The following is a 50,676-nucleotide window of genomic DNA, read 5'->3' on the forward strand; positions in this document are numbered from 1 at the left end:
CTGTGTTGAAAGATGAACGTTAGACTTCAGGCTGAAACCACAGGCTGCATTTCCTCTTTTCTTGGAGGCCCAGACAGAAATTTTGTGGTGTCTGATTTTCAGCAGATAAAAATAAACCAAAAACAGTCTTTTCCACACATGCAGTCATCACAGTCTGTCCGGAGGGGGGTGGGGGATATTAAAGGGTGACCTGAACCACTAGACATATCATATGTAGCCATTTGTCAATTACTATTATTCTGAAACATCATCACTCCCCTCTTTCTTCTGTGTGTGTGTGTGTGTATGAAGATTTGTAAAGTTGTGCCTTTAATCTTCATAATATCAAAACCCCTTAAACAACAGCAAAGTGCACCATGGTGAGACTCAGAATCGAAACATTACAGCAAAGCTGAATACACTAGTGTATATAACACCCAGCAGTGTGGTAAATTGTGCTTAGAGAGTATCTGCATCTCATAAGTCCAAGAAGCCAAGAGCACCAGCCTGCTGTGTGAGAAACATGGATGAAAGTCAGAACACCTCTGGTGTCTTGCCCACAGTCTTGTGGGTTCATGTGGCTAGTGGGTTCTCTCTGTGGCTGACTGGCAGTTAACCCAGTGAGTGAGATTCTCCTGCTGCTCCGACCATATCGCTTTGCTGTACTGAAGGACAGTGCTGCAGCCATGTAGCTCTGCTCATCTCACATGTGGCCTTCTCAGGACTATGGGGGTTGTGGCTTGCAGTGCCGTGCAGGGAAGGCGGTTGCACCTACACGGCATCCACAATCACGCCCCGCTGACTGAAGTATTGTACTGGGCCCTGTGATTGGGGTTGTTGTTGATATGTGTGCTAAATTTGTCCACCCCTACAAACAGTCACGTGTTAGAGAGCACAGCTCATGCAGGGGAAACCTTGTGTGCTGTCCATGGTGCTGAAATAATAACAGTATAATGAATTTAACATCACTATTTGTTAGTTGTGTTCAATAATACAAGATTTGGTATCAATCTGATACCAAGTAAATACAGGGCCTGTATCGCTGATACTTATATTAGTACCATTACTTTTTAATAATTAAGGTACATGATCATTGTCACTAGTTCTGAATGAATTTTCATCACCTTTAAGACAGCCAGGTTGCCTCTTTGGTGAAATTGCAGTAGTGCGTACAGGAAAGAAACACAAAGTAAAGTATCGAGTTCATTACACTCGTAAGGAAAAAGAACGTGTTGGTTGACCAGGTGGACTGGGAGACCATGACAGATACAATAAATTCTAAATGGATCAATGTCTCCCTCTATTGGCCACCAGCTGTAAACACAGTCCTGTGATTCTACTTGGAAGCTGTGTTAAGAGTCTGACATGGGAAATATGGGACAAGGAACTATATCTGTATATCCACACTGACACTTAACTTTATTTACCATGGGCCCACCAGCGGGTGGGCTCATGGTAAATAAAGTTAAAGTTTTTTTTTTCTTCAAACCTCTTCCATCCACTTGATTAGCAGTGGTTGATGAAAGCTGCAAATTTACGGAGCCCCGCAAGGGACAAAAAGAGAAAAAGAAAATTAAGATGACCTAAGATTAACTTTTGTGAGCACTCGCAAAACTTTTGCTAGATCTTTTGCAAGACCCCGTGCTTACTAACATCACACTCATTCATAGCATGCATAGATGCACCAGAGAGCAACTTAGGTTAGTATCTTACCCAAGGATACTTGGCATGCACACTGGAGGAGCCAAGGATCGAACTGATCAGTAGATGACCTGCTCTTCCTCCTGAGCTACAGCCACCCCCCTGTTCTTCTGAGGAAAGAAATGCTGGCAGCTCTGCTCTGTGTGGCAGGTTAAATATATTGGCAATGCTGAGGTCTTATTGAGTCAGTAGAGGGCGCTCTGGTGCCGTTGTGAATTCAACAGACAGCCTGCAGCAGGCTCTGCGCATGTGCAGCTCAGCAGTAAATAAAACAGCTTCCCAGATTTGGCTACATCTGTGACTTCAGTAACACTTTAACATAAATACTAGTGAGCATAAGTGATGTATAAGCAAATATTGACTTAATCTCTCATAAAGCTTTTCTCCTCCATTACTACACTTTAGTGTGTAATTTATAAACATGGGCAACTATATTATTCTTTATTAAAAATATGTATGTAATATGCTTAAGTAATGTCTGATGTTATAAATGATGATGTAATGATTTTTAAATAAAGTATTACATGAAGTACAAACCTATTACTATGGTTCATGGGGTCATTTTGAATTACCATTTGGAAAACAGAAAATGTTATAGACTAAATTTAACATTACAGTCTCCTGCAGTGGAAGCTGCTGTTAACCTCTTGTTGTTAGTTTGGGAATAATCGTACACACTGAACCAAAATCAATGTAAAACATTCAAATGTAAAAAGACTTTACTCTCTACCTTCTAACTATACAGGTAGAAAATTATAAATTAGGAAAAAAAACAGAAAAAAAATACATGAAACATATTTATTGCATTTAAATTCATACAGTACCGATCATATCATTTGTATCAATTTAGACCAATAAAGATATTTGTTGTTGCCCATACCATTACGTCCTAATGTGAGTCGTCCTATCAGATACTAAAGATCACGTTTCAAACTTTCTTCTCACTGCTCTTGAAAAAGTCTTTAACAAAAGTTTTAAGAATGAATATAAGAAATACCTGACTATAACGTACAAAACTCAAATATGAATATACCTCCATTTACTTTTTGCTATAAGTAAGTATATGATATTATGATTTAATATTGTAAATGTACATAAAGCTGAGCATGTCTGATATTTGGGCAGCAGAGGAGCAAGAGTGGCTTCATAAAAAGCTTCTTCTTGGCTTTGCTGCTACAGCTCTCCTCACTGACCTGTAAGACAAGCACAAAAAGACAAAGTGATTTCCACAGAGATTTCCAACATGTAAAGATATTATGAGCTGAAGACATTTAATAATGTGAAGAATAAACCAGCCTGCATGGCAGCAGAATTACTGAGAGAGAGTAAAAACATGAGAGAAACTGTTTAGTTTGGTGACATATAGATGGACAATACCATACTGTACAATAACAACATCATTCTGTATATGAAGCAGACAAACTTACCCTAAACTCTGAACGGCCCTCGATGTGTATAAGATCGGTTTAAGTGCTGACCAGGATGAACAGAGTCGTACACATGAGTTTCATCCTGGTTGACTCCATGATTTGTGGAGGAGCCCGGACTGTGACTCTCAGACTGGATCGACCTGAAACAGGAAATAAACACAATAAACTCAAAAGTAACTGATGTTTGTTTAAAATAATAATAAAAAGTATTTTACCAACCTGGTGAAGCAGGAACCTGTGAAAGAGACAAATGTTATGACACATGTTTGTGATGTGAATTGTTCGATCAGAATACATGTATATGTGTGAATAATTAAAGTGTGTGTAGTAAATAAACTCTGTAATACAGCATGAAAAGAAGAGGCTCTTACACTTGGACTGTCTGCAGCGATACAACAAGAGCAGGAGAATAATAATGAGAGAGACTCCACAAACCAGTCCAACCATCAACCACACAGGAGACGAAGAGCTGTCAGCTCCTGACACAGTTACTGTAACAACAAACAAAAATTAATTATTAATCAACTTTTTTATGTTTAATATTTCATAACATAACTTTATAAAAGATCCAGTTCATCTGTTTTCCTTGACTAGATTCTGAGTCAACCCCTGCTGTGTTTAAATGACTTGACCCTCCACAGTGAACACATCAACACGAGCCGAGTCTCTTAAAATGTCCTAACAAACTCACAGGTTTTGTTAATCTGAACTTCTTGGCTGTACTCTGTGTAGTAAACTGGGTTTCCTCTTCCTCCTCTGCACCTGTAGAGTCCTTCCTGTGAGACACTGATTTGTCCATTTGAGTGGAAAACTGCATCTTGTGTGGTCAGGGCTTCAGAGTAATTTCCATCTCTGTACCAGTAGTATTTCCATCCAGATGATGATGATGGGTTCACAGAGCAGGTCAGGGTCACACTGCCCCCTACTGGAACAGCTGTGTTATCAGCTCTCAGTTTGGCCTTTGGTTTATCTGCAGTTCAGATTAGACAAAGAAAAAACAAATAAATGACTCAATCTAAACAATTTAAACAACTAGATGGAAATGGTGAACATAAACAATAAACTGTAAACTAATTTAGATTGACACTGTGAAACTTTTTTATTTTCTTTGATGTATTTAAAAAGTAATTTGTCATGGTCTGTTGACTCTGTGTTTAGGTTTTTGATTCTTTAAGATTCTTTTATTTAGTGGTTTTTCATGGTTTTGCCTTTTCTATTTCTAGTTCCCTTTGTTATTCCTTAGCCCTTAGGTTTGTGACTGTGCCTCTCGTGTTCAGACATTACATAATTAAGGATGCATTAATAACCACCAGTGTTGGGGAGTAACGGAATACATGTACCACCGTTAGGTATTTAAAATACAAAATATAAGTAACTATATTCTGTTACAGTTACCGTTTAAAAAGGTGGTATTTAGAATACAGTTACTTTGTTGAAATAAATGGATTACATGGCGGTCTTTTCCTGTTTCATATTGTCACGGGTCAGGACTGTTTGGGTTTTGTTTGACTGCTATGTTGTGTTGTTCCAAGCGGCAAGGTTATGGTTGCCTTGGTTACAGGGTGATGCGCTCTCGCTGTAGTGATGGGATTTCCGACTCTTTTTAGAGAACTGGTTCTTTCGGCTCACTAAAAAGAGCCGACTCTTTCGGCGTTAACTGAACTTCCAAAACAGAGCTACCTAGATCACTTAAATTACACAATTGAAAGCATAAGTGTATTGTTTGTATATTTATACACAAGCACTCAAATATATTCAAATTATTTAAAAAAAATGTTCATTTACCTTTTACTTTTACACACCAAATCTGGTCGTTGGTACTTCTTGGCTTGTGTGGCCATTAGGTAACAAAAGCTCAACACTGCCCTTAGCATCGTGGAGCACTTCTGTTGTGTTTTGTACGTGCTTCTGAGTTTTTACGTGTTTTGGAATTTTTACATGCTTCGGGGTTTGTACGTGCTCTGTCTCTAACGGCCACCGTAAGTATACTTTTATTTATTCACTCCACATAAAATGTAATAAATAAATCATATAATACAAAAACCAACTATTTACATTTCAACTTTTAACTATTAAAATTTTCGCTTTTTCCTTTCCAAAACACTGCAAACCACAACACAATTAAATATAAATAAAAATATGAAAACAAAAAGAAGATGCATATTCTCTGTCATATAGGCCTGCATGAATAAACATTCTGATTTCTTTATCATCTGCAACTGAAAATAGTTGTGGATGATTGCTATGCCTTTCTAATTTGATGTTATTGTCCCTGGCTCTCTTTCCCTCCCGCTCTGTTCCTGTGCTACTGGGAGTGTAACTACTGCCCCTCCCCCTACTTCCCAGCAAAGCACAAGGCTCGCGTGCGGAGTGAAGCGGAAAAAAAGTGCGAGAGAGAGGGTGAGAGAAAGAAAAAAAAACCACGGCTCGCGATAAGGAGACGACTCGCGTCGTTCACTTCAAAGAGTCGGCTCTAAGAGCTGCTTCGTTCGCGACCGACACATCACTATCTTTCCTGGGTGACAGAGCACCTTTTTTTTGTTGTTGTTGTGCTAAGCTAATAGGCAGAGTGTTACAGGCATAGCCCTAAAGAATGTAGCCTCATGGACAGTGTAGTCCGTGCAGCAAGGAGAGTGGACTGCCATACCCGTTATGTGTCTGTGAGGGGGAGGAGGGAGAAAAAGGAGAGTGGAAAAGTACGAGTTGTCATCGAGCAGAAATGGGAGCTGGAAGCATGTAAATATAATAATAACCACTGCAGCCAAGAAGAGTGCCTGACGAGCCCGGTTGTAAGTAAGCTATTAAGACTCGACTGTACACTGTGTTCGTGTTTTCCTCCGAAACAATAAGTTCCGTTGGAGCAGTCTTTCAACGCCTCTCTCTGTCTCTCGCTAGCAAACTTGACCCAGACAACAAAGTAAAGCTATTTTTCGGCTACGAGCCCGACACAGAACCTGACATATAAGCCAGAGGTCCCTTTACTACGGTTTGGAGCTGCAGACCTTCAGTAATAGTAATAAATCACATTCATGTAGTTGTAAACAGCATGAATATATATTAAGTAATCCAAAGTATTCAGAATACGTTACTGTCATTGAGTAACGTAACGGAATATGTTACGAAATACATTTTTGGGGCATGTATTCTGTAATCTGTAGTGGAATACATTTTAAAAGTAACCTTCCCAACATTAATAACCACCACATGCAGGAGACTCTGACAGCACTGAGCAGCTCCTTCAGTGGCAGGCTGTGGCACCCACAATGTGGGACAGATGTAGGTGTTTCCTTCCTGCTGCTGTCACACTCCACAACAAAGACTTTGCAGCTGACCAAACACACACATCCACACATGTGCAATAACTCTAAGTACAATTCTCTTTCTCTGACAACATTGTATTTTACTCAGTTGTATATAGCATTTGTATTCTATTGTTTATAGTATTTTATTTTATTCTATTCTATTGTGTACGGTACAGTGGTCCCTCGCTATAACGCGGGTCAACTTTCGCGCCCCTCTGTTTCGCGGATATTTTTTGTGCAGCTTTCATGCTTTTTTATTTTTATTTTTTATTTTCAGCGCATTGTGTTCTGCGTCCTGATTGCCTGTAGACCATTGTCAGTCAATCTCATGCAATGTCTCCTGTACAGAATGCATTCAGCTTGTCAAATTTACATAAATCTTTGATTGCTAGCAGTGACTCTGAAGTGCTGTACTGTAGATTTGTAAGTTTTCTCCCCAACAAACACAACAATGTTCATGAAATGTTTTGTACCATCAAAGGCAACCTCAGTATGCTAGCCTCCTACTGTAGGTGAATGGTGGCGGTGAGGATAGTAGTCATATCAACAGTAATATTATTTTGATGTTTTTCTTTTGACTTCCTTCCCTCGATTCTCCTCCATCTGCTGCTTTGCCCTCAAGCTGGTGTGGCTCCAACCCTGAATATTTTCACTAAAGCTCCAAATCTGATTGGCTTTGTATTAAACCCAGTCATGTGTCTGTTTTATTTTAACAAATGGCAGTGCTTTATGAGATCACAGGCCAGAATGACTTATTCTTTCTTATAAAAATTGTAGATTTGCTGCTATTTGTTGGAAATTATCATTATTATTATTAGTAATAGTAGTAGTAGTATTTGTATTTCTGTTTATTTCTGTAATTATTGTCCTCTGGTGATGTAGCATCGGGGTAGTATTGCCGTCACTATACCAGGTGAAAGGTTCCACGGCTGGACTCCGAAACTCTGAATGTCACATCATTATTGTGTGTCCACTGTGTGGTTTCACCTCCTTCCTGCACCTCACATGTCAGAGTGATCGTCTCACCTCTGAATATCTGAGGCCAGTTGGGTTGTTGTTTTACAACAACTTTATTGGAAACTGTTTACACATATTAACAGTTGAGATACAAATAGAAACATGAAATCAACACAGAAAACTTAACATTGTATGTTTGATAATCATGAGTGAATGTATATTTCAAACTAAATGACTGAACTCACAGGTTATCGTAACAGTGACATCATCACTTCTATCACTGTAGTAAACTGGGTTTCCTCTTGTTCCTCTGCAGCTGTAGATTCCTCCTTGAGATACTCTGATATCTCTGTTTTGTTGACCTCTTATTGGAACTTCAAAGGTTGTTTGGGTTCGTCTGAACCACTCATATTTCCATCCATCAGAGCTCTGCACAGAGCAGGTCAGTGTCACACTGCCCCCTACTGGTATGATTGTGGTTCCTGCTGTCAGTGTGGCCCTGGGTCTATATGCTGTTATGAAAAAGAAGAGAGGACAATGTACACCTGATCCATTATAAAGATTTAAAAAATCCTAAATTTTAAAAGATTTTTTTTTTTTTCATTTGACTCAAATTCCAACAAAACAAAATCTCCAAATGTTTTCATTATATTCTAAGGAGCTTGCAAAGAAAAGCGTCTGGACTTCTTTGAGTTGCTTGAAGACGTTTCACCTCTCATCCGAGAAGCTTCTTCAGTTCTAAGGTCAAATGGTGGAGAGTCCCAGATTTTAACCCCGGGGGAGTTTCCCCCCAAAGAGGGACAAAGAACCCCTGATGATCCTCTACCTAATCACATGAGCCAAGGTGTGAAAGCGGGTGTGGGTCACATTCAGCCAAGGTTTTGGGTGAGCTCATTGTGAAACCTGGCCCCACCCTATCATGTGATTTCCTGAGATCAGATGGCCCAGGATGTGAGTGGGCGTTAAGGTGTCTGGGAAGGGATCTCAAAACTGGATTATAGATCGCACACAGTTGGTGTCGTAAACCACCGCCTCTGTTCAAAGATGGTTGCTCACAAACCATCTGTCATGGTTTGAAAGAGGAGTGAAAGAAGCCATTTGGGGGGAAACTCCCACGGGGTTTAAATCTGGGACTCTCCAACATTTTACCCTAGAACTGAAGAAGCTTCTCGGATGAGAGGTGAAACGTCTTCAAGCAACCTAAAAAAGTCCAGACGCTTTTCTTTGCAAGCTCCTTAGACTACGATGACCTGGATGACTGAGAACCTTCACAGACATGTTTTCATTATATTGTTTTTTTCTTTCCTAGCAGTTTAAGACATTTCAAATGTTTGCCATTTTTCTGTCTCAACATGGTGACAGAGCTGCAGTAATTCAGGTTGTAGATCTCTAAATAAACACAGTATAAATGTTTGTCCAAGCTCAGGCCTGAAGAAGTCACACTGGATGTAAACTAATGCAGTTCACTGTTGAAGGAAACACAATGATGGGTTCAGAGGGATCTGCCTAGTTTCAGGTTTAGACAACAGAAACATCATCACCCTAAATTTTATGAAGCTTTTGATGCTTCTTCTTCTCCTTATTTAAAATTAATTTAATCCACAGTTATTCTTGTTATACATTAAAATACACACGTTTAGTAATAATGAATGACAGTCTGTGAGTTTTGTAATACTGTGTATACTATGAGCAAAGTAACCAGTAAAATACAGAAGTTCTTGTTAAAGTTTCTAGTTTCAATGTATCAGAAAAAAACAAGTTTCAGTGACAATATTCATTAAATGTCAGAATTTTATGATTCAAATGATTTTCAACATGAATCATCACATTATTGGTCATTGAGGACTTACCTAATACAGTTATAGAGACAGTGTTACTGATCTTTGTATAATATGATCCCTTCATGCGACCAGAGCACTGATATTCACCACTGTGACTTGAATATTTAATTTCTAATGTGTACTCTTTGATTGTGCTGTAGCGGATTAATTCTCGACCATCCTTGTTGGTTTTGTATTCCCAGTCAGTGTCTTTTCCTTCATTCATGTCACATTTGAAGGTAACAAACTCTCCAATGAAAAAATTGGACCAGCTGGGTTCAATAGTTAGCACAGCATCTAGAATCCAACACAACCACAAAGTTAACAACCTGAAAAACATTTATGCACGACACAATCTGTGACAGTACGTTCATACACTGTTCATATACTGAATAATAAAAAATATAAAACACATGTGAACTGTAATTAAGATTTATGTAGTATTTTAAGATGAATATTTAACAAATAAATTAAATAAAAGTGAAAACCTCTCAGTCACCTTGAGCGTGTCCAGTGCAGAGGAGCGTACATAGCACTACAATAAAGACAGAAACTTCAGACATTATCAAACTAAAGACACTCAAATGTGGCTGTTATCGCCTAGGGATGTAAGGAGGTAACATCAGAGACAGCCCCAGTCAGTGTCAAAGGTTTGGGCTTTATTAACAGAGGCAAACACAAAACACACACACAACAGAAAACCGGCAGCGGTCGTGTATTTGACCTCACATGTAGGGAAGCGGCCAGTGCCTGTGTCAGCGCTAACACCCTAGTCACATATCAAGTGAAGGGTCATAATCAGAGTCTCTAGAGGTAACTGGGGTGTGCGTGTGGGGAGGGGGGGGGGGGGGGGGGGGCTGGCAGCCTCAGCACCTCACAAAGTGCCTGTTTCGCTTGGCACATCATCCTCCTTTTATAACCGTGGAATGCCAGGACTGCCAAAATGAATTAATTAAATACACCGTTAAATAATTAATTTAATGTGTCATTAATTAATTAAAATTAGAATTTATAAATATGTATTTAATTAATTAATTATTGACACATTTAATAGTTTTTTGACACATTTAATTATTTATTTATTTATTTCACATTTTAATTAATTATTGACACATTTAATTAATTATTTCATGGTGTATTTATTTATTTCATTTTGGCAGTCCTGGCCCTAGAATATCTTTTTTTTTTTTTTTTTTTGAAGTCAGAAATCCAAATCTTTATTAAAAAACAGGCGGCGGTTACAAACAGGAAGACAAGCAGTCCATCAAACAGTCTACAGGGATGGCCCTAGAATATCAATATGACCCGTGAATTAGATTCGTATGACCATTTTATTCGTTTGATACTACCGACACTGTTAACCCTGGGTTAACATAACGTGCTCCAGTGTGACATTAAACTTCAGTAAAACTATGCAGTTATGAAACGTAACTTTAATCTGAGCCAAACCGATTTGCTCAGTGTTAAATAAAACAGTGAAGTAAACATGACCCAGCAGACAGAACCTGAGTAAATTAAGTCCAGTGTTCATTCGTTTTAAAGCTGTGTGCCAGTGACCAGATATCAGCCGCTGATAAAGTGCTCTGTAGTTTTCTAGGTGTCCATCGCTCTCGGTTTAAATTGTGTTTGTCGTCTGTAACCCAGGTCAGTCACTGTGAGGGAAACACAAGCACCAGCAGCTCTGAACTAAAAAAAAAACAACTAATTTACTTGTGCACAATATTGTGACGACATTACGTTATATTGAACTTTAGCTGCCCACGTTAAACAGTGAATATCACCAGGTAACGTGGGCGTTTCCTGAATAAGCAGCAGGTGTTAAACAGCTGACAGGTGAGCAGGATGTGTGCTAGAGCGCTGAAGATATCCTGGATATGCTGACATCGCTCTGAGGTGTACAGGGCTGCAAGGCAGCAAAGTGAGCTTTCAGTTTACCCTCATGATCAATATTCACAATAAAAATATTTGTCGAAAAGCATAAGGTCTGTACGTGTTTCATAGTGTCTAACAAGCTTTGTACAGTTAAAGCTAATGGTTACTACATGACTGAAACACCAACGTTATCTCTTTTAACCCTTGTATGGTGTTCGGGTCTGTGAGACCCGTGTTCAGTTTTTTTCAAAAGAAAAATTAAACAATTAATTATTTTTTCACGTGTAAATGTGTTGTGTCTTTCCACTCACTCCACTTGATTATAACTGATTTATTTATAACATTTTATATAAAAGAAAAACGAGAAGCACATTAATTCATAAATGTGATCTAACAAAGGTAAAGGGAAAAAATTAACCATGTTTGCTGTTCATATGTCTTGTAATTGGGATGAAGTAAACATCTGTTGAGTAATTTAACATAAAATTGTTTGATAGTGTTAATTTGGAAAGCCAAAACTCTAGCGGGTCCACCAGACCCATGAACACTGGCTGAGTAACAAAAATACGAACACCACACAAGGGTTAATGAAGTTTATGCGTTTATACACAGGTCACGATGATTACTGAACAAAAAGCACAAAGATCTGATGTTAACTTTAACAATGTTAACTTTATCACACACTTTGCGGTGAGACTGGGCGCTGAAAATTATTTAATCGTGTAGTTAATTTATTCATTTAATTCATTTTGGCAGTCCTGACCCCTAGGGCCAGGACTGCCAAAATGAAATAAATACATCATGAAATAATTAATTAAATGTGTCAATAATTAATTAAAATGTGAAATATATACATACTTAATTAAATGTGTTGATAATTAACAAATTAAATATGTCATAAATATGTATTTAATTAATTAATTTAAATTGTTATTAATTACTGACACATTTACTTAATTATTTAACGTTGTATTTAATTAATTCATTTTGGCAGTCCTGGCATTCCACAGTTCCTCATTGTGTGAGGCATATAAATAGAATAAATAGTCAGTTTATGATCTTCTTAAGGGACAAATGCCATTAGGGTTTAAACTCAAGTCGCTTTCCTAACCAAGCTTCTTAAATTGCTTGGAGTCTTATCAGTGTCTAGTATGATTGGTTACATTTTATATTACAATACAAAATGCATCAAATTATCACTGATGGAGAAACAAACCTTTCTTAGATAAACTAAACCAGCTCCACTCTGATCTGAGTCAGTGCACTCAAATCTAATCCAGTCTACAAACAACCATGTTGATAACAAACATGAGTCCTCTGATCACATGACCTGCAATGGTACAAATGACTGATGCTCTGTTCTTCTTACTAAAACATGTTTATGGATCAGTATGAATCAAACAATAGGAGTCAGTGATGTACTCACAGAATAGGCCCAGCTCACAGAGCAAAGTGGCTCCCATCCTCACATCCAGCAGTGACACGTCTGAAAACTTCTACAACTTTCTGTAAAGAGAGAGAGTGAAGCAGCAGCACAGCAGATACCAAAGAGCTGAGAAGGAAACAAAGAGGTTTTAAAACTTCTCTCTGCTTCCTTCCTTTTACACAGAAATAACAACTTAACAAGGTCTGACCATGTCTGTCAGATTTTTATGAAAAGGCCTGTAATATGCAGACTAAACTGACCAATAACAGACAGACAGTACGTTTTATTACACATATGTATAATTTTAATAAATATTTACAAACCTCCAAGCGCACATATATATGAATGAAAGATAATAATTATCCATAAATAATCTAAACAGTAAAACCAAACTCCTCTCCACCTGCACTCATAAACTGCTGGAACTAATTAAATGTGTTTTTGCCTCTGAAAATTAATTTGAACACACTGGGAGATTAAAATAAATTAACAAATGAATGTCTTAAAACTTGACTGAATGAATTATCAAAATTGGTGCCATTCAAACAACGACAGAAATGTACTTACAGAATAACCCCGTCATGCAGAGCAAAGTCTGCCATCATCACTGACTCTGATTCACTCTGATGTGATGCAGACGATCACAAAGTGTTTTGTATGAATAATAATAAATGCAGAAATAGAAGCTGCACTTAAACCAGATAAGATCAGATTTTCATCTCTCTGTGCTTCTTTCGCTGTTACACTAACCTCAAACAGTACCTGTAGCTTTGACTACAGCAGTTGTTTGACGTGAGTACATTTCCTGTCCATTGCAAACACATATCCGCTTCTTTCACATGTTGTGTTTCATGTCTTTCTCTATGATATATAAATGTGTTGTTTTCCTTCAAGTCAGGAAGTCAGTTTTTGCCTTTTTCTTCTTTGAAAACTCTCAAGTCATTCTTGAAGTGAAACACTTTTAAGCTGCAATGTTCCTCTTCTGTCAGGTTTTGTATGGTGCCATCTATAAATCTAATATATATATATATATATATATATATATATATATAAATATATATATATATTAGGGGTGCAACGATACTCGTATCGATATTGAACCATTCGATACAGTGCTTTCGGTTCGGTACGTATATGTATCGAACAATACAACATTTTTTAATTTATTTGATCAACTTTTCTTCTGAGGATGCTGTCTGTGTTGAGAGCTCAGTGGATCTGCGTTCGATTGCTCCGCCTAGGGTGCACTGTCGAGCGCAGATTCACTGAGCGCAGCGCAAGCTAGCAAGACAGAAGCTAAGCTCATTGCAACATGGCAAATTGAACCTCCCCCACCCTCATTCAGATCTGGCCTTTGGAATTATCTTGGTCTTCATGTGAAGCATGACCCTGAAGGTAAGTGTGTCATGGACAAAAGTAAAACAGTACGTTGGATATGCCACGCAATGCTCAATTACATGGGTGGGAACTAGTGTGTTAGCGCAGTTAGCTCGTTAACGTGTTGGCCGTCCAGCCCCACGCACGGGGCGATCCGTGGTAGCTCGTTAACGGAGATTTGCCGTGTTGTGGCGTTAAGGTCAATTCAGCTTAACGCTGACAGCACTAATGGGAACACAACGAATATGACTGCACATTTACTCCGACAGCATCCTAGTGCAAAGACAAGTGGAAGCAGACAAAAACAACAAGCACGCATGCTACAAACTTTACCCGAGTCATTTAGACAGCCGTTAGCACATGATTCTCCTCATGGGGACCTGATATGTTTAATATGCTCCTGAGAATATAGCCCAGAAGAAGCGTATAGTATAGCTTTTATTTTGGAAAGAGAAATTTTTCTGTAATAAACTCTCTTTTCCAAAGATGAGTGATTCCTCAATCAGATAGATTTATTATTTTATCCCTTTGTTGTTTCAGCAACATTAAATTTAAAAACTGTACGTTTGAGTTAAAATATATATTTATTATTTTATTAAATGACAAATTAAAAAAGCATGAGCATTTTTTGTATCGAAAAAATATCGAACCATGACACAAAAGTATCGAACCGAACCGAATCGTGAATTTTGTGTATCGTTGCACCCCTAATGTATATATACATTAGGGGTGTGTCACAGTTCGATATTTTTTCGATATAAAAAATGTTCATGCTTTTTTAATTTGTCATATATTAAAATAATAAATATATATTTTAACTCAAACGTACAGTTTTTAAATTTAATGTTGCTGAAACAACGGCGTCAACACGTTAACAAGCTAACTGCGCTAACGCACTAGTTCCCACCAATTGAGCATTGCGTGGCACATCAGACATACTGTTTAACTTTTGTCCATGACGTGCTTACCATCAGGGTCATGCTTCACATGAAAACCAAGATAGTTCCAAACGCTAGATCTGAATAAGGGTGGGGGAGGTTCAGTTTCGGGTAGCGTTGAGGCAGTTGCCATGTTGCAACGAGCTTATCTTCTGTCTTGCTAGATTGTGCTGCGCTCAGTGGATCTGCACTCGATAGTGCAGCCTAGGCGGAGTAGTCGAACGCAGATCCACTGAGAGCTCAACACAGACAGCATTGTCAGAAGAAAAGTTGATAAAATAAATAAAAATTTCGTATTGTTCGATACATATGCGTACCAAACCAAAAACACTGTATCGAACGGTTCAATATTGATACGAGTATTGTTGCTCCCCCTAAAAAAAAAATATATATATATACATATATACATTGATTTGGCTTGATATATATATATATATATATATATATATATATATATATATATATATATATATATATATATATATATATATATATATATATGTTCTTATGCAGTGCCCTTTGCACTGTCTGAGACAGAATTAATTAATTAATTTATTTATTTATTTATTTATTTATTTATTTATTTATTTATTTATCTTTTTAAGTAACTGTTAGTCTGATGTATCTCTCTCTCTCTCTCTCGTTCTCTCTCTCTCCTTTTTTTTTTAGCTTGACCTCACATTTATACTGTATTTTGCATATAGAAGACCGCTCTGGTGAGTTGTAATCTAATTTGTTCTTCATGCACAGATCTTCCTATACCCTTCTCATCTTTCTTAAAACTAAAAATGTGATTTTTGAGTCATTCTGGAGATTCTTTACGTTTTTATGTTGTGATGCCGACCATCAGACTGAGGTGGCAGGTATGAAACTGAGAAAGGTCTGATTCACAGCATGTTTTATTTATGTATTTAATGCCCGTTGGATAATGGAAATCACAGGTGTATTTTTATTGCTGTTTAAATAGTCACAGGGTTTCTAACTTATGAAGTATCAAAGTCTCACCTTTGTTAGAGTTTTTTATCTTTGTAGTATTTGCTTTTGATTGTTTACAACAGGAAATATGTTAACATCCTTCCTCCATACTTCATAAAAAGATATAAAATATATTTGACTGTTAGATTAAATATTATCATGCAGCACTAAAGTGAAAAAGCTCACTTAACCTCAGAATAGATCTGTGAATGTTCTCACTTTGTGCTGGAAATATGTTTTAAATTTGGCTGTGACCCGAAACACAGGAAATGACTCACTGTGTGGCTGAACTGAAGCTAAAGCTTAAGATGAAATCTAAAGACAACATTTACATTCACAGTTACATTTATTATCTGACGGCATAGCAAAGTAACATTAAGTACTAACACATTTAATCTGAAACGATTATTTGTATTACTTGGACATAAACGTACAGACTAGACCTGAACATCTGACTAAAGGTCAAAAAATAGTTAAGAGAATCCAAATATGTGATGTGAAATTTTTGTTTTTTTTAAAGCTGCAATAAAAAAAAAAGGTTTGTTTTGAAAACTGCATGTTGTGGATCAAGTTTATGTAACTCTACCATGTGGAAATGTAAAGTATGCATTTCTAGTATTTAACTTACAAATGTTTTGAATTACATCCTTCATAAAACTAAAGAAATAAACTGTAAACTTATGTATACTTATGTATATTGTATACTTCCATAAAACCAGTTCTACAAAGTCCTGCCCTCTTTCCAAACTATTTAATTGCATGTATAACACCCCATCAGAAGATGTTGTGGTGTATTACCAGCAATATGACTGAATTAACTCTGAACGGTTACCAACACATGATACATTTTTTATTGTAATGTGTAGTTTGTTTGTTTTGTTGTTCTTTTTTTTCCTAAAACAAATAACAATTTAGCAAATTTGTTGTCGGAGCTCAAAACAGAGCTACTGTAGAGGTAGAAGTATTCTTTTTACTGGTTAACTGTATCCTCAGTTTAAGTGAGCAGAACCTGGACTATACATTGTGTAAGTAGAGCACCGCTATTCCCTCCTGAGTTGACTGAGGGGTTTTCCAGAATCACTTTGGCGATGACAATAAGTCTCGTTCTCTAGCCTTATTGTTTTTGCTTCAGCCACTGCCAGAGCCACACACCATTTGGCCCGTTGGTACCTATCACTTGTTTCCTGCGTCCCACAACTTCACCCACCACTTTAACTTGATGGCTCCATGCACCTCAGGTGTCCACCTTTTGGTTCGTGGATCATCACGAGAGGCAACAACCACTTTGCAGCCACAATTTAATACAGTAGTTCTGATGCAGAGCATAAGTTATTTGAATCCCATGTCCCCAGTCTCCCTATCAAAACCCTATGCTATCAAAACTGTGCTGGAGGGGAGAATTGAAGACCTTGCCCCCAGCACACCCTCACTTCACAGTATGGTGTATCAGGCCTGTCTAGCATCCTTTCCCACCATCTGATCCAACTCACCATCAGGTGGTGATCAGCTGACAGCTGAGCTTCTCTCTTTATCAATCATTATTACAGAGTTCAACAGAAGGGATCTAAGAACACAGACACATGTAACTGAGATTTCTATGAGCATTTACATCATGTCAATGCAGAGACTTTTGAGGGCAGTTGCTTATCAATGTGGGAAACAAACTCTGCACAGTTTCTCTTGATGCCCACACAGTTTTTATCAGTAGTCCACCATGTGTCATCATGACAACAGTTTTTGATCCGTTTTCACTGAATGTTATGCATGCTTACATGTAGCAGTGATAATTATTACTATCATTTCAGTACAGATAAATCATAAACATAAACATGTGCCATCCACACAGAGATCAAAGTGAAACTTCCACTGTGCTTTTTGCAACTCGCTGTTGCTTGCTGCACGCTGCTCTATGCACGTTTTAACAGACCCCTTTTGGCTGAAACCACAAGCTGCATTTCCTGTTTTCTAGGTAGCCTGACTCGAAACCATGATGTTTTTCAGTAGATTCACAATAAGCCTGAGGCAGAATAGATCATAATCTACAGTTTGACAGACATGCAGGCATTGGAGCCTGCTCAGAAGAACAAAAAACATTATGCTGCATCTCTATGTTTCCAGTTTGATCTTTTAATGCTTGATATTGTTTCTCAAAACTGTATTTTTAGTAGATCTGGATTTACTGTATTTATGTTTCATTGTTTAATTTTTTTTTTTTTTACATTAATCAAAAAGTCTACTGTATTCTTTATTTCTCCAAGTGACACAAACAGAGGTCAAAAACAGTCTGCTCTGGTGTCCAACAGCTCCAAAGTTCTTCATGTCAAAAACGAAGGTTGTTGATTTTGAGTAGAAATGTCTAAAACTGATATCATAAAATTGGACATCTGCTGATACTGATATGAATCCGATATAGTGTATTTTATAATCAATAAAAGTCAAGTTTTAAAAAAGAAAACACTAAAGCTATTCTTTTATACCTGTATGCAAAACATACTCTGCACCAAAAATATTCCACAGTTCAGCAATACGGATCTTTTTATTTAAACTATTAGCAGAACTTTAAATGTAAGTATTTAAGTAATATTCAAAAAGTAATTTAAAATGCAATTTTATGCAGATTCCAAAAACTCTTTGGCTCTGAAAAATGTGTAATATCAGCACAAAATAATGTTTGCATTCAACAACTTAAAAACAAACAAACAAAAAACAAGAACTTGTAGAATGGACGCTTTTATACTTACAGCTCAACATAAATAGACATCCAGTGGTAAGTATGAAAAAAGTAATTTTCATAGTGTTTTTGAACCACAAAAAAATTGTTTAGCCTGCAACACTGCGTTTTGCAAAGTAAAACTTGAGTCTATCCATTGTACAGTCAGACTTGACAATGCAGAGTCAGGCCATGAAAACGAACAGACGTCGGCGCTCCACATATCGGTTGTTAAGCTTAACATAGGAATGCTTTACAAACATTCAGAGATGAACTTAAACACTTAATTTACTTAATTTTTAACCCTTTAAGACCTACCATAGAACCACGTCCGCCAGGGCTTATAGCATATTTTTATGTTGTAGAGCCATTTTTTGGAGCATTTCAAGTTGCTATACATCAATACAAGCATTATAGCCCAAATTTTAATAATATGTCTGCATTAAGTGCATAGTAATTACATAAATTGCAAAAAAGTGCAATAAACTACAAAATAATTGAAAATCGTTTTTGATTTTTTAACGAAATTTAAGAGGCTTATCCCTCAAAACTGTAAATACAAAAAAGTTGCACAAACTAGTTTCCCACCAAAGGAAAATTATTTTAAGTGTCTTCATAGTTTTATTTTTGAGATACACCAATTTTCATATACTGCAGGAAAAACGAAAAAATATATTATAGTGCAAATTTTCAAAATAACAGCATATGCATCAAAATAAAATATTTCCAGCAGTGCAATATGAGTCCTAAGCATCCCAGAAACGACGCAGAAAGTCATAAAGTCAAACATAACTTTTAAAAACACAAGTATAGGCTCATAAGGCCACGATGGTAAAAAACTACATTTCCGCAAAATGACGTCACTTCCGGTTTCGGGCAGGTCATGCGGTCATGTGATAGTTCACGCTGATCGACGTAGGAAGTGTTACGAACAGCTGATTGGATCGGCAAAGCGTGTTTCTGGAATATTATGTTTTTGTTCCTGCAAGTGCTTTTTATGCAGTTTTTGCAAAGCTTTATGTGGAAGGAAGCTGATGGCATCAGATGTAAGTACAACTCCTCCGGTTTCATATGCAAAAAAAATTATTGCGCTAGCTTATGTGGTTGCAGTGCTACCGGGATTTAAAAATAGTTATGCAAAATGGAGCGTGTCCGCTCCGACCAGCTTTAAAGGGTTAAACAATGGATAATTCGTATATAAACAAATTTATGCTTTTCTCCTCAACAGAGGGCGTTCCCTGATTGAACAACAGCGCCGTAAAATAAGAAGAATGGCGCCTAATTACAGAGTTAGTAATACAGACTTTGTAACATGTCACGTGAAGATTCATCAGCCAGATGAAGTGTTTACTGACAATTGACAGTGATAGCAGACATCATCATCACTATTCCAATCAATCCTCTCCACACAGACAGGCATTAAACACACTCGACTATCACTAAATCAAATTTAACACACATTTGTAATGACGCTAATTCTGTTTACAATAGGGTTCATTCACTCGGTCAGCAGGTGGCAGTATCCTCGTACACTGGGGAGTACTTTGCACATGCGCAGTAAGGATCGGTGAGTCCTGATCCATAACTATCTTTTTATTTTTCATTTTTGTCTACATTATATTGAAATGATTGATTATTGCAAACATTTTAAGAGATACTTATTATTCTTAACATCTTAACAGATACTCTGACCTGTAACTATCGTAAAACGCTTCGACCGGAAGTAGACACCTTTCGCGCATGCCGGGTACCAATCGGGTTTCTGGTACGGATCGGGTAGTGACAGCCACATCCTTAAAATTCAGGGAAATGAAGGACGCATTTGAGGGCTGCATTTCGAGCAGCTTTTGAATTGGGACAGCCTTTGTTGCGTCGCTGTGACGTAATTAGCCTTAAAATGCAGCTTTTGAGGCTGCAGACCCTGAATTGGGATACAGCCTCTGTCTCATCATTTCCCTGTTTTGCGGTAAAACTATATTAAAACATTGTAAAATATTGATAAGAAACACAGCTAAATGTGGGGGTATAAATCAGTGGGTAAACCCTGTTATTTGTTACGTTTTATGAAGTAGAAGGACTGGAAAAATGTCGAAGCCTAGCCAGCCGCGGGCGCCATTTTGGTTTTATTTTGCACTTGTTTCAGGACGTTTAGCTGAATAAGCTCCCTGTTGTATCCTGATATTGTGAATATGAATGTTAATATGCTGTTGGCAGTGAAGAATGACTGTTTACTGGTTCTAAAAAGTGATTTTGAGAATGTTAAAGCTAAAGCTAAGCCTGCCCTGCCAGCATACACATGCCTCTTTCATGTATTTGTGAGCTACTAAGCTAAACTGGTTTAAGACCAAGCACTGGTATGGTGGTTAAAACAATCAGAATACATAGGTATTTGGGTTAAAAGTTAAATACAGGTAAAAATGTATTTGAACATGCATTTGTTGCAAAATGGTGCCAGAGATGTGATGATGCTTTCTGACCTTTAATTTACACTTTCATTCTTTAATCACACAGAACTGCAAATTTAAGAGGCTCGCTATTTTATTCAGACACCACAACAGAAACACAACATAACTAAAACCAGTCGTGATTCTGCTCATCAGCTCCACAAAACTTTGAAACTTTAACAATGATGTCACACATTTTACTGCACATGTAATCTGATTACTAATGATTCAGTGTGTGTAGAGTTCACATTTGTACATGAGGCTGATTCAGGATTCACATTATTGTAGTCAGAGCTCTCCTCTGTGCCATCATGTCTGCCTGTTGTGATGATGGATTATTGTAGTTAATAACATGGAGACTGTCTTCCTCTAAAATTACACAAGTTACAAAAACATTCGACCAATTATTACATTTCATGTTTCTTGTACTCACTCCTCTTATCAAGACCTTCAAGCTGAAATCCAGATGTGACGTTGTTGTATTCATCTGCTGAAATAATGAAGTTTGATCAGTCAGAATAAATATTTACATTTCTTACAGCTCTGCTATTATCAAAGTTTATACTGTTTGTACCACTTCCAGTGTTTCCAGAGCCTCTGATTGATTCATAGACTGAAAGATCACCTACAAGTCATTGAAAATAAGAAAGAAAAAAAAATATTTATTTTTGTTTTTGTTTAATAAGGGATGTTTTTTTTTCTAAAGAGAAAGAAAAAAGTAATAATTTCTGGTCTCACCATGAAGAAGAGAGGAGTAAACCTGAGATTCATTCTGGTTGGATGTTTGTTGTGAAGCAGAGCTTTGATTGGTGCTCTGAGACTGAGTGAGACTGAAACAAATAATGAAAATTTAATGAGGAATAATTCAAAGTTAGCTTCATTTGAAGTTATATAAATGAAAATAAACTGCTGCACCAACCTGTTACAACAGGGTTCTGTAAAAAGCACAAAGATTATTACATCAGTTTGTTTAAAAGTGTCACAGCATCAAAATAAATTATTTTTCCTTTAAAAAGTCAAACAGAAAGTCTCTCACCCTTTATCTGTTTATAGCAACACATCAGCAGCAGCACGGCAATAATTCCACTAACAAGTCCGACGATGAACGGAACGATAAATGAACTTCTTTCACATCCAAAACCTGAAACTAGAAAATGTCAGATTTTGGATCTGAAATCTTAATATAACGAAACAAAAACTGATGTTTACATTGAGATTTTCTGTTTCCTGTCAGAAACTGTCAGCATGACTCTGCTCTGTGGTTTCATGTTGTGACTCCTGTTCTGCACTACTTGCAGTCTTACTTGTAGAATTGTTACAGAACTAATTGTGAATTTATGTTGATTTGGAGATTTGCTGAAAATGATTGTTTCACATTCATAATCCCACCTAGTCTCCTCTCCTTGGATCACATTCCTGACACTGATTCTCTAGACTCCACATTTTACATGACTATTTATGTTCAACCATTTCCAATATGAACATTATTACAATGCCAAAGAGGTTACCATGAGATATAATGCTGTTTGACCTTCATAGTAACCCTCAATCATCAATCTATTCAACATTGCTGAATCTAAACTAACCAGTTGTGTTAATCTGAACTTCTTGGCTGTCCTCTGTGTAGTAAACTGGGTTTCCTCTTCCTCCTCTGCACATGTAGAGTCCTTCCTGTGAGACATTGATTTGTCCATTTGATGGGGAGACAACATCCACTGTGGTATCATCTCTGTACCTGTACTGGAACTGTTTGTATGTTATTTCTCCAGGCCTATAGGGGGCGCAGGTTTGCACAGTTTGCTATGTTGAGCCAATTAGTCACTAAAAGAAGTGTGATAGGAAGTGTTTGCTCATGAGTGAAGCAAGACATGGTGTGTTTTCCTCCGATCCAAAGCCATCCACTCCGTTAAATCCCTTTGAGTGGCAATATGAGTAAGTTTCTTAATTGTGTTTACCTTTAAGAGAGGGTATATGACATTATTGAAGTGATTTGGAAACTTTTGATGTGTTTTATATGTCCACTTAAGTTCAACCCAAGCTAATGTTTATGTGACATTTCTGTATTCTGTATCATTTCAGTTTCACACTTTTTTGCATTAAATCCTGTCCAAATACAACACGTGCCTGTTCCTTGGAGGAAGTGATGCAAGAGAGAGTTTAGCTGGCTGTGAATCTCAATATAGGACACTGGGTCACATTGGGTGCAACAGTACAGTACCAGTAATATTTCCATCCAGATGATGATGATGGGCTCACAGAGCAGGTCAGGGTCACACTGCCCCCTACTGGAACAGCTGTGTTATCAGCTCTCAGTTTGGCCTTTGGTTTATCTGCAATTCAGTTTAGAAAAAGAACAAACAAATAAATGACTGAATCTAAATAATTTAAAAAACTAGATGGAAATGGTGAACATGACCAAATCTTGATGACAAGATAAAATAAACTTTAAACTCGTTTTTATCAACACTGTAAAACTTTTATATTTTCTTTGCAGTATTTAAAAAGTAATTTGTCATGGTCTGGTGACTCCGTGTTTATGAACAAATGAATGAAGCCCATATTTGTCACTTCCAGTTGCCTGCAGTGAAAATGGACCCTTCCCACCTTACATATATTATACAAACATCACATTACAGGTCAGAATAGGTAGCATTTAAGAAAGGCAATGAAAATACACAACATCGGGGACAGGAGGAGAAAAAAAGGACTCGACTCAGACTGCGTTCCACTAGGAGAGCAGTTTGTGTGTGTCTGTGTCAGTTACACGCATATGTCAAGAATCAAGAATCAAGAAAGCCTTTATTTGTCACATGCAAGTTGCCCTGCAGTGAAATGGACAGCATTATGGAAAAACACTGAAATGTACAACACAATGGGCAAGTCGAGAGAGGGAGAGAGTGCGACCACCTTCGTAAAGAGCCAGAGAACAAGAAAAAAAACTGTGTGCGTGTGTGTGTGTGTGTGCATATGTGTGCATGGGTGCGTGTGTGTGTGTGCATGTGTGTGTGTGTGCATGTGTGTGTATCTCATGTTCAGCTGAGAGAAAGTGTCACTATGCCCGGTTAAGCTCAGCAGTCTCCAGTGGACCCAGGTGGCCTTGAAGGAGGGACAAAGAGTTCCAACAACGGTATTGTACGGAGCCCCGCAGGGGACATGGGAGGAAAAAAAATTAAGACGGACTTTTGCGAGAAATGTAGTCAAAGTTTTATAACCTTTTATAACCTTTGACTACACTTCCTGTAGTTTTGAAGGAGGCCCTGCTGAGGAGAGATGAGATTATGCGAATGATCCTGTTACAGAGGTTAAGCACAGTAAAAGTGCTAAAATGGTTCAAATCTTGGTTGCTGTATTCAAAGACACTGTTTCTTTTAAAGCTGTGCATGTAGAAGCCCAATCACATAAAGTTGCTGAACTGAATTGATTTTTATTTAAACAGTGTTGGAGAATAAACTCAGCAGGCAAAGCAACAGTTGACTCATCTCCTCGTTGACACAACACAGTTTGCAGCAACAGTGTGAGGCCAGACCGGCTACACACAGTGAAATCAAATGGCTTCTTTCTTTGGCTTTGATCCCCCAAATTTCATAAACTGTGTCCTGGTGGTTTTAATGTAATTGCACTGAAAGACAAACAGACTGAAGAACTGCTGGTATCACTGCTGTGATTGTGCTTTCTGCTCTCAGTGTGAATCTGACTCTGACTGGCACCAAACACAAGGTTATAATCTCACACAGGCAATCTGTCTTAGCTCAAAACTACACAACAGACGCACCTGATTTATTATTTTTTTTCTTAAAAGTTTCCTCTCTTTACATTCCCTTTTAAATAAATCATTGTAGAGTCACAGTGCACTCAGTTGTGAGTCTGTTTGCACAGTGAGTCTCTTGGAGGGTCTGAATTGTTTTTTGATGTCTTAAAACAGGAAACTTCAGTTTGATTCATAGACCAGCTTACATGAAACTGTCAATCTGAAGGCATCACTCCATCCTGTTAAGAGATAGTCACTGCTACCCCGACATCTGTAGTCTCCACTGTGGGACACTGAAACTCTGCTGATCCTGTATTCACTGGATGTTGGAGGGCTGTTTGTGTTGGGTGCTGTCCATTCATATTTCCACACCTTTCCTTCACCTCCCTGAATCTCACATCTGAGAGTGATTGTCTCACCAGTGAATATCTGAGACCAGCTGTGCTGCAGCGTCACATCAGTCCTGTTGGAAACTTTCCACAGCAAAATTCCTCAGTTAGGACACAAAAGGAATGAATAAACATTTTATAACCCCTGTGGCTGAAACTCCTCCTGCTGGCTGATCTAAGAAAAGGCTGATTAACCAGAGTGAGAAGTTTGCAGTTTGAAATCCTAACAGAATAAAATCAGATGCAGAAATCTGGAACAAATGTTTTATGTTCATGTTTCTGTTCAGATCAATAATTTTAAAACAGCTGAAGTCATTTCAAATATTTGGGCAGCAGAGGAGCAAGAGTGGCTTCATAAAAAGCTTCTTCTTGGCTTTGCTGCTACAGCTCTCCTCACTGACCTGTAAGACAAGCACAAAAAGACAAAGTGATTTCCAACATGTAAAGATATTATGAGCTGAAGACATTTAATAATGTGAAGAATAAATTAGCCTGCATGGCAGCAGAATTACTGAGAGAGCTTCCTGATGTGACTTCAGAATAAACTGCTGCATCAGCTGCAGGACTTGATTTTCCTGTGAATGACGAGAAGATCATTGAAAACAATAATGTCATTAACCAGGAGGAAACTGGATGTCTGCAATAATGCAAAGATAGAACTAGATTTTATTAACCAAGTAATTAGTACGCATGAAGACCTAAATACAAATATTAATATAAACAGATTTACATTGTAAGAGCAGATAAACATGTTGAACAATATTCAGTGGAGATGATGGCAGACTTTGCTCACCTTTGTTTTTCTTGGCTTTTTCTTTTTTGGGCTGTTTGACCTCAGCATACATCAGCCTGTCCTCTAAAAGAGACGTCAGAGCTCAGGACACATTTGTTCAGCACAGATATGATACAAACATGTTGGATACATATGAACTTTAAACTTTTTACAACTACAGGGAAAGAAATCTAAGTAAAAATCATTTGTTGCCTGTGACACTTCAGCTTTGCATGTGTGTGTTTTGTGATTGAGGTCTGGGTCAGAATCTGTGGATGCTGTGATTCAGTAAAGCTGAAACACTGATTAGTAAGTGAATAACTAAACTCCATGTTGACCTATAATTACCTGCAAAATAATGATGTGATGACACGTTCAAGTACAAACACTGAATGAGACTGTTGTGACTGTACCTGCAGCTCCTGTCTTCACATTAGCATAAACAGCACTCTGCTCTGGTTTATGATGCTTCCCTGTGAAGATGATCGAATTCACAAAGAAATTTAATTAATACATTTTTAAACATTTCAAAAACTTTCCAGGCTTTTCTTCTACATTCTATATGTTTTGTGTACTCACACTTATTTCCAAAGTTTTCCAGTTCAATATTAGAGTAAATGACATCTGGGGGTTTATCTGCACCTGAAATGTTCATATTTTAGTTACACAATTGTAAACCAATGACATGGTGCCAGTTTCCTTAAATTAAAAGGCTGTTTCATCTCTAGCTGCTCTGTGCTTTTCACATGATGTCCTGCACCAGTGTTTCAGTGGCTCACACATGAAAAACAACATGACAGATTTTTCAAAGATAAATGAAAAAACAGAAAAACCTTTTACAGAGTTTCATTAGTTGTGTTTAAATCAACAACAGGACTATCAGATATTTTCAGAGCATGAACCCATCATGGTGTTACTGTTTGTGTTGTTCTGATATGAAACAACAACATTTGTGAATTCTTTCAGTCGAGTTAAAGATACAATCAGGTTGTAAAATCCTGTTTGTTTCTGATCTTTTGTGCATGTAGTCAGTTGGTTATTTGGATGAAACTGAACCTAAGAAATGTTCCTGTCAATGGAGATGAATGAAGAGTCAATATTAATAATGATAATAAAGATCGGTTTAAGTGCTGACCACTTACTCGAGGTCTCAGTGTCAGTCATTTCCTGTTTTATTTTCCCCTGTATCTTGTGTCATTCTGTTAACATGTTTTCCATTAGTAACTAAAACACAGTTTTCAGGGTTTTCCATCAGATCCAGTAGTACTATTTTAGTATTTACTCAGCCGGAGTTCCAAGTGATCCGAGGTGATCCCAAAATGTTACATCAATAGCGTACATGCCGATTGACTGGTCAGTGGCATCACTTGATGAGTTACGAGAGCGTCTTGTTGATAAAAAAAAAAAGCCATTTTTGAAACCCGGCAACCCAGAAATGGCTACACAAGCAACACCGTGGCCCCGAGTCTATAGAAAGCCACAGACCGAGCAGCAGGTATATCATCGCCGTGATGTTCACCTTTGTTGAATCATTTGTGACAAATACTAATTAAGTCATGGGGTGCTCGACCACGTCACTATGACGATGACCACGCACATTAGGTGGTACTTGAGCGTGATGGAAAACCAGTCGATCTGAGTAATTACTAATGGAAAAGAGGCTTTAGTTAGTTAGTTCACACCTGTTACTCATCATCTCATTATCATGTGTTTTATAAACTGCCTCAGTTTTCCTTTGCTTTGTCACATCTTTCCTCATAGTTTGTTTTCCTAAGAATTGTAGAAATGTGGTTTCCAACTTTTATTTAAATTTGGATTTGTACTGAGTTTAATTTCTACAATAAAGTCATCATTTAGTTTAGTAACCCTGAAAGATTCCTAATGTAATATGAATAATAATAAAAACAGAAAAGAGGCTCTTACACTTGGACTGTCTGCAGCGATACAACAAGAGCAGGAGAATAATAATGAGAGAGACTCCACAAACCAGTCCAACAATCAACCACACAGGAGATGAAGAGCTGTCAGCTCCTGACACAGTTACTGTGACACAAAACAGAAATTAATTATTAATAAATTATAATCTTATAAACAAATGCATTTATAAAATAGAGCCAAGTGACTTTGAGACTTAAATCAGACAATCTAATGTTCCTTCTCAGTCATTGGTTTAGAAAACTCCATCAGATGTTTTGATCCTGCTCACCTTTAACTGACATCCAGCTCTGTGCTGACTCTCTTCCTGAGTACTGACACTTGTAGAAACCTTCATCAGACTTTGACACTGCAGAGATCTTCAGCTCCCCTCGGGGATCATTTTGAATAAGTTTGTCATTGTGATAGAAAAACACATTGGAAAGTATTTTTTGTGTTCTCAAACTGCAGCTCAGACTAACAGAAGCTCCCTCAGTCACAGGATGAACATGACTCACCAGGATAGGACCATTACCATCATCTGTGACACAATCACACACAATTGTTTCAGTCACATCAGCTGGTGCACACTTTTAGAAAAAGCTGACAAACAATAATAAGAACAGATTGTACAAATGTTCATCATGAAGATCTGATCTTGTGTATTTAAAAACTGCTGTATGTGTTTTATTTTTCCCACATGAAATGACTTCACATACAGCAAAGCTGGAACAAATGTTCATGTGACGTTTAAATCATCCAAATCCAAGTAGTAAATGTATAATAACATACTCTGTACAGTGATGTTGACTGCACTGCTGAACTCTCCTGATCCAGACTCACACCAGTACACTGCAGTATCTGACTTTGATGTGTTGATGTCACATGTGGATCCAGTCATTCTCCTACAGTCAGAGTACAGTCGGCCGTCCTCAGAGAACTTCCTCACTCTCCACTCAGTGAAGTTTCCCTCACAGGTCAGTGAGACAGAGTCAAAGGTGAAGTGTTGCACTCTGTCAGGACTCACTGTGAGAGACGCTGCTGAATGAACATCTGGAAACAACATGCAGTGAAGAGACAAAGCTCACAGATGTTAGGATCAACATATCACAGTGGAAATATTCTTTTACTTTAATGTTTAAAGGTCAGTGCTAAAAGACGCAGTGTTCGTATAATTTTCACCTTCAATGCTACCCCCCCCCCCAAAAAAAAACCCCCATCAATTTACATTTTTTTGCTGTTGCATTACTTGAAAAAAGATAAACAGAATCAAACTGACCTGCAGACCAGACAAACTTTGGTTGACTGTGATCAGTGTGATACTCTGGGTCTCCTCTTCCAGCTCTGCACACATATCCTGCTGTGTGTGTCTGTCCATGAATGATGTAGGAGTCCTGTGCAGTCCCACTGCCATCAGGTAGCAGCTCATAACTGGAGGATTTCTCTGATAGATCAGGAACAGCTTTATACCAGTAGAAGCTCCATCCTGCAGACGGATGTTCAACCTCACAGTTCAGAGTTACTGAGGCTCCAGGACTCAGCCATGATGGAGACACAGTGAGGACAGGACGGGGTTCATCTGTTCAACAAAGATTTTCTCTCAATCTTTCGTCTCTTAACTCTGAATTCAATGTCACTAAAATGTTGACTCACAAATATTTATGATGAACTTTAAGAGTGAGACTATCTAAACATGTCAAATATCTCAACATGTACTAATAAAAACACATTTTTAAAAACTGTTTCTATTTCCAGGTTAAATGAACTATGACTCTACTTACTGTCAGAAACTGTCAGTGTGACTGAATCACTCCACTCTGTTGTTTCATGCTGTGAACTTTTCATTCTGCCCTTACAGCGATAGTTTCCACTGTTGGATGATGAAGCAGATCTAATCCTGTATTCATTTTGATTTGGAGCTTTTATCCTGCTGTTTGTTTCCCACTCATAATCCCACTCAGTGTCTCCTCCATGGATCTCACATCTGACAGTGATTGTCTCTCCTCTGTATATCTCAGACCAGTTTGGATACAGAGTCACAACAGGCCTGTTTGAGGCTGTTACTGTTCAAGAAAGTACAATAAAAACACATGAATGTCAAAAATGTTAATGCCTTTTGTTCTTCATCTTCCTCCTTAATCAGGAATTTATCTGACTTCATGTTAAACTGACCAGTTTTCCCAATCCTGACTGACTGGCTGTCCTCTGTGTAGTAAACTGGGTTTCCTCTTCCTCCTCTGCACCTGTAGAGTCCTTCCTGTGAGACACTGATTTGTCCATTTGAGTGGAAAACTGCATCTTGTGTGGTCAGGGCTTCAGAGGATTTCTCATCTCTGTACCAGTAGTATTTCCATCCAGATGATGATGATGGGCTCACAGAGCAGGTCAGGGTCACACTGCCCCCTACTGGAACAGCTGTGTTATCAGCTCTCAGTTTGGCCTTTGGTTTATCTGCAGTTCAGTTTAGACAAAGAACAAAAGTCAATGACTGAATCAAACCAGTTGAAATAACTTGGTGGAAATATGGAAATAATAAATATCACATAACTTTAATGGTGAAGCTGCAACAAACTGTACAACTATCACACAAACACAACACTAATCTTTCATATTTAATTTGCTGCATTTCTAAGTTAAAAACACACATGAGGAACAATCAGTGGATTTAATGTTTCTTAGTGGATGTGGTGGAGCAGCTGAGACAGATTCAGCATTTGTTCTGCATTTCATCTTTCATGTATTAGAGCTGCACAGCAGAGAAGTTACTCTCATATGTTTTGTTCTCTTCACTGTGAATAAAAAGCTGCTGTTCAGGTTTTTGTTGTTGGAATAAAAACTAAACATTTTACTGACCAACATGAAAGACAGTTATAAAGCTGTAAGAAAGAAGAAGTGCTTTTTCCTTATTTAGATACTCTGGATGAAAGATCTTACATGACACAGTCAGTGTGATGATATCACTCCACTCTGAGAAGAAATAGTCCCTTCTGCCCCGGCAGCTGTATCCTCCACTGTCAGACTCAGTAGCTCTGATGATTCTGTATTCATTGGATGTTGGAGGTGTGTTTAACTTGGCTGCTCTCCATTCATACGTCCACTGAGCTCCTTCACCTCCCTGAATCTCACATCTGACAGTGACTGTCTCACCGCTGTATATCTGAGTCCAGGATGGCTGCAGGGTCACAGTGGGCTTACTGGGAACTGTTCACAGAAAAATATCCAGTTAGAGACAAATAGAAACATAAAAATTCTGCTGTTTAAAACATGAGAGTAACGTGAGTGAAAAAAATAAACCTCCAACAGGCTACAGGGTTAAACCACACCTCGGGCCAGTCTGACCACAGATAACTGTTTTGATTCTGGCACAAATCCCACTTGGCAAAATAGCTACAAACAGCAAAAAGACAGTGAAAACCAGGCCAGAGGCAGGACGGCTTCATCAGGATGCACTGAGATATTTTCAAACACCCTGACCTGTAGCTGGTTTTTGATAGCATACTGTGCTACATGAAGAACTGTATAGCACAGCTGCACAGTAGCACAGAGGAAATAGCTCCACAGGGTTATACAGGTCACCCAGAGGATAGTCGGCCATCCTTTGCCCTCACTTGAAGAACTGCACAGCTCCCGCAGTCTCAGGAACACGAAGAAAATCCTTCAGGATCCATCTCACCCAGGTCATGCACTGTTTGAACGTCTACCTTCAGGCAGACATTTCAGAGCCATAAAGACAAGAACTAACAAACTAAGGAACAGCTTTGATCCCTCAGCCATCACCATGCTGAACACTGAACAATCAGATCCAACACAACTCTCATATACAGTGTTTACATTGTTACAGCACAGTCTCATGTTTACACCTGCAGGTACGGCTGGTATTTACATCAACACTGTAACACAGAAACATTTGTTTTGTTGTTTGTTATTAAAACAAAATCTGAAACTTTTCACTGCAAGATCTCATTTTTCTTTGGAATTTGAACTTTTGTAGCTAAAACACATTTTTTAAAGGTCTGAATCGTTTTGTTGATGTTTTTTGGAGAGCACATTCTCTGTGAGGGTGAGTCCTTAATCTCACAATTTTGGACTTAAATCAAAAACAAAGTTAAATAAATGTTTCTATTTTCCCACCTCTCCAAGTAATCTTAATGAACAGAAAACTCATCTAAGGGTTAACAAACTCACAGCTATATGACCTCTTAGTCTGGTAGAAATAAAATAATTAAACTCACGAGTTTCTGTAACTGTGACGTCACTGCTGTCCTCTGTGTAGTAAACTGGATCTCCTCTCCCTCCTCTGCAGTGGTACAGACCTCCTTGTGAGACACTAATAACTCTGTTTGCTTCATTTCCTCTCATGAGCTGAGCTTCAGAAGAGACTGAATCACGTCTGAACCAGTCAAACTTCCAGCCAGCAGAGCCCTCCACAGAGCAGCTCAGTGTCACACTGCCCCCTGCTGGTATGACTGAACTTTGTGCTGTCAGTGTGGCTCTGGGTTTACTTGCTGTTGAAGAAACAAAAAATAAAACATTAAATCATTACCAAGAATACTCTTGTCACAGTACTGATCAAACTTTAAACATTCGCTGAGTAATTAATCTAAAAACATAAACAGAAATTGGTAATCCTTCATGTAGTCATGGGAGTAGAGAACTGGATCACAGTAGTCCCAGTCCTGGGAATTGTTAGTCCACTTGCTGAGACAATGATCCTGCTGCCTGCAGACAGCTGGATCATTGTTGGAGTTTTCCTGTTAAGACAGATGTAAACATGAAAACATGAAATGTCAGCATGAATCATGGTCCAACTCACATGAAACTGTCAGTCTGAAGGCATCACTCCATCCTGTTAAGAGATAGTCACTGCTACCCCGACATCTGTAGTCGCCACTGTGGGACACTGAAACTCTGCTGATCCTGTATTCACTGGATGTTGGAGGGCTGTTTGTGTTGGGTGCTGTCCATTCATATTTCCACACCTTTCCTTCACCTCCCTGAATCTCACATCTGAGAGTGATTGTCTCACCAGTGAATATCTGAGACCAGCTGTGCTGTAGTTTCACAGCAGCCCAAACTGTTCAACAAACAAATAAACAGAAACAAATCATGTGGGAGCAAAAATACATTTAAATATATTAAGTCTTACTTTAATTTAAACATGAATTTGTTGCATTTCAGAAAAAAACCCATAAACATTCACCTTGTTTCTGAATTGTAACTGCAGCACTGTCCTCTGTGGAGAAAACTGGATCTCCTCTCCCTCCTCTGCAGTAATAGATGCCTCCTTCTGAAATACTGATCGTGTGCTCTGATGTTCCAGCTCCTATTTTCTGATCTCCAGAAAACTCTGAATCACGTCTGAACCAGTCAAACTTCCAGCCAGCAGAGCCCTCCACAGAGCAGTTCAGTGTCACACTGCCCCCTGCTGGTATGACTGAACGTTGTGCTGTCAGTGTGGCTCTGGGTTTACTTGCTGTTGATGTTACAGGAAAGACAAACAGACTGTCAGTTGCTTCAGGAAAAACTTTATTATATAACAAATAAAGATTTCAACATAAAAACTCAATAGTAATTTAAAAAAATCCAATTTATTTTTATTAATTTATAATTTATGTATTTTTTTAATTCAGTAAGTGCTTAATAGGTCACAACCCTGGATGATGGGTTAAGAAGATGGATGGAGTTCAATAATAGATCTCAGGTTTCTCAGTGTGATCATCACACTTGATGCAAACAGGAACCAACAGTACAAGAAAAAAAGTGTCTTCAAAGCAAATTTGATGAGAATCAACAACTGGCAGCAGCACACATGAGGACAGCACAGGTATCTCAGCTAACTGTTAGCCAGCTAGAGAGCCAGGAGCTAACACTGGATGTATATAACATGATGAAAACTTTATCAGAGTGAATCAAGAATCAGGTGAGACTGTTTTTATGCTCTGTCACCAAACTGTACTCCTAAATGCAGAGACAGGTGAACTATACACTGTTAGCTGATCTGAGGCCAGTTGATTGTGGTCGCTCTTATTATCAGATTTTTTGTTAATCTGTTTTTTATTTAAATGTTTGTTTTAAGGATCATGATCACATAAATATATATGCATAAAGATGCATAACCAGTGCACAGTCAGCAGCATTTATCAGTCATAATTTACACAGATGTTTTTCATACTGTATGCTATCCCCGACCCCAACCAGGGCTGTGATGTGATAACAGAACTCTTCTCTGTTGATGATCAGCCTTTTCTTTTTTCAGCATCTGTATTTTCCATCGTCAGACAGCAGCTCTGCTCATTCTGTATTTATTGATCATGTTTGATCCACAACTTCAAATAAATTATAAAAACAAAATAATTGTGTATAATTCTGAGCTGCAGTGGTGGAAACCAGGGCCGCGCAGAGAGGTTTAAAGGGGCGGGTGCTCAAAGTTAAAAAGGGGCACATTGAACCAGGCTGAATAACAACAACACACACTCATCAAGAATCTAATATGGGAAGGGCAGGGGATTGTTGATCTGAGACTGTAGACATTAAAAAGTCCATAGGAGAGATGGTAGCTGATTAAACAAGTATCATGAGATAATAACAAAATGCAAAGATTGGTGACAGCGCTTGGAACCATAAGGACACAAAAAACTTTGAGAAATAATTTAGGCTCTGCCTGTGAATCACTCTTTGCTTCTCTTCTTCCTTCCATCCCATCTTTTCATATATCACTCTCCACTTGCTGTCTATGTGAGAACAAGGCACAACTTGCTATTGCAATAAACTATAATCTAATTATCCACACCTAACAACTCTTGCACTTAATCTATAATAAAATGATGACAGAAAAATGTTATAGCCCTGCCTTTAATAGCCTCACACAGCTCCTACTGTTTCCTCCTCATGTCCTTACCAGGCATGTCTGGACAATGTTATATCATGAGTAATATTTTTTTTTAAAAATCCATCTAAATAAAACACACACATGCACGCACACACAGTGACATTTTAGACCTTCTTCAGAATACTGTATATACTATGGGCATCATGGTGCTGATCCAGAATCCTTACATTATTATTTATTACTAGAGCTACAATAATAAAGCAATGAGGAGGGGGAAGTAATAAATATGAAATAATGTATTTATGATGATTCCATTTGTTTCACTATCCACTCTGTGCAGGGCAAAGCTTATTACATTTTTAAACTGTAGAGATACAATAATTTTACTGCTGTAAAATCCAAATTTTGTCTTATTTAAAATATAAATCTAATATAATCTGCTTCTTAATGTATGTTCTTTAAAATACAGCTTGCGTTTTTTAATATATTATAATTATAATAATTATTATGTGGACATGCATATTAGATCGTTTTTTAGTGAAATATAATCCCTCCAGAAAGGCAGGAAAAGCCCGGAAACTTACTTTAAAACTAAATATGTTTCTAAATACTTTAGAACTAAATATGTTATAAATACTTTAAAACTAAATATGTTCCCTAAAACGGTGACAGAGCTACAGACCCATGACAGCCTTACACAGGTAGCCAGCAGCTATGACCAGCACTACTTGTGCAGTTAATAAAAGGACAGGTAATGTTTGTCGCGCTGTTGCACACACAGCACGCTCGTTTGTTTCAGTTCGTCAGTTGCAACAAGACATCTTACCAACGTGTACATAATAAGCTAATACTCCTGTGTGCTACACACTACAGTGTACGCTGTACACCTACTTACTGGGTTTGTCGCATCAGTCTGTGTCTCTGAGTTAACTTGTGTTTCTCCTACAGCTCCGGACCGCTAAAAATGCGCGTGCTCTTTGTGAGCTCGTTCCCGGCTCGTAACCAGCGCGTTCTGCCGTCAAGGGCGATCATTGGTTAAATGTGATCATGTGACTGATGCAAGCCAGATCCTTTTATTTAGCAAAACTGTGATCAATAGTTAAATATTATTGTTGAGGGGCACAGACAAGACTCCGCACGCACACACACATAAAAAAAATAAAATAAAAGAATTTTTATTTAAAAAAAAGTTGCCTCAACAAAAGGGCACTTTGGGCACCCATCAGGAAAGGGGCGGGTGCTCAAGCCCCTCTAGCCCCCCCCCTGCACGTACCTGGTGGAAACTACACATGTGCAAGTACTGAAGAAACTGAGATCATCACATCTGTGTTTAATGTTTGTTACGATTTTCTCTGATTTTGTTACTAAACTAAAACAAAGAACAATATGACTCAATGAAATGTGTCCAACTTACATGATACAGTCAGTGTGATGATGTCACTGCAGACTGAAAGACTCATGGTGCAGCAGCTGTATCCTCCACTGTCAGCCTCAGTAGCTCTGCTGATTATGTATTCAGATGCTGATGGTCTGATTAATGTGCCATCTCTCCATACAAACAGCGACTGACTTCCTTCACATCTGACAGTGACTGTCTCACTGCTGTATATCTGAGGCCAGGATGGTTCGAGGATCACGGTGGGCTTATTGGGAACTGTTCACATAAACACATCAAGTTAGAGATTGATGGAAGCATAAAGTCATTTTGAAGCTGAACTGATTTTATTGCTGCTGTTAAGAGTCAAAAGATTTACTGCATCCTGGTGACATTTGGACTTGACAATAATAAGATGTGTTTTTATGAAACAAATTAAAGCAGTTAATTAATATTCTGAGTAAAACCACAGAGTGACTGCACAGACCTGCAGGATTTAACTCACTCACTGTTTATAAACCCATTTAGTATCTTAAATAAAACGATGCACAAACAGAGAAACAGGATGTGATTTAAAATGGTGCATGAAATACAAAATATCAGATTAATATTATACATATTATATAAATGTGAAGAAATGAAAGAAACATTTCTCACCTTCAGCATTAACGTAGAAGAGAGAACCGAGCACTAAAGTAAAGATTAAACATCATCAGGATCAAACTGACAGAAAATCAAACTCAAAATGAACAAAAGTGTTTTTTAAAGATTAATTTTCACATGACACAGTTACTGCTCATCAAAATATTTCTGTGCATAAAACACTATTAATATATGAACTTGTACACAACAATGAGTCAAGTGCAACAAGCAGCGATGTATCCAACACGATACTCCAGACTAAACTGAACCAAGGAACCAGCCAACATTTGTCTGTAACTTTCATAAACATCACAAATATGCTTTGTTCAAACTCTCACATAAACACTTCAAACCAGTGATACACTCTAATTCTCACACATGAGAAACACTTTCATTAATCAGTGCCATTCAAACAATGTCACAAATGTACTTACACAATAACCCCGTCATGCAGAGCAAAGAGTGCCCCATCCTCACATCCAGCCCTGCTGCACTCTGATCCTCAGCTGATCTCAAACACTTTGACTTTACATCAATAATAAAAAGAGAAGCTGCATTTAATACAGATAAGACCAGAGTGTTTCTTCTGACTGTGGCCTCTCTGTGCTTCCTTTCCTTTTATACAAACCTCAAACAGCTCCTGTAGCTTTGACCACAGCAGTTGTGTGACGTGTTCACATTTCCTGTCCACTGCAAACATGCAGGCTTGCTTCTTGTGTTTGCTTCTTACCTTCTGTTGTTTCAGGTCAGGTGACATATTTACCAGGCCATAGTCATGTTTTATTATTATTTATTTTTATTCTTTTATGTGATTTGTGCAGTGTCCTGTGTGGACATCATAAAGCTGCGATATTTTATCTCGAGTCATCTTATCAGTCAATGTTTGTGTAGATCCACAGACATTTATTGTGCCATACATGAATGCTGTCTTCCCAAAATGTATTGTTTTCAGTTTCTGGCCACCACACTCACTCACTCTCCAGGATTATGCACAGACAATGATCTCCAAATATTTATTTGGTTTCATCTGCTTCCAATATCATATCAAATATCACTCATACGAAGGTGCCAGTGTTCACATTTTGAACAGACAAGTATGATGGTTTGAAAGAGGAGTGAAAGAGGCCGTCTATGTCTACTGTGAATGACCATCATTAACCAGAGGTGGTGCCTTATGGCGTCAGCTGTCAGCCAACTACAATCCTGTTTTGAGATCTCTTCCCAGGCACATCAACCCCCACTAGTATCTTTCTTCAAGTGACCTCAATACATCACATGATGGGGTGAGGCAACCTCTCACAGCATTCTCACCCAAAATCTCCGGTGATAATTTCTGAATAAGCCAGAAGTTTTTTTGTTTTTTTAGTGGAACTAAACTCACATTTACCGCTTGGAAAGTCTGAGCAGACACACATACTGTGAGTTAACAATCCAAGATGGCAGCACTGAACCTAAAACGACAGTCAAACTGTAAACTTTTATTTGTACTGCCACTCTTTTGTATTTTTGAATCACTAAATAAGCCAAACACAGAACACTGATTAGCTTTGATTCATGAATGTGTTTTTTAAGTCCAAAAACTTATAGGTCTATAATGACCCACACCTTTTTTCACAGCTTGGCTCATGTGATGACTCACGTCATTAATTGTGAGTCTTTGACCAACTTAAAGTAAAACCCTCACTGAGGTTGTCTGTGAAGGTTCTCAGTCATCCAGGTCATCGTAGTCAAAGGAGCTTGCAGAGAAAAGCGTCTGGACTTCTTTAAGTTGCTTGAAGACGTTTCACCTCTCATCCGAGAAGCTTCTTCAGTTCTAAGGTCAAATGGTGGAGAGTCCCAGATATAAACCTAGTGGGAGTATCCCCCCACAGAGGGACAAAAGGACCCCCTGATGATCCTCTAATCGCCTGAGCCAAGGGTTACTCCCACTAGGTCCACCAGATCTGGAGTCGCTTCAGAGGGGCAGAAGTTTTTTTCCCCCAGAGAATCGACACATTGCCATCTGTTCTTCTCCCTGCAGACAACTTGGTGCACTCCTCACCACAGGCTCTTCTCTGTGCCTTCCCTCCATACCCCTCCTCCAGTTATTCCTTCACTAGGTCCAGACCGAGGAGTTGATCCTGGTGACCCCTCTTTGGCCACACATGCTAGTTTTCAGTTATCCTGCCAGTCATGACCAGGACACCCCCGGAGCTCCCTGTTCTGAGGGACCTCCTGTCCCAGGTGAGGGGGTCACTGTTCCATCTTTTCCCAGTAGGGCTCAGGGTGACAGCCTGTACCCTGAGAGTGAGAGGCTCCATGCCTGGCCTGATCTAAAAGTGAGAATGCTGCAGGAGTTTTGTGTGCCATCCACCAGGACTGCCTACTGCTTTCTTTGGGGGCTGTTTGCCTCCTGGTGTGCGGCCTGTGTGACCCCATCTGAATTTCACCTGTCCAAGTCAGTGGAGTTATGAATATTCCTCACAGGGGACCTGCACAAGGAGGCAGCTGGGAGCCAGGTTGCCCTGTGCCATCTCTGTGCTTTGGCACAGAACTTCTTACTTATCCGGCCGTTCAGGAAGACAGACCAGCCGTTTGTGAGCTTCCACTATGGAATTCTGGTCAGACCCTTGTCTAAGTCTCGATTGTCCCACAGGGTTGTGGAGGCCATTCAGCAGGCGTATGCCTCTTCGGATGTTCCCCTCCCTTCCAGAGTGCGGACCCACTGTGTCACAATATTAAAAATTTTAATCACTTTCAGCCAATAATCAATATACATATATTTTTTAATTAAAACTATTAACCTATCACAGAGAGAGCTATGTGTGCATGCAGCTAAATTTGTCCACCACTACAAACAGTCACGTGTTAGAGAGCACAGCTCATGCAGTGAAAACCTTGTGTGCTGTCCATGGTGCTGAAATAATATCAGTTTAATGAATTTAATATCACTACTTATTAGTCATGTGCAATACTGCAAGATTTGGTATCAATCTAATACCAAGTAAATACCAGGCCTATATCGCTGATACTGATACCAGTACCAATACTTTTTAATAATTACCATCATCAGTGTTGCTAATTCTGAATGAATTTTCATGACCTTTAAGACAGCCAGGTTGCTTCTTAGATGAAACTGCAGCAGTGCGTACAGGAAAGAAACAGAAAGTAAAGTATCGAGTTCATTACACTCGTAAGGAAAAAGAACGTGTTGGTTGACCAGGAGGACTGGGAGACTATGACAGATACAATAAATTATAAATGGATTAATGTCTCCCTCTATTGGCCACCAGCTGTAAACACAGTCCAGTGATTGTACTTGGAAGCTGTGTTCAGAGTCTGACATGAGAAATATGGGAGAGGGGATTACAGGGATATTTGGTGTATTACGGTACAATCACAATAGTGTAAGCATAGTTTGATTTCCAAAAATGATAACACTTCGCCCAGTCATGAAGAATTTTCTTAATACTGTTTGTTTAAAGAAAATTTTAACATATTTAAACGATGCCTTCTCTGTGCGATCAATGAATGGTGAAATAAAAAATGTGATATAGGCTTTTAGGCAAGAAGTGCAAAACAAAAAATAACTTAAAGACCTCTGGAATTAAAAAAAATGGTATAATGGTACTGGTATACAGTACCGCGATGGTACGAGGGAAATTTCTTTTGCAGTTCGTCTGAAAAGCTGCACTTGCGCTTTGGCATCTTTTAAAGATCATTTGTTCCATCTGTGAGGCAGAACAACCACTCACAAAGCAGCAGCTCGGCATGTGACATCACACATATGACCCATATTTGTGATGTCACACCTGTAGGCCTATAGAAATCTCTTTAATCGATACAATTCTCTTTATTCCATACAACACTTTGAGCATTACAAACGGCCAGACGGGAGATGTGGACAGGAGGGTGTCTGGCAAAATCTCGAAGTGTCTGACCGTTTCTCACACTCTTGTAGCTTCAGCCTCCCTCTAAACTAAGCATTTACATTTTTTCTCTCTCTCAGTAAGTGTAAGTTATGACCTTGGCTTCCTGTGCAGTATGTTTTGTTCTTTCTAATCAGACAAATAAGGCTATGATTCTCTGCAAACAGCATTTCTTATAAATCAGCACTATAATGCATCATAAGACAGTGTAATATTTCATTCCTGTTTTTTCTCAGAACAAATAATCTAATTTTATTACATGTACATGGGGATTTTCACAGTTCAGCATCAATCATCAAAATCTGCTGGGGCAGTCCCAACAGCGCAAACAGGTCAACAACCTTTGTCTTCTCAAAACTAGGCGCCTGCTAATGTCTCTCTATCTGTTGTCTCCCTTTCTCGTGTCCTTGCTGCCCATTTCTTCGCACACTGTGTTCTCCTTTCTGTCGCCTCTGCTTCTCACATACACCTCTGACTTATTCTCCCAATTCTGTGTGTCTGCTCTATGTGTGAGTGTTTAGCAGCTTGACCTATGGCCTACTTAAATGAATAACGGATATAATGCTTTACTATCGTTAATACAACTAAATCCCTAATACTAAAATAATCTATTCTTACACTTTAAAGATAACATGTAAAATTCAGCAGGAAGTGAGTGAACATCTTATAGAAATAAAACAAAGAGACTGAAACAAACTCACAGAACCAAATCATGAAATTGTGTCTTGATGGAAACAATGTCCCACACCATCCACCCTCCACTTATTACAACAGAAATAAACACAATAGGATTTTAATACAGAGATGAACCATATAATCAGTCTTCCAGTGTTGATATTAAACCAAGAGCATGTCACTGTTTATACTGACGTTGCTGACCTTGTTCGTGAGTCTTGAGTTTTGTTGAAATAATCTTTTTATGGACCTGAAACAAAATCAGAACAAATACGAGTTTGAAAGTGAAAAACAAAGAAATAATGTTGCCAAAGATGTGATGATGCTTTCTGACACGTTCATGCTTTAATCACACAGAACTGATCTCATCTATTTTATTCAGACATCACAACAGCAGCAGAACACAACTAAAGCCAATCGTATAAAAAGTGATTCAGCTCATCAGCTCCACAAACTTTAGCAATGATGTCACACATTTAACTGCACATGTAATCTGATTACTAATGACTCAGTGTCTGTAGAGTTCACATTTGCACCTGAGGCTGATTCAGGATTCACATTATTGTAGTCAGAGCTCTCCTCTGTGCCATCATGTCTGCCTGTAGTGATGATGGATTATTGTGTTTAATAACATGGAGACTGTCTTCCTCTAAAATGACACAAGTTACAAAAACATTCGACCAATTATTACATTTCATGTTTCTTGTACTCACTCCTTTTATCAAGACCTTCAAGCTGAAATCCAGATGTGACGTTGTTGTATTCATCTGCTGAAATAATGAAGTTTGATCAGTCAGAATAAATATTTACATTTCTTACAGCTCTGCTATTATCAAAGTTTATACTGTTTGTACCACTTCCAGTGTTTCCAGAGCCTCTGATTGATTCATATACTGAAAGATCATCTGTGGTTTCATGTTGTGACTCCTGTTCTACACTACTTGCAGTGTTACTTGTAGAGTTGTTACAGAACTAATTGTGAATTTATGTTGATTTGGAGATTTGCTGAAAATGATTGTTTCACATTCATAATCCCACCTAGTCTCCCCTCCTTGGATCACATTCCTGACACTGATTCTCTAGACTCCACATTTTACATGACTATTCATGTTCAACCATTTCCAATAAGATCATTTTTACAATGCCAAAGAGGTTACCATGAGATATAATGCTGTTTGACCTTCATAGTAACATGACAAATCTATGTTTGTATTTTTATTCCAGAACCATTATATCATTAAAAATTCAGCTGAGTGGGTGAGCAGTACGGCCAGGTTCAAGTCCCATCTGCACCCCTACATTGTCTCTATCCAATAAAAGATAAAAGGCCTAAAAAAATCATCTTTAAAAAATTAGGAGACTTGGCTCACACATTTGTTCACACACATGTAATTATTGCTTCACAGTTCATGATGATGTCGATGACTGCAGCCGTGCTTCTAGGTCACATGTCTGTCTACAGAGCCACAAACAACCAGTACAGAGGTCTGATCGCCCAGTCAGTGACTGTACAGAAAATGTGCTGCTCACATCTGCAGCTCATACCTCAGCATAGCAAACCATTTTGTTTCAGTCATTAAATATTAAACTATTATTGTTATACTTGTCTCATTGTTTGTCTCACAGACAAAGATGTTTGATGGTCCCAGAACATGAAGTTCTTTACACCTTCGCTGTGTTTCACCCTCTTCACTGATCCTCAGTCAGTCCTGTTAATAATCACGTGAGAATCACAGGCTCAGAGAAATCTTTATTAAACTATCTCTCATCTCTGAGCTGACTCTTGTTAGATTATAATATTATTTTATGTCATGTTATACCCCTAATTAAAGATTGTGAATTATTATGTAGTTTTAGTTTGCATTATTCTCCTGAATTAGAAGAAGCTGATAACTATTGCATTTGTTAAACTGATTTGCATTACAGTAGACTGCTGATTTATTGTGAATGAATGATATTGTTTATGATGCATTATACTGCTGAGTTATAAGAAATACTGCTCGCAGAAAGTTATTGCCTTATATGTCTGATTAGAAGAGAACAGAATATACCGGAGTTTTCTGCCCCATCTCAGCAGGAGCAGATAAACGGGGAGCCAAGGTCGTAGCTTAGGCGCCGTGTGAGAGAAAAGCATGTGAATGTTTAGGCTTTTATGATAAGGTGGGGGCACCAGAGGCTATAAAAGTTTGATCAATGCTCCACCATTTTGAGATCTGATGCTGTCTGCGTACGGTGTCCATCTCCCACGCGTGTGATCATTAAAATCATCGTTTGACTCAACCCGGCCGGACCAGTGTTGTTATTGTGGTTTTTCCTTTTGTATCCATCCCCAATTTTGAACTCGTAACACTCTTCAGAGTATCTTCAAAATAATTCAAAAATGTTTCTATGACAGCTCCACAGCCATTGGTCAGGATGGCCTCTGAAATGAGCCAATCACATAGAGCGACGTCACTCTCTCCTAAAACTGTAACTGATAACAGCAACTAGTGACATGGTCTGTGTGCAAACTGCAGACTCAACACAGAAGCAAAACTAGAACTCAAAATAGCAGCTTTATTGCTGCACACAAAAAAGAACTAAACTGGAAAACAAAAATAAACTTGACAGGCTTGTAGGCAGAACACACAGACATGGATGAGGGAGATCAAACACTGAAAAAGAGAAACACAGGGCTTAAATACACTGAGGGATAATGAAGGGAATGAGACACAATAGGAGAGCACAGCTGGGAGTAATTAGGCAGGACGAGACAAGGGAAACAAAACTAGAAACACTGACATGAGACGCAGACCTTCAAAGTAAAACAGGAAACACACCGACTGAACTGTAGACACGTAAACTTAACAGAGACTGTGAGACAGAACATAGAGACCTAAAACGTGGGACAGAAAGGCACAGAGTAAACACAACATGAACACATAAAACAAAACCTAAGAACTAAAACCGTAACAGCCATAACTGATCCTGGCTATAAAAATAATAATAACTGCAATAATCAAAACAGCAAAGGACTCAGGACATAAAACATATTATAAAATACCAAAACACACGAGACTCAAAATGCTGAACCGTGACAACTGGAGCATCAGGGGCCAAATCACAAAACACGTTTATGAACGACTGAGCCACACATTTAATTTCTGACTGATTAACATATTTTCATTAAAAATAAAAACAGTATTATCAAATATTTTAACCCCATTATTGGACCCCCTGCAGTTTGCATATAGAGCCAACAGGTCTGTAGACGACGCCATCAACATGGCCCTACACTTCATCCTGCAGCATCTGGACTCCCCAGGAACCTACGCCAGGATCCTGTTTGTGGATTTCAGCTCTGCCTTCAACACCATCCTTCCAGACCATCTCCGAGGCAAGCTTTCCCAGATGAATGTGCCTGATCCCACCTGCCGGTGGATCACTGACTTCCTGACGGACAGGAAGCAGCATGTGAGGCTGGGAAAGAATGTCTCGGACTCCCGGACCATCAGCACCGGCTCCCCTCAGGGCTGTGTTCTTTCTCCTCTGCTCTTCTCCCTGTACACCAACTGCTGCACCTCCACCCACCAGTCTGTCAAGCTAATCAAGTTTGCAGATGACACCACCGTTATTGGACTCATCTCGGACGGGGATGAGTCTGCCTACAGGAGGGAGGTTGAACGTCTGGTGTCCTGGTGCAGCCACAACAACCTGGTGCTGAATGCCCAGAAGACAGTGGAGATTATTGTGGACTTCAGGAAGCACACAGCCCCACTCCCCCCCATCATCCTGACTGACACCCCCATCACCTCTGTGGACTCATTCCGCTTCCTGGGTACCACCATCACCCAGGACCTGAAGTGGGAGCCCACCATCACCTCCGTCATCAAGAAAGCCCAGCAGAGGATGTACTTCCTGAGGCAGCTGAAGAAATTCAACCTGCCAACACGGACGATGATGCAGTTCTACACTGCAATCATCGAGTCCATCCTCACCTCCTCCATCACCGTGTGGTACGCTGGAGCCACTATCAGGGACAAACAGAGACTGCAGCGTGTTGTGCGCTCTGCTGAGAAGGTGATTGGCTGCAGACTCCCATCTCTGCAGGACCTGTACACCTCCAGGACACTGCGGCGTGCAGCTCGGATCTCAGCTGACCCTTCTCACCCTGGACACAGTCTGTTTGACCTGCTCCCCTCAGGCAGGAGGCTCCGGTCCATTCGCACCAGAACCTCTCGCCATAAGAACAGTTTCTTCCCCTCTGCTGTTGGACACATGAACAATAACCATATGATTGTCCCCGCCACTAACACATGACCCTATGCTGTGTTCACTGCATCATTCCATGTTTGGCACTGATCACCACCTGCACTCATGTATATATCTTCTACGTAGCACTCATAATTCTTATTCTCATGTATATATCTCATGTATATATCTTTCTACGTAGCACTTTTAATTCTTATTCTTACTTTTATTTTTTCATGTCTATTTAAGCGCAACTTATGACACTATGTTTGCACTGAAGCACCGCAGCAATTTCCTGATGTTGTAAACCTGCTCAACATTTGGCAATAAACCCCTTTCTGATTCTGATTCTGATTCTGTTTATTATAACTTTGTAACAGTTTTATTATCATAAAAAACTTGGCAGGTTGGGGCCGTAAATCACTTTGTAACATAAGTTTTTGTCATAATTTTGTCCCTCTCTGAGCTTCTCCAAACTTTGGAGAATCCATGTTGTTTTATTTCATATGACATTTTTAAACTCACCAGTTTCCTGAATGATGACTGGATCACTTTGTGCTATGAGTAAAGTTGTGTCTGTTCTCCATCCTCTGCATTGGTATTTTCCTCCTTTAGAGATCCTGATCACTTTATCTGATCCAACAGCTTCTGTGGACTTCACTGCAGATGAGGTTTCTCTGACCCACTCATATTTTAAGTCAGCAGAGGGTTTCACATCACAGGTCAGTGTCACACTGCCCCCTGCTGGTATGGTTGTGCTGTCTGCTGTTACAGTGATATTCACTCCATGTCCTGTAATTAAGAATTACAAAACAAAACAAAAAAAACCCACTGAACGAATTTGATGCAAGTGAAGTCAAAAAAATATCACAACATAACTGAAAGTTATTGGGGTTACATAGCTTCTAATTTAAATCTTAATCAAATCATCAAATATGGGAATATTTGATGAAACTAAAGAGGATGTAGAAATCTGGAGTGTGTCATGATCCCGGGTCTTACTTTGTATTTCTGAGGGTTTTTTAGGTTAAATTCTTTGTTGTCTTCCTGTTTTATTTTGGTATTCATTTGTTTCTTGTGTCTTATGTTGAGTTTTACTTCCCTCTCAGTGTGTGTGTGTGTGTGTAAAGTTTCATTTTTTCTTATTCAGTCTGTCTCAGAGTGCATTTAGGTCCTCATTTTTCATCACATGACAGGATGAAGAAGTTTGATGTTTTCTTTTCTGCAGTTCAGGTCAATAACTTTAATCAGCTGTATTAGGTTCAATGATTTATCCACTAATTAAATATAAAACATAGAACTAAATTTTCAGAGACAATCAAAGGTCACAAACTCTACATTAAGAGGTTCCACATATTTAGAAATGGAGAAACTTTGGAGAATACAAGTTGTTTTATTCCAGATTAAAATTTTAAACTCACCAGTTTTCTGAATGGTGACAGAGTTACTTTCTTCTGTGACTGAATTTGTCCCTTTTATACGTCCTCTGCAGCTGTAGATGCCGGCGTCAGAGGTCACAAGTACATCCAACATGGCTGACATCAGTCAACGAGCCTTCAACGATTCCTCAAAGACATTTTTACCAGTTTTGTAAAAGATTTTTGAACATTTTGAAAGGAAACTCAAAGTTTAATGTGTTAAAAAAAACTTTAATGTTTCTATTTGAAGATAAACTGAGAAACAAATTGTACAAAAAATGCCAGATGCAGCTAAAAAAGATTTTTTCCACCTCATGTGAAAAATATTTATTTCTCAGAAGGTTCAAAAAGACACACCAGCTTATAAAAAAATGTCATTTTATTTATGATTCAGGCTTTAGAGGGTTAATATCTGAGCTTCTAATAAACAAATAAACAGAGGTCTGATATCAGGACTGTAATAAAATAATTATTCGATTTCTGCCTTTTTTCATTGATGTTGCCACAGTCTGTCACAGCTCCACAGCTCTTCCTTGTCAGTGGGATGTGTTAGTCATCTTCCTCACCTGCTCCAGTCAGCTCAGGTTGGCACATTTGTTCTTCATCCTCAAATAGCTGCACATAAAAGGACCGACTGTTCATCCACTCACTGAGTTACAGCACACTGAGGAAACTAGCCTGACTGCAGAGAATCACCCTTGTAGTTTATCCACTTAATCCAGTCTTCTTCTGTCTCTGATCTTCTCCAGTGTTCAACCTGCAAACCTTCAGTTGTGCAAACACACACCTGCTGTGGAAACACACACCTGCTGTGGAAACACTCTCTACTCATCTGAGCTCTGTGTGATTACATTTAGAGAAAGTTGGCCCTGTTTTAGCATCTTGTTTTAGATTTTAGATTCTTATGGTTTTCTTTCTCAGATAATAATAATAAATATTAACTATTAACAGTAAATTAGCAATCAAGGCAATTTACACACCGAGGTGTTATTTATAGTAAAATGAAGATCAGTAAACATTCTCTCACGTTTTAAGGAGTGTGAAAGACAACAAACCAGAACGTGTAAAACTCTGAGCTCTGTATTCTGCCTGTTTAACGTCTCACAGTCTCCTCATCATCTGTTTGTGCTGTCAGAGCTAAAGCATGTGATCTGGAAGGCAGCTCATATTTAGCTTCAATTGTTCTTCCTCATTTTAGTTCTGCAGGCTGATGGAAATAATGAAGTCACTGTAATGTTTAAGTGCAGAGATGGTGCAGATAAGCCTGCAGCTATGAGGTCACCAACAGTTACAGAAATATTCACACGTTAAAGAAAAAACTTTTCTTAAAGTGCAAAAAATGAACAAAAATATGAAGAAATTTCATTTTGTTTTCAGTTATTAGCTTTGAATAAATTAACTTTGGTGCAAATAATAGTTTGATTTGAAAAATGATGAAGACGAAGACGTTTACAAAATAATCTCTTACTCTCTTACTGTGGGGCGATTGTGGCTCAAGAGTTGGGAGTTCGCCTTGTAATCGGAAGGTTGCCGGTTTGAGCTCCGGCTTGGACAGTCTCGGTCGTTGTGTCCTTGGGCAAGACACTTTACCCTACTGGTGATGGTCAGAGGGCCCGGTGGCGCCAGTGTCTGGCAGCCTCGCCTCTGTCAGTGCGCCCCAGGGTGGCTGTGGCTACAATGTAGCTTGCCATCACCAGTGTGTGAATGGGTGGATGACTGGATATGTAAAGCGCTTTGGGGTCCTTAAGGACTAGTAAAGCGCTATATAAATACAGGCCATTTACCATTACTTTAGCGAGACATGATTTTATGTAGATAAATGAATATTTGATCATCATTACTGTTATTCCAGTACAGGCACATCATGTAAACATGTGTCATGCACACAGAGGTCAAAGTGAAATTCATACTGTGCTCTTTGTCTGTGCTCCTTGTTAACTCTTTGCTGTGAGCTGATAACATAAAACTAAACATCAGCTACACTGAAGACTTGAGGCTGAAACCACAGGCTGTATTTTCTCTGTTCATGGTGACCCAACCAGAAACCATGAGGCCTGTTAGTGGATAAAAATAAGCCTGTGGCAGAAAAGATGGTGACCACCAACAGTCTTTCACACACATGTAGGCCAGTCAGAAGAGTAAAGACGTTATTCTTTGCAGTTTGATCTTGTGATACTGTTTGATATTGATTCTTGAATAAAACATAATCAATGCATTTCTTTGCAGATCTGAATTTATTTGAAATTTCTTTCAGTTTTTTAAAAGTTTTACATCCGTCAGAAATATACAACATTTTTAATTTGCAAAAACTTCAAGAGATTTATTCAAAAACACAAACACAGGTCAAAAATAACCTGCACTGGTGCTCAACAGCTTTAAATGTTAGCAAATCTTTAACTGAGGTTGTTGAGTTTGACTGTATGCTGTATATTCAGACACATGATGGCAGTGCTGAGAAGTAAAACAGAAAGACTGTAACAGCAGCACAATAATCACACACTCAGAGTAAATGCATTAAACAACAAGAACAAAAAAACACTTTCAGCTGTGATTCAGTCAGTCAATTTATTTCAAACACATAATAAACTGAATTATTGCTGATCAAATAAACAAAAATACACTAATATAATAATCAAAAACACCGGAGCACTGAGGCCTCGATCCTGTAGGATAATATTTTAACTGGTAATTTAAAGATTAATTTAAATAAATTTAATTTAAAGGCTTAAAGAAAGATAACTTAAAAACATTCAGTCTATACCTTGAATCTCTGCTAAAGGGCAGTATGCTCACTTATATGGTGACACGATCTCCTCAGCACACTCTGTTCACACTCCAAAACTTTGCAGCATCCCAAAAACACCACAGTCCACAGCCTCACATCAGAACAAAGGAGAGAAGAAGAAGAAGAGCACCTGCTGCTACTTCCTTTTTTATACCCTCTGTTTGATCCCCTGGGTCCTAAAGCCATTACACTAATCACAGTAATAATAATGAGCAATAACACTAATAACATTTCAAACACTTTAATGAACTGAATTATTGCTGATCAGATAAAATAAAAATACAGTAATAACAGTAAGTTATGAAGAGCTGTAAGAAGCTCACTTCTTTTTCATTAGTGGCTGAGAACCAGCATAAAGTTGTATTACTGCCACCTACACAGCTGTGATGGTAACAGCAGACTCCAAACACTGTTCGTCTTTCAGACTCAGAGTCTGTGCAGAATTTCTCTCACACCACCATTTATTAACCCTGCAATAAAACCTCTAAACTTTCTGCTTCTGCATCCTAATTCACAGATTTAATTAAAACAGGGAACACAGGACTGCATGACATTTTATTAGAAACTAAAATGACATAAAGTCAACAAATTAGTTACAAATGTTAACAGGACAAAATGAAAAGTCACCAGTGTAGTTGTAGTTGCTCTCCCACTTTATAGGACAAAGACATGATTGATAGTGAAGAGGGAAACCCATCTACAGCACAGCTGAGCTATTAGAGTACGGTGACCACTTGTTGACTTGTAAAAGACTATATTGTGGTGGACCACTGGAGGGCTCCACTCACACCCAGTTCTCAGGAAGTGTTGTTGCTGTGTTTTGGAGGGAAAGTGTTCAGTTCTGTGGTGATGAGTAATAAACGAGCAGTGTTTATCGAGAGCTCTCGTGTCGTCTGTGTTTACCTCCACATTGGTGACCCCTGACTCGAACATGCTGCTGTCCGATGGTGGCGCCGACTCCGCTCTGGATGCATCAGCAGCCACCAGCCCTCTGCCTCCGGCTGCAGCTACGTTTGCTGTGGCGCTCGAGCTGCCGGACTTTTGGCTTCACGATCCCCCG

At 38.6% G+C, this 50,676-nt stretch overlaps 2 protein-coding genes and 1 long non-coding RNA gene across 3 annotated transcripts; 1 reads left to right on the forward strand and 2 right to left on the reverse strand.

The window, feature by feature from the left end:
• Positions 1–3,146: 3,146 nt before the first annotated feature.
• On the reverse strand, positions 3,147–13,211 carry LOC146579914 (Fc receptor-like protein 5). The gene is made up of 8 exons (XM_085268031.1): positions 13,055–13,211; positions 12,488–12,567; positions 9,689–9,724; positions 9,216–9,486; positions 7,615–7,874; positions 7,323–7,492; positions 3,330–3,345; positions 3,147–3,250 (listed from the first exon to the last, which is right to left on the reverse strand). The coding sequence occupies exons 2-8, from the start codon at positions 12,522–12,524 to the stop codon at positions 3,147–3,149; spliced, it is 894 nt and encodes a 297-aa protein (XP_085124157.1). The 5' UTR covers positions 12,525–12,567; positions 13,055–13,211.
• A 9,509-nt stretch (positions 13,212–22,720) lies between these two features.
• On the forward strand, positions 22,721–23,042 carry LOC146579915 (uncharacterized). The gene is made up of 2 exons (XR_014890884.1): positions 22,721–22,863; positions 23,011–23,042. It is a non-coding gene; the product is annotated as an uncharacterized LOC146579915 (long non-coding RNA).
• A 2,419-nt stretch (positions 23,043–25,461) lies between these two features.
• On the reverse strand, positions 25,462–38,900 carry LOC146579916 (Fc receptor-like protein 5). The gene is made up of 17 exons (XM_085268033.1): positions 38,768–38,900; positions 36,184–36,237; positions 32,949–33,227; positions 32,568–32,828; positions 31,987–32,259; positions 30,691–30,955; positions 29,927–30,210; positions 29,536–29,811; positions 29,034–29,333; positions 28,547–28,807; positions 28,047–28,295; positions 27,764–27,871; positions 26,420–26,482; positions 26,254–26,313; positions 25,862–25,924; positions 25,581–25,643; positions 25,462–25,469 (listed from the first exon to the last, which is right to left on the reverse strand). The coding sequence occupies exons 1-17, from the start codon at positions 38,898–38,900 to the stop codon at positions 25,462–25,464; spliced, it is 3,000 nt and encodes a 999-aa protein (XP_085124159.1).
• Between the last annotated feature and the right edge of the window lie 11,776 nt (positions 38,901–50,676).

This window comes from Mchenga conophoros, linkage group LG3 (assembly GCF_057382185.1).
Source record: "Mchenga conophoros isolate Kocher_MC1m ecotype Shallow Benthic linkage group LG3, M_conophoros_male_GT1.1, whole genome shotgun sequence".
NCBI lineage: Eukaryota > Metazoa > Chordata > Actinopteri > Cichliformes > Cichlidae > Mchenga > Mchenga conophoros.

What these genes read in the sequence shown, in the direction of transcription:
- LOC146579914 (XM_085268031.1), bottom strand. Translation starts at nt 12,524, where the DNA reads ATGGGAGCCACTTTGCTCTGTGAGCTGGGCCTATTCT. An exon ending in CTGCACTGGACACGCTCAAG is followed by an intron (nt 9,487 to 9,688) that starts GTGACTGAGAGG and finishes GTTGGATTCTAG; the next exon opens with ATGCTGTGCTAACTATTGAA. An exon ending in TGTCACTGTTACGATAACCT is followed by an intron (nt 7,493 to 7,614) that starts GTGAGTTCAGTC and finishes ATGTGTAAACAG; the next exon opens with TTTCCAATAAAGTTGTTGTA.
- LOC146579916 (XM_085268033.1), bottom strand. Translation starts at nt 38,900, where the DNA reads ATGGAGCCTCTCACTCTCAGGGTACAGGCTGTCACCCTGAGCCCTACT. An exon ending in CGTCACAGTTACAGAAACTC is followed by an intron (nt 30,956 to 31,986) that starts GTGAGTTTAATT and finishes TTCTGTGAACAG; the next exon opens with TTCCCAGTAAGCCCACTGTG. An exon ending in CACACTGACAGTTTCTGACA is followed by an intron (nt 29,334 to 29,535) that starts GTAAGTAGAGTC and finishes TTTGTTGAACAG; the next exon opens with ATGAACCCCGTCCTGTCCTC.